Source organism: Bombus pascuorum, chromosome 11 (genome assembly GCF_905332965.1).
Source record: "Bombus pascuorum chromosome 11, iyBomPasc1.1, whole genome shotgun sequence".
NCBI lineage: Eukaryota > Metazoa > Arthropoda > Insecta > Hymenoptera > Apidae > Bombus > Bombus pascuorum.
In genome coordinates this window covers 3524741-3596829 of record NC_083498.1, presented here as the reverse complement: position 1 = coordinate 3596829, position 72089 = coordinate 3524741, and the positions used below count along the sequence as shown (strand labels likewise).

The following is a 72089-nucleotide window of genomic DNA, read 5'->3' as shown; positions in this document are numbered from 1 at the left end:
CGTAATATCATATAACGTTATACGTTATAAGGTAGTAGTATATAACGTTACACGTTATTACGTAATAGGATATATCGTTATACGTCATTACGTAATAGTACATAACGCTATACGTTATTATGTAATAGGATATAACGTTATACGTCATAGTATATGACGTTGTACGTTATTACGTAATACTATATAACGGTATACGTTATTACGTAATAGGATATAACGTTATACGTCATTACGTAATACTATATAACGTTATACGTTATAAGGTATTATTATATAACGTTATGCGTTATTACGTAATAGCATATAACGTTATACGTTATAAGGTAATAGTATATAACGTTACACGTTATTACGTAATAGGATATATCGTTATACGTCATTACGTAATAGTACATAACGTTATACGTTATTACGCAATAGGATATAACGTTATACGTCATTACGTAATAGTATATGACGTTATACGTCATTACGTAATAGTATATAACGTAATACGTCATTACGTAATAGTATATGACGTTGTACGTTATTACGTAATACTATATAACGGTATACGTTATTACGTAATAGGATATAACGTTATACGTCATTACGTAATAGAATAAAACGTTATACGTTATTACATAATAGGATATAACGGTACACGTTATTACGTAATGGTATATAACGTTATATGTTAGTACGTAATATTATATAACGTTATACGTTATAAGGTAATAGTATATAACGTTACACGTTATTACGTAATAGGATATATCGTTATACGTCATTACGTAATAGTACATAACGTTATACGTTATTACGCAATAGGATATAACGTCATACGTCATGACGTAATAGTATATAACGTTATACGTTATTACGTAATAGGATATAACGATATACGTCATTTCGTAATAGTATATAACGTTATACGTTAGTACGTAATAGGATATAACGTTATACGTTATAAGGTAATAGTATATTTACGTTATACGTTAGTACGTAATATGATATAACGTTATACGTCATTACGTAATGGTATATAACGTTATACGTTAGTACGTAATAGGATATAACGTTATACGTCATTACGTAATAGTATATAACGGTATACGTTATTACGTAATAGTATATAACGTTATGCGTTATTACGTAATAGTATATAACGTTATACGACAGTACGTTATAGCATATAACGTTATACGACAGTACGTAATAGTATATGACGTAATATGTCATTACGTAATAGTATATGTCGTTATACGTTATAAGGTAATAGTATATAACGTTATACGTTAGTACGTAATAGGATATAACGTTATACCTATAACGTAATAGTATATAACGCTATACGTTATTACGTAATAGGATATAACGTTATACGTCATTACGTAATAGTATATAACGTTATACGTTATTACGTAATAGGATATAACGTTATACGTCATTACGTAATAGTATATAACGTTATACGTTATAAGGTAATATCATATAACGTTATGCGTTATTACGTAATAGGATACAACGTTATACGTTATTACGTAATGGGATATAACGTTATACGTCATTACGTAATAGTATATAACGTTATACGTCATTACGTAAACAGTATATGACGTTATATTTTATTACGTAAAACTATATAACGGTATACGTTATTACGTAATATGATATAACGTTATACGTCATTACGTAATATTATATAACGTTATACGTCATTACGTAATAGTATGTAACGTTATACGTTAGTACGTAGTAGTATATAACGTTATACGTTATAGGGTAATACTACATAACATGATACAACATTACGTAATAGTATATAACGTTATACGTCATTACGTAATAGTATATAATGTTATACGTTATAAGGTAATAGTATATAACGTTATACGTTAGTACTTAGTAGTATATAACGTTATACGTTATAGCGTAATACTACAAAACGTTATACATCATAAGGTAATACTATATAACGATATACGTTATTACGTAATAGGATATAACGTTATACGTCATTACGTAATAGTATATAACGTTATACGATATAAGGTAATAGTATGTAACGTTATACGTTATTGCGTACTAGTATATGACGTTATACGTTATTACGTAATACTATATAACGGTATACGTTATTACGTAATAGTATATAACGTTATGCGTTATTACGTAATAGTATATAACGTTATACGACAGTACGTTATAGCATATAACGTTATACGACAGTACGTAATAGTATATGACGTAATATGTCATTACGTAATAGTATATGTCGTTATACGTTATAAGGTAATAGTATATAACGTTATACGTTAGTACGTAATAGGATATAACGTTATACCTATAACGTAATAGTATATAACGCTATACGTTATTACGTAATAGGATATAACGTTATACGTCATTACGTAATAGTATATAACGTTATACGTTATTACGTAATAGGATATAACGTTATACGTCATTACGTAATAGTATATAACGTTATACGTTATAAGGTAATATCATATAACGTTATGCGTTATTACGTAATAGGATACAACGTTATACGTTATTACGTAATGGGATATAACGTTATACGTCATTACGTAATAGTATATAACGTTATACGTCATTACGTAAACAGTATATGACGTTATATTTTATTACGTAAAACTATATAACGGTATACGTTATTACGTAATATGATATAACGTTATACGTCATTACGTAATATTATATAACGTTATACGTCATTACGTAATAGTATGTAACGTTATACGTTAGTACGTAGTAGTATATAACGTTATACGTTATAGGGTAATACTACATAACGTTATACGTCATAAGGTAATACTATATAACGATATACGTTATTACGTAATAGGATATAACGTTATACGTCATTACGTAATAGTATATAACGTTATACGTTATAAGGTAATATTATATAACGTTATGCGTTATTATGTAATAGTATATAACGTTATACGATAGTACGTAATAGCATATAACGTTATACGACAGTACGTAATAGTATATAACGTTATACGTCATTACGTAATAGTATATAACGTTATACGTCATTACGTAATAGTATATAACGTAATACGTCATTACGTAATAGTATATGACGTTGTACGTTATTACGTAATACTATATAACGGTATACGTTATTACGTAATAGGATATAACGTTATACGTCATTAGGTAATACTATATAACGTTATACGTTATAAGGTAATATTATATAACGTTATGCGTTATTACGTAATAGCATATAACGTTATACGTTATAAGGCAGTAGTATATAACGTTACACGTTATTGCGTAATAGGATATATCGTTATACGTCATTACGTAATAGTACATAACGCTATACGTTATAAGGTAATATTATATAACGTTATGCGTTATTACGTAATAGCATATAACGTTATACGTTATAAGGTAGTAGTATATAACGTTACACGTTATTACGTAATAGGATATATCGTTATACGTCATTACGTAATAGTACATAACGCTATACGTTATTATGTAATAGGATATAACGTTATACGTCATAGTATATGACGTTGCACGTTATTACGTAATACTATATAACGGTATACGTTATTACGTAATAGGATATAACGTTATACGTCATTACGTAATACTATATAACGTTATACGTTATAAGGTATTATTATATAACGTTATGCGTTATTACGTAATAGCATATAACGTTATACGTTATAAGGTAATAGTATATAACGTTACACGTTATTACGTAATAGGATATATCGTTATACGTCATTACGTAATAGTACATAACGTTATACGTTATTACGCAATAGGATATAACGTTATACGTCATTACGTAATAGTATATGACGTTATACGTCATTACGTAATAGTATATAACGTAATACGTCATTACGTAATAGTATATGACGTTGTACGTTATTACGTAATACTATATAACGGTATACGTTATTACGTAATAGGATATAACGTTATACGTCATTACGTAATAGAATAAAACGTTATACGTTATTACATAATAGGATATAACGGTACACGTTATTACGTAATGGTATATAACGTTATATGTTAGTACGTAATATTATATAACGTTATACGTTATAAGGTAATAGTATATAACGTTACACGTTATTACGTAATAGGATATATCGTTATACGTCATTACGTAATAGTACATAACGTTATACGTTATTACGCAATAGGATATAACGTCATACGTCATGACGTAATAGTATATAACGTTATACGTTATTACGTAATAGGATATAACGATATACGTCATTTCGTAATAGTATATAACGTTATACGTTAGTACGTAATAGGATATAACGTTATACGTCATTACGTAATACTATATAACGTTATACGTTATAAGGTATTATTATATAACGGTACACGTTATTACGTAATGGTATATAACGTTATATGTTAGTACGTAATATTATATAACGTTATACGTTATAAGGTAATAGTATATAACGTTACACGTTATTACGTAATAGGATATATCGTTATACGTCATTACGTAATAGTACATAACGTTATACGTTATTACGCAATAGGATATAACGTCATACGTCATGACGTAATAGTATATAACGTTATACGTTATTACGTAATAGGATATAACGATATACGTCATTTCGTAATAGTATATAACGTTATACGTTAGTACGTAATAGGATATAACGTTATACGTTATAAGGTAATAGTATATTTACGTTATACGTTAGTACGTAATATGATATAACGTTATACGTCATTACGTAATGGTATATAACGTTATACGTTAGTACGTAATAGGATATAACGTTATACGTCATTACGTAATAGTATATAACGTTATACGTTAGTACGTAATAGGATATAACGTTATACGTCATTACGTAATAGTATATGACGTAATATGTCATTACGTAATAGTATATGACGTTATATTTTATTACGTAATACTATATAACGGTATACGTTATTACGTAATAGGATATAACGTTATACGTCATTACGTAATAGTATATAACGTTATACGTTAGTACGTAATATGATATAACGTTATACGTCATTACGTAATGGTATATAACGTTATACGTTAGTACGTAATAGGATATAACGTTATACGTTATTACGTAGTAGGATATAACGTTATGCGTCATTACGTAATAGTATATAACGTTATACGTCATTACGTAATAGTATATAACGTTATACGTCATTACGTAATAGTATATAACGTAATACGTCATTACGTAATAGTACATAACGCTATACGTTATTACGTAATACGATATAACGTTATACGTCATTACGTTATAAGGTAATAGTATATGACGTTATACGTTATTACGTAATAGGATATAACGTTATACGTCATTACGTAATAGTATATAACGTTATACGTTAGTACGTAATAGGATATAACGTTATACGTCATTACGTAATGGTATATAACGTTATACGTTAGTACGTAATAGGATATAACGTTATACGTTATTACGTAGTAGGATATAACGTTATGCGTCATTACGTAATAGTATATAACGTTATACGTCATTACGTAATAGTATATAACGTTATACGTCATTACGTAATAGTATATAACGTAATACGTCATTACGTAATAGTATATGACGTTGTACGTTATTACGTAATACTATATAACGGTATACGTTATTACGTAATAGGATATAACGTTATACGTCATTACGTAATACTATATAACGTTATACGTTATAAGGTATTATTATATAACGTTATGCGTTATTACGTAATAGCATATAACGTTATACGTTATAAGGTTATAGTATATAACGTTACACATTATTACGTAATAGGATATATCGTTATACGTCATTACGTAATAGTACATAACGTTATACGTTATTACGCAATAGGATATAACGTCATACGTCATGACGTAATAGTATATAACGTTATACGTTATTACGTAATAGGATATAACGTTATACGTCATTTCGTAATAGTATATAACGTTATACGTTAGTACGTAATAGGATATAACGTTATACGTTATAAGGTAATAGTATATAACGCTATACGTTATTACGTAATATGATATAACGTTATACGTCATTACGTTATAAGGTAATAGTATATGACGTTATACGTTATTACGTAATAGGATATAACGTTATACGTCATTACGTAATAGTATATAACGTTATACGTCATTACGTAATAGTATATAACGTTATACGTCATTACGTAATAGTATATAACGTTATACATTATGAGGTAATAGTATATAACGTTACACGTTATTACGTAATAGGATATAACGTTATACGTCATTACGTAATAGAATAAAACGTTATACGTTATTACATAATAGGATATAACGGTACACGTTATTACGTAATGGTATATAACGTTATACGTTAGTACGTAATATTATATAACGTTATACGTTATAAGGTAATAGTATATAACGTTATACGTTATTACGTAATAGGATATAACGTTATACGTTATAAGGTAATATTATATAACGTTACACGTTATTACGTAGTGGTATATAACGTTATACGTTAGTACGTAATAGGATATAACGATATACGTTATTACGTAATAGGATATAACGTTATACGTCATTACGTAATATTATATAACGTTATACGATATAAGGTAATAGTATATAACGTTATACGTCATTACGTAATAGTATATGACGTTATACATTATAAGGTAATATCATATAACGTTATGCGTTATTACGTAATAGGATACAACGTTATACGTTATTACGTAATGGGATATAACGTTATACGTCATTACGTAATAGTATATGACGTAATATGTCATTACGTAATAGTATATGACGTTATATTTTATTACGTAATACTATATAACGGTATACGTTATTACGTAATAGGATATAACGTTATACGTCATTACGTAATAGTATATAACGTTATACGTTATTACGTAATAGGATATAACGTTATACGTCATTACGTAATAATATTTAACGTTATACGTTATTACGTAATAGTATATAACGGTATACGTTATTACGTAATAGTATATAACGTCATACGTTATAAGGTATTAGTATATAACGTTATACGTTACTACGTAATAGTATATAACGTTATACGTTAGTACGTAATAGTATATAACGTTATACGACCGTACGTAATAGAATATAACGTTATACGTTATAAGGTAATACTACATAACGTTATACGTCATAAGGTAATATTACATAACGTTATACGTCATTACGTAATAGTATATGACGTTATACATTAGTACGTAATAGTATATAACGTTATACGTTATAAGGTAATCCTACATAACGTTATACGTCATAAGGTAATACTACATAACGTTATACGTCATAAGGTAATACTACATAACATTATACGTCGTTACGTAATAGTATATAATGTTATATGTTTTTACGTAATAGTATATAACGTTATACATTATTACGTAATAGTATATAACGGTATACGTTATTACGTTATAAGGTAATACTATATAACGTTATACGTTATTCCGTAATAGGATATAACGTTATACGTCATTACGTAATAGTATATAACGTTATTCGTCGTTACGTAATAGTATATAACGTTATACCTTATTACGTAATAATATATAACGTTATACGTTATTACGTAATAGTATATAACGTTATACGTCATTACGTAATAGTATATAACGTTATACGTTAATACGTAATACTATATAACGGTATACGTTATTACGTAATAGTATATAACGTTATACGTTACTACGTAATAGTATATAACGTTATACGTTAGTACGTAATAGTATATAACGTTATACGACAGTACGTAATAGAATATAACGTTATACGACAGTACGTAATAGTCTATAACGTTATACGTTATATCGTAATAGGATATAACGTTATACGTCATTACGTAGTAGTATATAACGTTATACGTCATTACGTAATAGTATATAACGTTATACGTTAGTACGTAATACTATATAACGGTATACGTTATTACGTAATAGTATATAACGTTATACCTTATTACGTAATAGTATATAACGTTATACGTTATTACGTAATAGTATATAACGTATACGTTATTACGTAATAGTATATAACGTTATACGCCATAAGGTATTAGTATATAACGTTATACGTTACTACGTAATAGTATATAACGTTATACGTTAGTACGTAATAGTATATAACGTTATACGACAGTACGTAATAGAATATAACGTTATACGTTATATGGTAATACTACATAACGTTATACCTTATTACGTAATAGTATATAACGTTATACGTTATTACGTAATAGTATATAACGGTATACGTTATTACGTAATAGTATATAACGTTATGCGTGAGTACGTAGTAGTATATAACGTTATACGTTATAGGGTAATACTACATAACGTTATACGTTATAAGGTAATAGTATATAACGTTATACGTTAGTACTTAGTAGTATATAACGTTATCCGTTATAGGGTAATACTGCAAAACGTTATACGTCATAAGGTAATACTATATAAAGATATACGTTATTACGTAATAGGATGTAACGTTATACGTCATTACGTAATATTATATAACGTTATACGTCATAAGGTAATAGTATATAACGTTACCCGTTATTACGTAATAGGATATATCGTTATATGTCATTACGTAATAGTACATAACGTTATACGTTATTACGTAATAGGATATAACGTTATACGTCATTACGTAATAGTATATAAAATATACGTTATTATGTAATAGGATATAACGTTATACGTCATTACGTAATAGTATATAACGTTATACGTTATAAGGTAATATCATATAACGTTATGCGTTATTACGTAATAGGATACAACGTTATACGTTATTACGTAATGGGATATAACGTTATACGTCATTACGTAATAGTATATAACGTTATACGTCATTACGTAAACAGTATATGACGTTATATTTTATTACGTAAAACTATATAACGGTATACGTTATTACGTAATATGATATAACGTTATACGTCATTACGTAATATTATATAACGTTATACGTCATTACGTAATAGTATGTAACGTTATACGTTAGTACGTAGTAGTATATAACGTTATACGTTATAGGGTAATACTACATAACGTTATACGTCATAAGGTAATACTATATAACGATATACGTTATTACGTAATAGGATATAACGTTATACGTCATTACGTAATAGTATATAACGTTATACGTCATAAGGTAATATTATATAACGTTATGCGTTATTATGTAATAGTATATAACGTTATACGTTAGTACGCCATAGCATACAACGTTATACGTTAGTACGTAATAGTATATAACGTTATACGTCATTACGTAATAGTATATAACGTTATACGTCATTACGTAATAGTATATAACGTAATACGTCATTACGTAATAGTATATGACGTTGTACGTTATTACGTAATACTATATAACGGTATACGTTATTACGTAATAGGATATAACGTTATACGTCATTACGTAATACTATATAACGTTATACGTTATAAGGTAATATTATATAACGTTATGCGTTATTACGTAATAGCATATAACGTTATACGTTATAAGGTAGTAGTATATAACGTTACACGTTATTACGTAATAGGATATATCGTTATACGTCATTACGTAATAGTACATAACGCTATACGTTATAAGGTAATATTATATAACGTTATGCGTTATTACGTAATAGCATATAACGTTATACGTTATAAGGTAGTAGTATATAACGTTACACGTTATTACGTAATAGGATATATCGTTATACGTCATTACGTAATAGTACATAACGCTATACGTTATTATGTAATAGGATATAACGTTATACGTCATAGTATATGACGTTGTACGTTATTACGTAATACTATATAACGGTATACGTTATTACGTAATAGGATATAACGTTATACGTCATTACGTAATACTATATAACGTTATACGTTATAAGGTATTATTATATAACGTTATGCGTTATTACGTAATAGCATATAACGTTATACGTTATAAGGTAATAGTATATAACGTTACACGTTATTACGTAATAGGATATATCGTTATACGTCATTACGTAATAGTACATAACGTTATACGTTATTACGCAATAGGATATAACGTTATACGTCATTACGTAATAGTATATGACGTTATACGTCATTACGTAATAGTATATAACGTAATACGTCATTACGTAATAGTATATGACGTTGTACGTTATTACGTAATACTATATAACGGTATACGTTATTACGTAATAGGATATAACGTTATACGTCATTACGTAATACTATATAACGTTATACGTTATAAGGTAATATTACATAACGTTATACGTCATTACGTAATAGTATATGACGTTATACATTAGTACGTAATAGTATATAACGTTATACGTTATAAGGTAATCCTACATAACGTTATACGTCATAAGGTAATACTACATAACGTTATACGTCATAAGGTAATACTACATAACATTATACGTCGTTACGTAATAGTATATAATGTTATATGTTTTTACGTAATAGTATATAACGTTATACATTATTACGTAATAGTATATAACGGTATACGTTATTACGTTATAAGGTAATACTATATAACGTTATACGTTATTCCGTAATAGGATATAACGTTATACGTCATTACGTAATAGTATATAACGTTATTCGTCATTACGTAATAGTATATGACGTTATACCTTATTACGTAATAATATATAACGTTATACGTTATTACGTAATAGTATATAACGTTATACGACAGTACGTAATAGTATATAACGTTATACGTTATATCGTAATAGGATATAACGTTATACGTCATTACGTAGTAGTATATAACGTTATACGTCATTACGTAATGGTATATAACGGTATACGTTATTACGTAATAGTATATAACGTTATACGTTAGTACGTGATAGTATATAACGTTATACGTTATAAGGGAATACTACATAAGGTTATACGTCATTAGCTAATACTACATAACGTTATACTTCATTACGTAATAGTATATAACGTTATACGTCATTACGTAATAGTATATAACGTTATACGTCATTACGTAATAGTATATAATGTTATACGTCATTACGTAATAGTATATAACGTTATACGTTAGTACGTAATAGTAAATAACGCTATACGACAGTACGTAATAGTATATAACGTTATACGTTATAAGGTAATAGTATGTACCGTTATACGTTATTACGTAATAGTATATAACGTTATACGTTATTACGTAATGGTATATAACGGTATACGTTAGTACGTAATAGTATATAACGTTATACGTTAGTACGTGATAGTATATAACGTTGTACGTTATAAGGGAATACTACATAAGGTTATACGTCATTAGCTAATACTACATAACGTTATACTTCATTACGTAATAGTATATAACGTTATACGTCATTACGTAATAGTATATAACGTTATACGTCATTACGTAATAGTATATAATGTTATACGTCATTACGTAATAGTATATAACGTTATACGTTAGTACGTAATAGTAAATAACGCTATACGACAGTACGTAATAGTATATAACGTTATACGTTATAAGGTAATAGTATGTACCGTTATACGTTATTACGTAATAGTATATAACGTTATACGTTATTACGTAATAGTATATAACGTTATACGTTGTTACGTAACGCTACATAACCTTAGACGTCATTACGTAATAGTATTTAACGTTATACGTTATTGCGTGATAGTATATAACGTCATACGTTATAAGGTAATACTATATAACGTTATACGTTATTACGTAATAGCATATAACGTTATACTTTATAACGTAATAGTATATAACATTATAAAGTATAAGGTAATACTATTTAACGTTATACGTTATAGGTTATTACTATATAACGTTACACGTTATAAAGTAATGCTATTTAACGTTACACGTTATAAAGTAATGCTATATAACGTTATACGTTGTAGGGTAATATTATATAACGTTATACATTATTACGCAATAGTATATAACGTTGTACGTTACTACTAGATTGTATATAACGTTATACGTTATATCGTAATAATATATAACGTTATACGTTGTTACGTAATGCTATAACGTTATACGTTATACGTTATACGTTATAAGGTTATACTATAGAACATTATGCGTTATCACGTAATAGTATATAACGTTATACAACATAACGTAATATTATATAATGTTATACGTCATAACGTAATAGTATATAACGTTATACGTCATTACGTAATAGTATATAACGTAATACGTCATTACGTAATAGTATATGACGTTGTACGTTATTACGTAATACTATATAACGGTATACGTTATTACGTAATAGGATATAACGTTATACGTCATTACGTAATACTATATAACGTTATACGTCATTACGTAATAGTATATAACGTTATACGTCATTACGTAATAGTATATAACGTAATACGTCATTACGTAATAGTATATGACGTTGTACGTTATTACGTAATACTATATAACGGTATACGTTATTACGTAATAGGATATAACGTTATACGTCATTACGTAATACTATATAACGTTATACGTTATAAGGTATTATTATATAACGTTATGCGTTATTACGTAATAGCATATAACGTTATACGTTATAAGGTTATAGTATATAACGTTACACATTATTACGTAATAGGATATATCGTTATACGTCATTACGTAATAGTACATAACGTTATACGTTATTACGCAATAGGATATAACGTCATACGTCATGACGTAATAGTATATAACGTTATACGTTATTACGTAATAGGATATAACGTTATACGTCATTTCGTAATAGTATATAACGTTATACGTTAGTACGTAATAGGATATAACGTTATACGTTATAAGGTAATAGTATATAACGCTATACGTTATTACGTAATATGATATAACGTTATACGTCATTACGTTATAAGGTAATAGTATATGACGTTATACGTTATTACGTAATAGGATATAACGTTATACGTCATTACGTAATAGTATATAACGTTATACGTCATTACGTAATAGTATATAACGTTATACGTCATTACGTAATAGTATATAACGTTATACATTATGAGGTAATAGTATATAACGTTACACGTTATTACGTAATAGGATATAACGTTATACGTCATTACGTAATAGAATAAAACGTTATACGTTATTACATAATAGGATATAACGGTACACGTTATTACGTAATGGTATATAACGTTATACGTTAGTACGTAATATTATATAACGTTATACGTTATAAGGTAATAGTATATAACGTTATACGTTATTACGTAATAGGATATAACGTTATACGTTATAAGGTAATATTATATAACGTTACACGTTATTACGTAGTGGTATATAACGTTATACGTTAGTACGTAATAGGATATAACGATATACGTTATTACGTAATAGGATATAACGTTATACGTCATTACGTAATATTATATAACGTTATACGATATAAGGTAATAGTATATAACGTTATACGTCATTACGTAATAGTATATGACGTTATACATTATAAGGTAATATCATATAACGTTATGCGTTATTACGTAATAGGATACAACGTTATACGTTATTACGTAATGGGATATAACGTTATACGTCATTACGTAATAGTATATGACGTAATATGTCATTACGTAATAGTATATGACGTTATATTTTATTACGTAATACTATATAACGGTATACGTTATTACGTAATAGGATATAACGTTATACGTCATTACGTAATAGTATATAACGTTATACGTTATTACGTAATAGGATATAACGTTATACGTCATTACGTAATAATATATAACGTTATACGTTATTACGTAATAGTATATAACGGTATACGTTATTACGTAATAGTATATAACGTCATACGTTATAAGGTATTAGTATATAACGTTATACGTTACTACGTAATAGTATATAACGTTATACGTTAGTACGTAATAGTATATAACGTTATACGACCGTACGTAATAGAATATAACGTTATACGTTATAAGGTAATACTACATAACGTTATACGTCATAAGGTAATATTACATAACGTTATACGTCATTACGTAATAGTATATGACGTTATACATTAGTACGTAATAGTATATAACGTTATACGTTATAAGGTAATCCTACATAACGTTATACGTCATAAGGTAATACTACATAACGTTATACGTCATAAGGTAATACTACATAACATTATACGTCGTTACGTAATAGTATATAATGTTATATGTTTTTACGTAATAGTATATAACGTTATACATTATTACGTAATAGTATATAACGGTATACGTTATTACGTTATAAGGTAATACTATATAACGTTATACGTTATTCCGTAATAGGATATAACGTTATACGTCATTACGTAATAGTATATAACGTTATTCGTCGTTACGTAATAGTATATAACGTTATACCTTATTACGTAATAATATATAACGTTATACGTTATTACGTAATAGTATATAACGTTATACGTCATTACGTAATAGTATATAACGTTATACGTTAATACGTAATACTATATAACGGTATACGTTATTACGTAATAGTATATAACGTTATACGTTACTACGTAATAGTATATAACGTTATACGTTAGTACGTAATAGTATATAACGTTATACGACAGTACGTAATAGAATATAACGTTATACGACAGTACGTAATAGTCTATAACGTTATACGTTATATCGTAATAGGATATAACGTTATACGTCATTACGTAGTAGTATATAACGTTATACGTCATTACGTAATAGTATATAACGTTATACGTTAGTACGTAATACTATATAACGGTATACGTTATTACGTAATAGTATATAACGTTATACCTTATTACGTAATAGTATATAACGTTATACGTTATTACGTAATAGTATATAACGTATACGTTATTACGTAATAGTATATAACGTTATACGCCATAAGGTATTAGTATATAACGTTATACGTTACTACGTAATAGTATATAACGTTATACGTTAGTACGTAATAGTATATAACGTTATACGACAGTACGTAATAGAATATAACGTTATACGTTATATGGTAATACTACATAACGTTATACCTTATTACGTAATAGTATATAACGTTATACGTTATTACGTAATAGTATATAACGGTATACGTTATTACGTAATAGTATATAACGTTATGCGTGAGTACGTAGTAGTATATAACGTTATACGTTATAGGGTAATACTACATAACGTTATACGTTATAAGGTAATAGTATATAACGTTATACGTTAGTACTTAGTAGTATATAACGTTATCCGTTATAGGGTAATACTGCAAAACGTTATACGTCATAAGGTAATACTATATAAAGATATACGTTATTACGTAATAGGATGTAACGTTATACGTCATTACGTAATATTATATAACGTTATACGTCATAAGGTAATAGTATATAACGTTACCCGTTATTACGTAATAGGATATATCGTTATATGTCATTACGTAATAGTACATAACGTTATACGTTATTACGTAATAGGATATAACGTTATACGTCATTACGTAATAGTATATAAAATATACGTTATTATGTAATAGGATATAACGTTATACGTCATTACGTAATAGTATATAACGTTATACGTTATAAGGTAATATCATATAACGTTATGCGTTATTACGTAATAGGATACAACGTTATACGTTATTACGTAATGGGATATAACGTTATACGTCATTACGTAATAGTATATAACGTTATACGTCATTACGTAAACAGTATATGACGTTATATTTTATTACGTAAAACTATATAACGGTATACGTTATTACGTAATATGATATAACGTTATACGTCATTACGTAATATTATATAACGTTATACGTCATTACGTAATAGTATGTAACGTTATACGTTAGTACGTAGTAGTATATAACGTTATACGTTATAGGGTAATACTACATAACGTTGTACGTCATAAGGTAATACTATATAACGATATACGTTATTACGTAATAGGATATAACGTTATACGTCATTACGTAATAGTATATAACGTTATACGTTATAAGGTAATATTATATAACGTTATGCGTTATTATGTAATAGTATATAACGTTATACGTTAGTACGCCATAGCATATAACGTTATACAAGAGTACGTAATAGTATATAACGTTATACGTTAGTACGTAATAGTATATAACGTTATACGTCATTACGTAATAGTATATAACGTAATACGTCATTACGTAATAGTATATGACGTTGTACGTTATTACGTAATACTATATAACGGTATACGTTATTACGTAATAGGATATAACGTTATACGTCATTACGTAATACTATATAACGTTATACGTTATAAGGTAATATTATATAACGTTATGCGTTATTACGTAATAGCATATAACGTTATACGTTATAAGGTAGTAGTATATAACGTTACACGTTATTACGTAATAGGATATATCGTTATACGTCAATACGTAATAGTACATAACGCTATACGTTATAAGGTAATATTATATAACGTTATGCGTTATTACGTAATAGCATATAACGTTATACGTTATAAGGTAGTAGTATATAACGTTACACGTTATTACGTAATAGGATATATCGTTATACGTCATTACGTAATAGTACATAACGCTATACGTTATTATGTAATAGGATATAACGTTATACGTCATAGTATATGACGTTGTACGTTATTACGTAATACTATATAACGGTATACGTTATTACGTAATAGGATATAACGTTATACGTCATTACGTAATACTATATAACGTTATACGTTATAAGGTATTATTATATAACGTTATGCGTTATTACGTAATAGCATATAACGTTATACGTTATAAGGTAATAGTATATAACGTTACACGTTATTACGTAATAGGATATATCGTTATACGTCATTACGTAATAGTACATAACGTTATACGTTATTACGCAATAGGATATAACGTTATACGTCATTACGTAATAGTATATGACGTTATACGTCATTACGTAATAGTATATAACGTAATACGTCATTACGTAATAGTATATGACGTTGTACGTTATTACGTAATACTATATAACGGTATACGTTATTACGTAATAGGATATAACGTTATACGTCATTACGTAATACTATATAACGTTATACGTTATAAGGTAATATTACATAACGTTATACGTCATTACGTAATAGTATATGACGTTATACATTAGTACGTAATAGTATATAACGTTATACGTTATAAGGTAATCCTACATAACGTTATACGTCATAAGGTAATACTACATAACGTTATACGTCATAAGGTAATACTACATAACATTATACGTCGTTACGTAATAGTATATAATGTTATATGTTTTTACGTAATAGTATATAACGTTATACATTATTACGTAATAGTATATAACGGTATACGTTATTACGTTATAAGGTAATACTATATAACGTTATACGTTATTCCGTAATAGGATATAACGTTATACGTCATTACGTAATAGTATATAACGTTATTCGTCATTACGTAATAGTATATGACGTTATACCTTATTACGTAATAATATATAACGTTATACGTTATTACGTAATAGTATATAACGTTATACGACAGTACGTAATAGTATATAACGTTATACGTTAGTACGTGATAGTATATAACGTTATACGTTATAAGGGAATACTACATAAGGTTATACGTCATTAGCTAATACTACATAACGTTATACTTCATTACGTAATAGTATATAACGTTATACGTCATTACGTAATAGTATATAACGTTATACGTCATTACGTAATAGTATATAATGTTATATGTTTTTACGTAATAGTATATAACGTTATACATTATTACGTAATAGTATATAACGGTATACGTTATTACGTTATAAGGTAATACTATATAACGTTATACGTTATTCCGTAATAGGATATAACGTTATACGTCATTACGTAATAGTATATAACGTTATTCGTCGTTACGTAATAGTATATAACGTTATACCTTATTACGTAATAATATATAACGTTATACGTTATTACGTAATAGTATATAACGTTATACGTCATTACGTAATAGTATATAACGTTATACGTTAATACGTAATACTATATAACGGTATACGTTATTACGTAATAGTATATAACGTTATACGTTACTACGTAATAGTATATAACGTTATACGTTAGTACGTAATAGTATATAACGTTATACGACAGTACGTAATAGAATATAACGTTATACGACAGTACGTAATAGTCTATAACGTTATACGTTATATCGTAATAGGATATAACGTTATACGTCATTACGTAGTAGTATATAACGTTATACGTCATTACGTAATAGTATATAACGTTATACGTTAGTACGTAATACTATATAACGGTATACGTTATTACGTAATAGTATATAACGTTATACCTTATTACGTAATAGTATATAACGTTATACGTTATTACGTAATAGTATATAACGTATACGTTATTACGTAATAGTATATAACGTTATACGCCATAAGGTATTAGTATATAACGTTATACGTTACTACGTAATAGTATATAACGTTATACGTTAGTACGTAATAGTATATAACGTTATACGACAGTACGTAATAGAATATAACGTTATACGTTATATGGTAATACTACATAACGTTATACCTTATTACGTAATAGTATATAACGTTATACGTTATTACGTAATAGTATATAACGGTATACGTTATTACGTAATAGTATATAACGTTATGCGTGAGTACGTAGTAGTATATAACGTTATACGTTATAGGGTAATACTACATAACGTTATACGTTATAAGGTAATAGTATATAACGTTATACGTTAGTACTTAGTAGTATATAACGTTATCCGTTATAGGGTAATACTGCAAAACGTTATACGTCATAAGGTAATACTATATAAAGATATACGTTATTACGTAATAGGATGTAACGTTATACGTCATTACGTAATATTATATAACGTTATACGTCATAAGGTAATAGTATATAACGTTACCCGTTATTACGTAATAGGATATATCGTTATATGTCATTACGTAATAGTACATAACGTTATACGTTATTACGTAATAGGATATAACATTATACGTCATTACGTAATAGTATATAAAATATACGTTATTATGTAATAGGATATAACGTTATACGTCATTACGTAATAGTATATAACGTTATACGTTATAAGGTAATATCATATAACGTTATGCGTTATTACGTAATAGGATACAACGTTATACGTTATTACGTAATGGGATATAACGTTATACGTCATTACGTAATAGTATATAACGTTATACGTCATTACGTAAACAGTATATGACGTTATATTTTATTACGTAAAACTATATAACGGTATACGTTATTACGTAATATGATATAACGTTATACGTCATTACGTAATATTATATAACGTTATACGTCATTACGTAATAGTATGTAACGTTATACGTTAGTACGTAGTAGTATATAACGTTATACGTTATAGGGTAATACTACATAACGTTATACGTCATAAGGTAATACTATATAACGATATACGTTATTACGTAATAGGATATAACGTTATACGTCATTACGTAATAGTATATAACGTTATACGTTATAAGGTAATATTATATAACGTTATGCGTTATTATGTAATAGTATATAACGTTATACGTTAGTACGTCATAGCATACAACGTTATACGTTAGTACGTAATAGTATATAACGTTATACGTTAGTACGTAATAGTATATAACGTTATACGTCATTACGTAATAGTATATAACGTAATACGTCATTACGTAATAGTATATGACGTTGTACGTTATTACGTAATACTATATAACGGTATACGTTATTACGTAATAGGATATAACGTTATACGTCATTACGTAATACTATATAACGTTATACGTTATAAGGTAATATTATATAACGTTATGCGTTATTACGTAATAGCATATAACGTTATACGTTATAAGGTAGTAGTATATAACGTTACACGTTATTACGTAATAGGATATATCGTTATACGTCATTACGTAATAGTACATAACGCTATACGTTATAAGGTAATATTATATAACGTTATGCGTTATTACGTAATAGCATATAACGTTATACGTTATAAGGTAGTAGTATATAACGTTACACGTTATTACGTAATAGGATATATCGTTATACGTCATTACGTAATAGTACATAACGCTATACGTTATTATGTAATAGGATATAACGTTATACGTCATAGTATATGACGTTGTACGTTATTACGTAATACTATATAACGGTATACGTTATTACGTAATAGGATATAACGTTATACGTCATTACGTAATACTATATAACGTTATACGTTATAAGGTATTATTATATAACGTTATGCGTTATTACGTAATAGCATATAACGTTATACGTTATAAGGTAATAGTATATAACGTTACACGTTATTACGTAATAGGATATATCGTTATACGTCATTACGTAATAGTACATAACGTTATACGTTATTACGCAATAGGATATAACGTTATACGTCATTACGTAATAGTATATGACGTTATACGTCATTACGTAATAGTATATAACGTAATACGTCATTACGTAATAGTATATGACGTTGTACGTTATTACGTAATACTATATAACGGTATACGTTATTACGTAATAGGATATAACGTTATACGTCATTACGTAATACTATATAACGTTATACGTTATAAGGTAATATTACATAACGTTATACGTCATTACGTAATAGTATATGACGTTATACATTAGTACGTAATAGTATATAACGTTATACGTTATAAGGTAATCCTACATAACGTTATACGTCATAAGGTAATACTACATAACGTTATACGTCATAAGGTAATACTACATAACATTATACGTCGTTACGTAATAGTATATAATGTTATATGTTTTTACGTAATAGTATATAACGTTATACATTATTACGTAATAGTATATAACGGTATACGTTATTACGTTATAAGGTAATACTATATAACGTTATACGTTATTCCGTAATAGGATATAACGTTATACGTCATTACGTAATAGTATATAACGTTATTCGTCATTACGTAATAGTATATGACGTTATACCTTATTACGTAATAATATATAACGTTATACGTTATTACGTAATAGTATATAACGTTATACGACAGTACGTAATAGTATATAACGTTATACGTTAGTACGTGATAGTATATAACGTTATACGTTATAAGGGAATACTACATAAGGTTATACGTCATTAGCTAATACTACATAACGTTATACTTCATTACGTAATAGTATATAACGTTATACGTCATTACGTAATAGTATATAACGTTATACGTCATTACGTAATAGTATATAATGTTATATGTTTTTACGTAATAGTATATAACGTTATACATTATTACGTAATAGTATATAACGGTATACGTTATTACGTTATAAGGTAATACTATATAACGTTATACGTTATTCCGTAATAGGATATAACGTTATACGTCATTACGTAATAGTATATAACGTTATTCGTCGTTACGTAATAGTATATAACGTTATACCTTATTACGTAATAATATATAACGTTATACGTTATTACGTAATAGTATATAACGTTATACGTCATTACGTAATAGTATATAACGTTATACGTTAATACGTAATACTATATAACGGTATACGTTATTACGTAATAGTATATAACGTTATACGTTACTACGTAATAGTATATAACGTTATACGTTAGTACGTAATAGTATATAACGTTATACGACAGTACGTAATAGAATATAACGTTATACGACAGTACGTAATAGTCTATAACGTTATACGTTATATCGTAATAGGATATAACGTTATACGTCATTACGTAGTAGTATATAACGTTATACGTCATTACGTAATAGTATATAACGTTATACGTTAGTACGTAATACTATATAACGGTATACGTTATTACGTAATAGTATATAACGTTATACCTTATTACGTAATAGTATATAACGTTATACGTTATTACGTAATAGTATATAACGTATACGTTATTACGTAATAGTATATAACGTTATACGCCATAAGGTATTAGTATATAACGTTATACGTTACTACGTAATAGTATATAACGTTATACGTTAGTACGTAATAGTATATAACGTTATACGACAGTACGTAATAGAATATAACGTTATACGTTATATGGTAATACTACATAACGTTATACCTTATTACGTAATAGTATATAACGTTATACGTTATTACGTAATAGTATATAACGGTATACGTTATTACGTAATAGTATATAACGTTATGCGTGAGTACGTAGTAGTATATAACGTTATACGTTATAGGGTAATACTACATAACGTTATACGTTATAAGGTAATAGTATATAACGTTATACGTTAGTACTTAGTAGTATATAACGTTATCCGTTATAGGGTAATACTGCAAAACGTTATACGTCATAAGGTAATACTATATAAAGATATACGTTATTACGTAATAGGATGTAACGTTATACGTCATTACGTAATATTATATAACGTTATACGTCATAAGGTAATAGTATATAACGTTACCCGTTATTACGTAATAGGATATATCGTTATATGTCATTACGTAATAGTACATAACGTTATACGTTATTACGTAATAGGATATAACATTATACGTCATTACGTAATAGTATATAAAATATACGTTATTATGTAATAGGATATAACGTTATACGTCATTACGTAATAGTATATAACGTTATACGTTATAAGGTAATATCATATAACGTTATGCGTTATTACGTAATAGGATACAACGTTATACGTTATTACGTAATGGGATATAACGTTATACGTCATTACGTAATAGTATATAACGTTATACGTCATTACGTAAACAGTATATGACGTTATATTTTATTACGTAAAACTATATAACGGTATACGTTATTACGTAATATGATATAACGTTATACGTCATTACGTAATATTATATAACGTTATACGTCATTACGTAATAGTATGTAACGTTATACGTTAGTACGTAGTAGTATATAACGTTATACGTTATAGGGTAATACTACATAACGTTATACGTCATAAGGTAATACTATATAACGATATACGTTATTACGTAATAGGATATAACGTTATACGTCATTACGTAATAGTATATAACGTTATACGTTATAAGGTAATATTATATAACGTTATGCGTTATTATGTAATAGTATATAACGTTATACGTTAGTACGTCATAGCATACAACGTTATACGTTAGTACGTAATAGTATATAACGTTATACGTTAGTACGTAATAGTATATAACGTTATACGTCATTACGTAATAGTATATAACGTAATACGTCATTACGTAATAGTATATGACGTTGTACGTTATTACGTAATACTATATAACGGTATACGTTATTACGTAATAGGATATAACGTTATACGTCATTACGTAATACTATATAACGTTATACGTTATAAGGTAATATTATATAACGTTATGCGTTATTACGTAATAGCATATAACGTTATACGTTATAAGGTAGTAGTATATAACGTTACACGTTATTACGTAATAGGATATATCGTTATACGTCAATACGTAATAGTACATAACGCTATACGTTATAAGGTAATATTATATAACGTTATGCGTTATTACGTAATAGCATATAACGTTATACGTTATAAGGTAGTAGTATATAACGTTACACGTTATTACGTAATAGGATATATCGTTATACGTCATTACGTAATAGTACATAATGCTATACGTTATTATGTAATAGGATATAACGTTATACGTCATAGTATATGACGTTGTACGTTATTACGTAATACTATATAACGGTATACGTTATTACGTAATAGGATATAACGTTATACGTCATTACGTAATACTATATAACGTTATACGTTATAAGGTATTATTATATAACGTTATGCGTTATTACGTAATAGCATATAACGTTATACGTTATAAGGTAATAGTATATAACGTTACACGTTATTACGTAATAGGATATATCGTTATACGTCATTACGTAATAGTACATAACGTTATACGTTATTACGCAATAGGATATAACGTTATACGTCATTACGTAATAGTATATGACGTTATACGTCATTACGTAATAGTATATAACGTAATACGTCATTACGTAATAGTATATGACGTTGTACGTTATTACGTAATACTATATAACGGTATACGTTATTACGTAATAGGATATAACGTTATACGTCATTACGTAATACTATATAACGTTATACGTTATAAGGTAATATTACATAACGTTATACGTCATTACGTAATAGTATATGACGTTATACATTAGTACGTAATAGTATATAACGTTATACGTTATAAGGTAATCCTACATAACGTTATACGTCATAAGGTAATACTACATAACGTTATACGTCATAAGGTAATACTACATAACATTATACGTCGTTACGTAATAGTATATAATGTTATATGTTTTTACGTAATAGTATATAACGTTATACATTATTACGTAATAGTATATAACGGTATACGTTATTACGTTATAAGGTAATACTATATAACGTTATACGTTATTCCGTAATAGGATATAACGTTATACGTCATTACGTAATAGTATATAACGTTATTCGTCATTACGTAATAGTATATGACGTTATACCTTATTACGTAATAATATATAACGTTATACGTTATTACGTAATAGTATATAACGTTATACGACAGTACGTAATAGTATATAACGTTATACGTTATATCGTAATAGGATATAACGTTATACGTCATTACGTAGTAGTATATAACGTTATACGTCATTACGTAATGGTATATAACGGTATACGTTATTACGTAATAGTATATAACGTTATACGTTAGTACGTGATAGTATATAACGTTATACGTTATAAGGGAATACTACATAAGGTTATACGTCATTAGCTAATACTACATAACGTTATACTTCATTACGTAATAGTATATAACGTTATACGTCATTACGTAATAGTATATAACGTTATACGTCATTACGTAATAGTATATAATGTTATACGTCATTACGTAATAGTATATAACGTTATACGTTAGTACGTAATAGTAAATAACGCTATACGACAGTACGTAATAGTATATAACGTTATACGTTATAAGGTAATAGTATGTACCGTTATACGTTATTACGTAATAGTATATAACGTTATACGTTATTACGTAATGGTATATAACGGTATACGTTAGTACGTAATAGTATATAACGTTATACGTTAGTACGTGATAGTATATAACGTTGTACGTTATAAGGGAATACTACATAAGGTTATACGTCATTAGCTAATACTACATAACGTTATACTTCATTACGTAATAGTATATAACGTTATACGTCATTACGTAATAGTATATAACGTTATACGTCATTACGTAATAGTATATAATGTTATACGTCATTACGTAATAGTATATAACGTTATACGTTAGTACGTAATAGTAAATAACGCTATACGACAGTACGTAATAGTATATAACGTTATACGTTATAAGGTAATAGTATGTACCGTTATACGTTATTACGTAATAGTATATAACGTTATACGTTATTACGTAATAGTATATAACGTTATACGTTGTTACGTAACGCTACATAACCTTAGACGTCATTACGTAATAGTATTTAACGTTATACGTTATTGCGTGATAGTATATAACGTCATACGTTATAAGGTAATACTATATAACGTTATACGTTATTACGTAATAGCATATAACGTTATACTTTATAACGTAATAGTATATAACATTATAAAGTATAAGGTAATACTATTTAACGTTATACGTTATAGGTTATTACTATATAACGTTACACGTTATAAAGTAATGCTATTTAACGTTACACGTTATAAAGTAATGCTATATAACGTTATACGTTGTAGGGTAATATTATATAACGTTATACATTATTACGCAATAGTATATAACGTTGTACGTTACTACTAGATTGTATATAACGTTATACGTTATATCGTAATAATATATAACGTTATACGTTGTTACGTAATGCTATAACGTTATACGTTATACGTTATACGTTATAAGGTTATACTATAGAACATTATGCGTTATCACGTAATAGTATATAACGTTATACAACATAACGTAATATTATATAATGTTATACGTCATAACGTAATAGTATATAACGTTATACGTTATAACGTAATAGTATATCGTTTTATGTTACATTGTACAAACATACATATGTTTTATGTAATTGTTTATTTGAATTTCTGAAAAAATTATTGCAATATTCTTAAATTGTATAAGACAAACGGAAAAGAAAAATTACTTGTTATATGTTTGGTTTTGTTTATGAAAATATATTTATTTTATTTATGAATTAATTCTAAGTATTTTAGTGAATATTATGGAAAAATGTATTATATTACTAATCAAATTTAATATTTTTGAATTGAGAACGATTAGAAAAGTGGGCGAATGTTATATATGTAATAATGTAATCTTTCAAACTGTGATATATGGCCATCTTTCCACTATAACTTCTTTTCAAATTATCTAAAAATGTATCGTCCTTAATTGCATATTTAATGTATCTTTAAGCACAATAATAACTTGTTATACACTGAAATAAAACTATGATTATGCACGTGGACGAAAATATGATAGACATATCTTAAAACGTACAAAAGAATAATTCAACAGAAAAGAACGATGTGTATATTTAAGAACTAGAAAATTTGTTATTGAATGTAAGAGTATTTTATATGGAAAAACAGTTTAATGCCATTTCTAATACGTAGATACATATAAGTTATGTTGTGTTCCTTTTGTTTTCAAATAAGTTGTTTAGTTGAAAGTGTTCATTCACATAGACTAAAATTAATATATGATATATATTTATCTATACTCTTTTTTATTAAATTATTTTTCACTATTACCATTTCTCAACAAGAACTATGGTAACTTTTACAGAAAATTAAACGTGTAAATATTTCCTTGCTATTGAATAAACTTACTATTTAGAATAGGAATACCAATATGAAGGAATTTAAAATTTTTATATCGTTATAGAAGCTAATTTGAGCTTCGCAATTTATGTTGAGATTTTAGTAAATGTTACCAGAAGAATAGACGAAATATATTGCAAAGTTATAGTTCCTTGGTAATAAAAATGAATATCATGTGCCTTCAAAATTTTAATGTTCCTTATATAAATAAGACAGCTAATTCAGAAAAATAAATATTGATTATAAACAACATTAATTTAATTAATTCGTTCTATTATCTTTAACTGACAATAAAAAATACAATTTTAATACAATTGTGTAGTTAAATGAAACATTTTTACTTAAACAAAAGTGTAATAAAGAAAATTATATGTGCATTTAATATTCATAATACTCGGTGTACAGAATTCAATGTAATAGTGAAAATAGAATTTAAATGTTTCACAATTGTGCAAAGAAATGGTGTTATTAATGAAGGATATTAAGCAGATTATTTTTGAAATCATAAAAATCACTGAAATGGTATATCAAATAAAATATATTCTGAGCAAAATATGTCATAAAAATTGTCTGTTGTATTGTATTTATATAAAAAATTTTAAAAGAATAAATCACTATTTAATATGAAAACTTTTTATTCAAAATAATTGTCTTTTCAAATTGACTGGTCAAGAATTATATTTCAAAGGCTGAATAAATATGATATTAATATTATGTATGATATAAGAAGTTATGTAGTTATTTCCTTAAGAATATATATTACATTTTTATATTTTTAATATTTCAATTCAAATCCTGTCTAAAGCCTCTAACATTATTACACTATTTCCACGTATTACCTAAAATGATAAGATGAATTCATTAATTCAGCAGTAATTCATTTGTCACCACAAAAAGAATTCACTAACTTACCACCATTCCAATATTGTTCTTTGTACCATCTTTGCATTCTTCGACACTTTCATCTATAACCATGTTCATAAACGGATCAAAGCCACGTAAAATTCCAATAACATGCCTTCCTCCATTGAGTTTTACTAATGAAAAGAATATATTTTGAAGAAATAACATCAATAAATATAATATACGATATTATGTCTCCAATAACAAAATATTGCATATAAACATAACCGCATAACCAATAATATTTAAGATATACTTATATACTCACGTGATAATCTTTTATCCATATATCTAAAAAATAAAAATAAAATCTTGTTACGCTTTGTTACATTTACAATGTACAAGAATTAAAATTTAAATAATCTTAAAAATTAAGAAAGAAAATTGAAGTGTTTATAACCTTTATACATATACTACTTAGAGATTTATATATTACACCTACTTTTTAAGCTCTGGAGGATGCGCCTTACTCATTTTTAAATTGGTTTTTCTTTTTTAAAGAATACTAATGATAAATTACTTCCACAATTATGGATATGTACTTTTTCCCGATTTTTGTCTTCCTTCACACTATGATATTAAAATCAGCGGCGTGCCAACTATAGCCAATACATGCACATTAACATCGTTTATAGGTTACATGAATTGAGGTACCAACCTTAAAAAAACAATTAAATGCTTTGTTACGTTAATTTAAATAAATATATAATTATTATACATTACGGAGTTGAAATGAGGTACAAATAAATTTATATGAATGAATTCTGAAATATAAAAAAATATAGAATATATTTTTTGCTTTGATAGATCTTATGCTATTCTGAATCAGCTGAATTGATTACTTTAATGTACTTTGCAAGACATACATACATATTATTTTAAAAAGGAAAATACGTGTGTACGCACATATTGTAGAACGATAATTTTATTTTTCTTTTTCTATACTAATACATGAAGTAAATGTGACAATATAATATACATTTGACTCAACAAAACAACATAACCATCATTTAATTTCGTCAATAGATTTTGGTCACTTTTCAAGTCAGAAGTATTCCTATTATATATATTTATTCGTAACGTACATCATACATGCACATGTAATCTCATTATTTAACATATTATATTTTTGCAAGGTACTGTCAGTACAAAATATAAGTACATTCATATTTATAAAAGTACAACGTTCACTTGCCGTCGAAAGACGGAAGAAATAATGTTTCTCTTAGAACATCTCATAAAACATCAGAGCAAGCAAGAATTTCGATAGCGTACTTTGCATTTCAATCTAATCTTAATTATCATTTGTTGACTTTAACTTTTTACCTATTTATTAATTTTGCCATTTCGATTACTCAAATTCTTCCTTTTTTTTTTTTTTTACTAGCTTGTAAACAACTAGCTTGTAAACTATGAAGATATAGAAAAGCACAAATCATCGATTTTTATCGATGACAAGGTAATTAAACGTATGTGACAATTCTTTTAAAAATCTTCTCGAAAAACTTGCCCGCGCGGAAGATCCTAAAACCAGTCTGATAAAAGCGTCAAATCCTTAATCTTACATACATGTTAATACGTACATCCAGTTAAATTACTGCGTTACAGATAAAGTGTACAATTCGACGTTTTATGCATTTCCAGATATTGCACAGAGTAGAATACAATATTGTTTAATTAAGATCGTATCGAGTATTTCATTAACTTAGGAAATACCCAGAAATCCTCCATAATAGATACGAGAATTGTAGTGTACTTTATACGTTGGTCAAAACAGATCAGGTACCTCATTAAGTTTCCAATCGACGAATTGTACATTTTACCTTTAATTATCTTACGTCTAATTCTCAAGGAATGGCTTACGATTATCATTGACATACACTTCGAAAACAGACATTTCAAATACCAATCGCCACAACAATCAAGAAAATGTAGCATAACCATCTAATTCCCATAAGCATCAACAAGTGTCATCTTCTATTTATTCTATACTATAAGCAAATTAGTAATTTGCATATTCAGATGGTCTGTAAAAATTCTAGTGAGCAGTTTAGCATCTATTTCAGTGTGTTGATTCATAACAATTTTCTATCTACGTTCCATCCTTTTGATTATTTTCATGAAAATATGAATTTGAATGAACATCAATAGCCTAATAATGAAATATGGTAAGAAATTAGTAACTTTTAATAAAAAATAGCAACTTCTTGAAAACTGTTATTTCATCCACCAATAGAGATAAAAATTAGTAAAATCTAGCATGTTTTGCATCGTAACCTGAGCGATGGGAATTGGAGGGTTACAACAGTAATTGAGTGCATGTCATAGCTTTTCGTTAAATGAGCGCGAGGACTTATTCAAGGTACCAATTAGCTTCTATGATTCTTGCAATGGCTGTTCGTGCTTACTTTTATCACTATCGCTATACATGCGAAATTGTATGTAAGATGGAACGGATTTAAAAGCAGTCGTAGGTAAACGTCTCGACTTCTTCGAGATATAGTAAACCTTCATATAAAATAACTAACCTTCGCTTGCACCAAAGGCGAAGGCAATAATCAAGGGCCTCATGACACAAACGATCCTTGTTCAATTTATCAATCTTTTGCAATAATACTACGTGTATAATAATGCATTTTAGTAGTCAGAAACAACACTCGCAACATGGAGGAATCGACATTATAAAAAATGATTTATATCTCGACTTATTGTCGATTGAAAATTGTTTTTCTATAATTTCATAATTTAGATTGTGTAATATAAGGAATATTTTGCTTGAAAAAATTGCTATTGAGCCAAAGTTAAAGTAAAATGTTAAAATATTCTTCACTTTTCTGCAGAGAGGACAAACATGGACAATGATCGTTTTTGATAGTGTGAAACGAGAAATGCGGTTTTGGCGAGTTTTCATCGCAAGGGGGTGTGGTATAACAATATAGCATTGCGTTTAAGTCATTCGAATCATCGCTTTCGCGTTATCGTATTTAGAGTACAATGGAAATCACAAACGAAACGAATAAACATAATCCATTATACTTTATAGACACTATGATGTTGGTACATCCTTATACATATTTCCATATAACATCAACAAATGTGAATTCAATGACGTAACCAGGAGGCAGTGGAAGGATTTGAAGAATTTTTAAGTAGTGACAAACATCCGCGATGGGATTATAACGACTGTACATTTATCGTACGCATGTCGATAGAGGAATATAGATATGTTTTGCGTGCAAATACATACGATCTACCACGTCTAAACTTTGTATTTCCTATATTAACGACGTTCGAGTACCTGCCAACAGTTTTCCAGAAGCTTTGAGTTCCCTAGCTAGTGGTTACGCTAATGGAATGTACCCGCAAATTTAGTCCAATTGGATCGGATTAAGATACTATCGTGAATCGAGTGCTTCAAGTAAATTCCATCAGAGATTAGTAATAGTTTGTTTGAGCGTCGAAAATAATGCACTTATTGCTATTCAACACTGTAGCGATAAAATAATATAAAAAAAAAAAGAAGAGAAAAACGGCGATACATATTTCGACAAGAGGAATTTTTCTGAGTGGAACTCGATGCCAATGTATGAGTAGAAAATGCCGTGCACATTATAGAATTGCAATGGAATTATTATGTACAAAATTTCAAATGGGAATAGGTATTTTTCATTTTTGTACGTAATTATTCTTTTGCAAATGATTCTCACTAACTCTTTACAACGTAATTCAACGAAACAACGCGTATCAATTATAATTGAATCACATTGTAAAAAGTGAAATCGAATTGATATTGGCAGCAATCGTAGCGCAATACTCTTCTTTCAGCTTTCGCGATCTCTAACAATGGAAACCAACAAAAGTGAGGTACCACGGTAATATCACATCAAACGATCTCTCATGGAAACGTTTTCTTTATCGTGAATCTCTGCTCGTCTAATTATACAAATCATTTGCAAGACTCGCAGTCTTGGGAAGAACTGTTTGAAAGAACGTAGCGTAGGAACACCAAGACACTTAACGAATAAAATACAATAATCGTCATACACGCGATTGTACCAACGATTTCGTCACATTAACAATTCTCAAAAAGATCTCGTCTTTTTTTCTCTTCTAACATCTCTATTGTATAGTTTCAACAGGAAGCATTTCGAATTTAACACGTTCATTGCACACGATGCACATTCGAGTCGGCACATACTTTTAGATTATGTATCGTATCGACTTGAATGTGGCAGATGAACTAAAAATACCGAAATTATGAGAAAATTTTTCGTAATAATTGGTATCTATTAAACACATATGTAATATAATGAGAATCAAATCCGCAGTGAATACATTAATAACTTCGAAATTACTAATAACGTATCAAGTTTCGTGTAAACATACCCAAAGCGTTTCGTATATGCGGGCAAACAGCAGTTCACACCGAGAGCACGCACCAGTGTTAGCGGCAATCGTCACACGTCCGTCGTCAGCAAAACGGTTCGTAATTGGAGTATTTTGCTTTAATTCAATTTAACGAATCGCGCAACTTCATCCATACGCGAGTGCATGGGCGATCTACGATTATCGATTGAATGATCATTGAACGCGACGAACAATCTGAAAGTCGATAATCGAATAAAATCGAACATATTCGATTATCGGGACATTTCAAAAGCTTCGCGGCGAAATCTGCGTAAAGATTAGTTTGCCGGTAATACCGTTAAAATATCTCGCAACTATAAGCTTGTGAAACGTTATTTCACATAACGTGAAATAGTTAGCTGTAAGTGGTAACCGCATACGAATAATAAATTCAATATCAGACGGTCGTTTCTCGAAAAATCTTAACCGACGAGTCTGCGTGTTTAATGTGAATATATCTCGTGATGGTAGTCGCGCCGTTGTTATTGTTGTTGCTGTGGTTGTCGTTATTATTGTTGAATATTTCACGACTGCTCAAGCTGGACATCGTACCCGATTCGGACGTCTCGTTCATCATGTCTGCAGCCAAGAAGCAATCATTGACCAACTGTTTCGGAATCTTAGCAGAGCAGATGAAGGTAGTACATGTGTACGTATATCTCTTATACATATTTCTACTTGCTATAAAATATTAGTTGCATATATCTCTTTCGTGGCAAAAAATTCAAGTATTAGTTCAAAACTTTTTGTTTGAGTTTAACGGTTTATTTAAAAAGAAAACTTCAAACTTACGGAGCCTCGTGAAGTTAGCTCCGGCAAAAGCAAATGGCGGGAGGTCATAATAATTCAAACAGGTTAATTTCTGTTACCGTTCTTTCCATTGTTAAGCAATTACTGTTTCAGATTAGAAATTTTAAAAGTTTCTTCTTGATTTTACTTCGATCTGCTCTACCATATAAAATAAGGTATTAAGGGTGCATTACGGTGCAACGTGCAAATAACAATAACACGTAATCATGTAAATCAAAGGATATAAATAAAAAAAGAAACTGTTGGTTGTACTAAAAATAAATTTATATTTACAAGCGAGGAGAAAATAATAATTACTAATAAAACGTTTTATAAGTCGTAAGCACAATGGGACTGGAAACAAATGCGTGATAAATCGATTGTTCAAATCTGCGATATTTATTACGATCAGATTCAAAATGTGGTCTGGAATTCGTTTTGCAAAATAAACGTTATAAATTATCTTTTAATAAGTACCTATGAACGTAACGTTTTGAATTCTTGTAGAAGAAAAGAGTAAACGGCCATTAGTATCGCAATACTGTTTCTCGTATTATGTACAATTTCTTTTTCGGCAAGACACGGAACAGATACCTTTATTTGTATGCAAATTATTTTACGGTTAAACAGTATCGACTTGAATTGACTTGAACTTTCCATGGAAACGTTAAGAACCTCATTGTCAATTTTTTACAAGATTGTACTTGTAGATATTGCCACAAAGAAAACTACTTGTAACTTGTAACGAAACTTGTATATAGGAAATTAGGAAAGATAGCATTAAATGATCACGTACAACGTAAAAACATATGACTAACAATTTTACCGTATAAGTTAATATCTTCCTTTCTATTAACTAAAACGAAACTAACTTTGGCAGTCGAGTCCAAATAATGGACTACGTGCGTGTCGCGTCTACACGTACGTTTCTAATATTCTATAATATAGGACACAGTAAATTTGGCAAGGGTTACGATGCACATAGAAGCACACGTGTTCTTGTACGCTGAAAATGCTGTGAATGGAATTCTTGCGATAGCAATAGAACGTAAACGTGAACAAAGAGATAAAATCGAGACGGTCGAAAATTAAGTCATTGTAACAAAAAAATATTGTAACAAAAGATTACGAAAAATTACAAAATAATAATTTTCTCGAGTGACGCCCGATACATACTTGACTGGAAAACTTATTTAATAAATTAATAACGAAATGGGACAACGTAATAGTTAGGGATTTTTACGTATCTATTACATATACTGGTAACACTGCTTAACAGATCGTACGTGGACACAGTCATCTGTGGATATTCCGACTCATTAAAACTCTACATCATATAACGTAACATATCACTACGTAACAATGATATACTGCTTATTCAACTGCGCATCTAGAATATGAAAATTTATAGTACGTAACTATATCGTTTGAATATACGCTAAAAAGATAGTTGTTGGCGTGATACGATATTAGAGTATCATGCTCATGCAGAAGACACTTTGAACATGAAAACGTCTTGCAACATGCATGTACAATAGAAAATCGATGCTATCTGATAGAGCGTCAGCAACATATTTTAAGTGTTCAAAAATATAGTTTTTTTCCTTGCTTCGTATTTCTTATCTCTTATGAAATAAATCTTAATAATTGATTTCTTCGACTTCGTTCTTGCGATAGTTTCTTATTCCGAGGAAACCGAGAATCATGACTACAATATACGAAGGCTAAATAAGGAACATGTGTGAAGATTTGGCGTTTTCACAATATAACGCAGCAACACTTTTGACACTTACTTTCCTTTCCAATGATGTTGTCCTTATAATTTTCTATATCAGAGTTACATGCTTTGAGTTTGAGTTTAATGTCCTCTGTATTATCATTGCTACTTTGATTTTGTACAAAATCACTTCTTGTAATTTGTTGTGAAATTATCATTTCACACTTGCTACATCTTGATATTTCTGTTTGCTTGCTACTTGCATCAAAATCTTCTACATTTGTACATACATTTGTCTTGTTACACTTGTTCTGTTTTGATTTTATGTTCTCTGCCTCTATATTCTGCAATTTGTCTTCTGTTTCACTCCTATGGTGAACTGTCCTTTGTTCTGTTTCTGCAATAACTTGTAATACTTCAGAAGTTCGTTCATCTGCTAAAGTCGTCTCTGAAATTATACTTCTACTTTTAATACTTGTCTTATCAACTAGTACATCATTCGTGAGTGCACATTGATTTTTACTATTATTATCCTCCGTGCTCTGTAATGTATTTATAATTTGATTTAAGCATTTCTCTCTATTTTCAAGCATTCGTTCCTCGCTCATTTTATTCATCTTACCGTCAGTATTAAAGAGATTTGTACTAACCACCATTGCACAAGAATTCTTATCTGGTTTCGTTATTAGCTCACTTATATTTTGCAAATAAACGCTCTCGTTCATTCCTATTTTCTTCGTATTTAAGCTCAGTCTGTTGCTCTCATCGTCTGTTTTATCGCAAAGTTCATCCGACTTTCCTGAACTGAACGCCTCGCCGCTCAAGCTCTTTGTTCGGTCGTCCGAGTAAGTGCTTAGTTTCTTATCCGAATAATCACTATACTTGTCGTCGTGTAAGTACACGGAACTCTCGTTTGATTCGAAGTTACTAGCATTTATTATTGATATCCTTGGTATAATCAAATCGGAAGGCAAACCCTCAACACCGTTCGGCGGAGTTGAATCCAAGGACGATCGTTTGATGAAATCTCCAAACGAATGATATCCTTGTTGTCCTTTGCTCTGAACCCATGCTTCAGTTAAAAGATGCGATCTCTGCCAGGACAGGTCGCTGTTACATCTGTTTGTCCTTACAGACCATACGTTTTTACACTCCTCAGCATTGGACCACGAATGTAAGCAGCAGTCGCTAGGGCTTCTTTTGATATCAGTTGTATCTTGATCCGCGTCCATCGCCTCTTGTTTTTTGTTCCGAACGATCAGTTCTAACTTGGATTTTAAGAGAGCTGGCGACACAGCAGTGTCTAAACGTCTGGCAAAGTTCGACGTCTGTACAAACTGTACCATGGACACGTTGTTCATGTTATCTATGTCTACATCCGGGAGTTCACCCGTGGCTGATATTATAGCATTTGGACTCGGACTGTCCATGCTATCTGGGGTGTAAGGATCATGCTTAATGGGTGCTGCGTGCAACAGATTAGTCGAACGGTCCGTGTAATTAACCTGTCCACTAGCGCATCTACTGTAATCAGGCAACATGGATAACAATTCCACATAATTGCTTGGCACTCGAAAGCAAAACTCAGGTGCACTCGACAAGCTGCAGCAGTTTATCATACCTTCGTCCACGATGAGATTAGCCCTCAAGTAGACTGGCTGCAAACGGGAAAAAATGGACGATCCTTATGTAATATCGTGCATCTCTATGAAGAAATGGAGAGGGATATTCTTCGTATGGTAGGACTCTATAAAAAGTCTAACTAACATTAATGTAATTCAGGGAAACGATATGGTAACGAAATACTTTTGATACGATACTATAGAAACATGGTGCTAAATGTTTGGTAAAGTTCAGTGAAAAGTATTTCACGTTGGCTACAAAAATGGGTATTAAACTCTTTTCAATCTTATGCATCATCTTTCGAACGAAATTTCATAGTATCAGGGCATTATAGCGATAGAACGCATACCTGCGATGACCACACAAAATATACTTAACTCTTTCTGATGGTAACGTGTTCAAAATGCTATATACAATTATGAAATTGGGAATCGTTAAATAAGTGATTTTCAAAAGTGTTACTATACTGAAACGAACTACACTGACAAGCCTCTATGTAGTCATAAATAGAGGAATGAAATATCAGTAGAAGTAGAGGATATATGGAAAAACCAAGATAAAAACAGGCAGACAGTTGATAGATAGGTACCTTAGTGCTTAGAGATTCATTCGAAACTCCAGAAAAACAGGCTGCACCATAATTAAAAGAATGAATCATCAGAATAATAACTAGGAAGTGTGTAAATATATTCACCCAGCATAGTAATTAAAAGAACTAGTACCTTTCTTCTTACATTAGAAAAAAAAGACTCTCTCACCTTATGATCGCCCATACAAGTTGTTGGCCCTATTATTCCATATTCCATGGCATCCGGCGATGATATCTGAAAAATGATAGTAATCGCGTTGCATAAAAGACTATTTGTCTAAAAGATATGCGTTTAGAAAAAATATAAATGGTATTTCGTACATCTTGGACTAGCATTTTAGCGGTAGGACTCAGCAGAACACGATCACACCAAGCCGGTACTCTTGTTTGCATATAATTTGATCCTTCATTGATATCTTCCTCAAATGGGTAACTGGGTACAAATTTAATCGGAAATTCAAATAATCTTCCATCAAAGTCTTCCAGCTCTTTGTCATATTCACGTAGCTACATAAATATTGGTAATTTCATTATGGTCTTCCTAATCGTCAATGCAATATTATAAGTAACGTTATACAACGTAAAGTTCGAACAACGAATTACTTACCCATTGTCCACCATTTTGCACAAAAACATTCTGATGCTCGTAATAAGAAAATTCTTTTTTCCCTAATGTTAATATGAGATCATCGTCTTTATTATGAAACTGCAGCTTCGAAATACTTCCTTTGTTTGATAACCTTCTTTCTTGAGTATCTTCTGTAAGTTTCTGTGTAAAAGTAAGAGTACAGATTATTTTTATTCCTTCGTACTTCTACAAGAATAACATCATTGTCGAATTTTCTCGTACTTACTTTGATTACACCGGCTGTGTCCGTTCTAAAATTAAAGTCTCCAAATAAAAAGTATGGTACATTTGAATATTTATCATTATGAAACCTATCTAATGTATGCTCGAGCGCTCTTCTACGCGTCTTACTGTATACGGATGGAAACTGAAAATATATTATCAGAATAGGTAAATCATAAAGTTATCTCATAATACAAGGTAAAATCACTTACTGTTTCCATAGCAATGAAATTACTGGCATCGTGAAATAAATGTATGTTTATGAGATCAAAAACTGTTCCACTAATACTCCATCGTGTTCTCAGAAATCCTTTTCTGGACCATTTACATTCTGGAAAGAATTCCTGAGGGAACTTTGCTTTTTCTTTGGTCGTGACTGCTTCTATATTACCAGAATGAATCTCCTTTCCATCCACTGGTATAAAAGTACATTCTAAAATTATAATAATAACTTGAGTTACTTTAATTTGCTCAGGCACTGTAATATTAATCTATCGATCATTGTACCTTGGAAGTCCCATAATAAAACTTCTTTCAAAGATTCATGCACAAAGTACAAATTTCCAAGGGCCTGAAAAATTTTAATATTAACATAATTATGTATAATTACTACTAAGAACCATATACAATAATATATATTTTATAAATACATATTTTTTGTATTTTACCTACCGTAAAATGTTCAGCAGATGAATAATCTTCATCCAAGAATACCCTAATTTTGTCAAATAGCCTTAATTCCTCCGATGACATTAGTAACCTGCAACAAATAGCTATATTAAACTAAATTAAGCTTTATAAGAAACGCAGAGATCTATCCATCCTGAACTTTTCATAGTAGCTTAAAGATCTGTTATATTTTCAAACACTTTTTTTACATTGTTCCCCTATGAATATCATTCGATAAATTCATCTTTTGAAGTAGCTCACTCAACCATAGAGTAACGCGTGATCATCTATTTTTATCCCTTTCTGCCACTTATGCGTTAAATCATTTAATATCGTGATCAGGAAAACCTATCAGTCTTGGTATAATTTTTAAAAGGCATACCTCCTACTACATTTTACTCCATACATCATACTCCATAAATATTTCATATATAAGCCAAGCAATAATATTTAAACAAATATTATCGCATAGACTAGCAACTGTTATCTCATTAATCTGATTAAAGAGATCAGTCAATGGAAGCCTTCCAAGAAGCTTTACTTTAACAAGATTTTCTGGAATATCTTTAACATCCTTAATACAATATATGTAATCATTGCTGACTGTGCAGTAGACAAAGCTCTAAAAATACAAAAAGAGATAACAAATTACCTAACAAAGTCTTCCACCTGCCTGGTGCTGTGCTCATAATTTTTTCCACCTACTTCTTGGCAGTGCAGTGCAATAAATTTTGGATCCAGCCTCAGTATAGTCTGAAAAGCATTCTCCGTGAATGTAAATACCCGTTATATTTACGCAATGACAACGCATGTTATCTGTAATACTTACAGATAAAAATTCTTCCGTCCAAATTTTCAACATCATGCTAGGCTGTAAAAAGGACACACTTTCGTAATCTCGATCAAAATTTCAATCAAATAAAGAGATGCTTATCATTTATCAATAAAAAAGATCGAAAGAAATTTAAAAACATATCTTCATTCATATATCGCTTGTATATACGCGCAGAAAATCAACTTTAAATCTTAAGCAAAAACCCATGTAGGGCTAATGTCATCGTTCTTATTATCGCTTAATGGAAAAGCGTAATTCGGTTCGATCTAAATTCACGCAACTAACAAGAATCTACTATTATGGAAAGTCGTTGATAATATCAACGCGATTCTGCGCGCTTTAGCATTACAATTAATACGTGCGGGATTGCGGACAAGATCGTGAAGTTTTAAAAAGCGAGAAAAACAAGGGAGAAAACTGATGAATGAAGGAAAAGTAATTGTAAATAGCGAATAGGAATTAGCAGTGTATTATCATCTATTATCGTAGCATCGTACGAAAAACGCGCGAAGCAACTAACTTTGAACAGGCGAAAAAAGACTGGAAAAAGAAAGAAAAGACGATGAAGGAAGGAGAGAAACAGGCCGTGCCGCGTTTGAAGGTAAATCGCGGGGCACGATCGATCGATCGTTCAGGGTCGGTGGAACGGCGGAGAGGAACGCGAGAAAGGAGAATGCGAAAAAGTCCGGGAAACTCACCTCCTCGAAGATACTGCCGACGTTCGCAGTGACCAATAAGACAGGAACGCCGTTACCCGCCATTCTTCAATGTGTCAAGAAGGGAAAGTTTTGAATAAAGCTTCGCTGTTGCCCTTGAAGAGAAAGAAGACGGATATCGGGTGGCGTAGGACGATCACGAGGAGAACATAAACGTCGTAAAATAGATGTAAGATCGATGCAAATGACTGTCAAAAAGGGATCGACACACGAGTCGAACACACTGCACTGCTTCGAGAGAGTGTCGCGAGACCGTTGAGCACGTCGACTTTGGGTTTCCCGTTGACACGAGCACTCTGATCGAGTAGTCAGGTTCGAAGAGAAGTCACCCCCGGCCAGGAAAGGTCCGCGTGTCCGGAGGAATCAACCCCTGTGCCGAGGAGTGGCCACGGTTTCGCGCCGTGCACCGGTCGCATCAAACCTCGCACTGCAAATACACATTATTAGTCGAATAACGCGAGGCTCGTTCGAGCACCAGAGGGAAAAGTTGTGTGTGCGGTAAATATATCCCTCTATCGGCCAGAGCGAAACCACGCCTACTGTAGACGTCAATAGGCAGTGCCGTAACGTAAGTCACAAACGTAAACGCTGCGCCAGTGGAGACGCCGGGCCCCAACGTCTAAGCGACGCAACCACGTTACTATTTCTTCGTCTGCACTTCCGCGATTCACTCTCGGTCTTCTCGTTCGTCAAAACGCTGCTTTACGCTATGTTAGGTCTAGTGCAGATTAGTGCGTAGTATCAACCCACATGCGTTGAAAAATCCACAAAAAAGTACATGTACATTGTGCCTGGCGATATCATCCGATTGTCAGCAGACAATGTACATACATATTAGACTTAACCATGAGTATCGAGACATTAATACTTGGTATAGATCAAACGCTATTCGGTATAATAATTTATTATAAATGCCTTATAATAAATTAAAATATTAAGTTAAGTAGAATTTATTAGGTTTTCCCAACGAATGTAACCGGTAGGTGTCCTAATACTAGCAATCTGTCAGTCTGGACTAGGCTTAACTCTACACCATATAACGCCTACGCCTATAAGAGATCACTCTTCCCTTTAGAAGCTTTCGAGAAACTGGTCGAACCTCGCCGTGATTCCGGATCTCCGATCTCGTGAATCCGCCTGATCTAGATTACACGCGGATCGAGCAACCGGTTTATTCGAATATTTCCTCACGATTTAACCGGAAGAAATCCCGTCATTCTCACGTATGATAGTATTTTTCCCTCAAGTGGTCTATTGATTCTTTAATGGAGAGAACCGTGATTTTCGTTTCGCACGGTAGAATAAACGATTGATTACAATCAAGCGATTACCGAATTAATCCGTAATCGAGAGCTTTAAAAAAATAAATGATGTATAATTAGTCGAAACGAATCGGCGCGAGTTCCGCGCGATCGATAAATTTGTAATTGTTTCGCTTCTGTTTTCTGACAGTCCTTTTCTATGTGGTACGCGTGTTGAGTTATCGAGAATTGCTAAAAGCGTCGCGATAATCAACGGGACGGAAATTCAGATAAGGGTACGCGTGCGCGCGACTCGATGCTGTAAGCTGTGAACGTCGCTGGAAACCTGTAATTCTATGATATCGCGCAGCTGGAAAGTCCCATTTCATTTATTCAAGCTTCTTAACATTATCATGCAACAAATATAAAACTTTGGAAAGCGTGGTATATTTCAAGAAATTCGCAGTAAGAAAATAAATAAAAAAACCGGGGGAAAAATCCGAGAGTTTGTGAGAGTGAAACGCAAAGCGATGCGCATACGACTCGTACGCTCCTGAGAACGATTGTCGAAAACGATGTTCCAGCTGCGCATGAGAAGGGCGAAACGCACGCGCTCTTATGCTCCGTTTATGCTTACACCTTTTATTTTTTATTTTTTTCTTCTCAATTTTCTTTTCTTTTTAGGGAACTCGAATGCTGTTCGAATGCATGGATAGAACAGAGAATCGACGTCGGAAGACGAATCGAGGCGCGTTCGTCGGATCAACGAAGCGTGTGCGTTTAACTACGAAGAAGGAACGAAGTCAGGAGAACGGAGAAAGAGGAGACGTTCAGTTAATTACCGCTCGGCCTGTGGTGTTCCCAGCAATTATCATACGAACACAGAGTTAGAACAAACGCAGTGTGTCACAGCGTACGATTCGGTTTTCGACCTGACGCTGCACTTGCATCGCGTTAACCTGCTCGTCGACAGTGCGTGACGCCCGCTCCGCTAGAGTATCAGCACCGCGAGGCGGCAGCCAGTTTACGTCCCGTAAGCCGATCCGCCGCGCCGTCAGCGTGCTCCCCTCTTGTAAGATTCTTGCGATTCGTTTGTTGTCCACGGCCAGACCACGAAATTATCACGTCTATTTTCATCGCGAACGTCCGCGTCTCCCGAATCGACCAATTGTCGATAACGGGCACGATATTCTCGAGAAACCGAAATCTCTGCTTTCCATGTTCTGGCTTTGAAAATTCATTGGATGTTGGTAAGAGAGAGGAACACAGAGAGGATCGATGACACCATCGACGACCACAATTGCGCGTGATTATGAGAAAGTTTGAGGGGTGGAAGGGGTTGTGGAATTCAGAGAATCGAGTATCGATATTTGATTTGACTGTCCATTGGTTGTTAACACGGTTAACGCGGTATCTGACACTGGTGATCGATAAAAGATTTTCCGTTCACGTGGTGTCACACACCGATGATCGTCGTATAGAGTATAAGAGGGCTGAGAATCATAGTAGCGTAAGTCAAGGTTTTAAAAATTTGAATGTACGTAGTCACATACAGCGACCCACAAAAGTAATTGAACGCTTATAGAAATCTTTCAACAATATGAGGTGAGTTTCGAAAAAAATAATAGAACACGCAAATATATATTTGCTTTATTTATTGTTACGAGCTTGTAAAATTTTAATCTAAAACAATATGATCTGAGTGAATGGAAAATCAATCGAAATCGGTTTCGCGTTAGTGTTAACCCATTGAGAGTCAGCTTTACATTAATGCAATATTTCATGTGTAATTTCCTCTTAGTAGTTTAACATTAGCGAATTCTATCGAATTCATGTCGTGACTATGAAAAACAATTCCAAGAATTGGCTCGACATTTATTTCATTACATTCTTCCATTAGGTCCTAGAATTCTATGAAGTTTGAAGAAATTCAAGTATTTTATGACGCTATGATGAACTATATATTTTTTTTTTCTTATCAAAGAACTTCTTCTTATACCTTTGATTTACAATGGACTTCTGTAACACGTCTATTATTCTGACGCATCTTGTATAATTCTTTCACAAAACAACAACTTCATTTACACGTAACTTTCACGCATTATTTCATTGCATGGTCCTTAATGGGTTAATAAGCGGGTGTCGTTTATTGTCACTTTTCAGATACGGCCATGGTCATGTTATCGTTCGTAGTAGCGTTGTCGTTGATGACGGCCTTCGCGAACGCCGAGAGCATCTTAATGACAGAGGTGTTCGTCATTCCGATCAGACCGGAGACTTTCGACTGGAGCGGCGACGGTAAGAAGGTTACTCGATCGCGAACAATGACACCGATGAGAGTTTGCATAGCATTTATATTGCGCTGTTACGGTTACGCGCAGGAACCGTGAAACGACGAGCATACAGAAATAACCGGCTCGAAGAGGGCCAAGCGAACAGAAAGCAGTTTTCGGTCGTACACCCGTTAACTTGGTTCATCAGCTGAAAGTTAACGCGCGTAATTCGTGTCTTGTTTCGAATAGCAATCGAATCACGGCCTCAGAAACACCGAATATCGTGTTGTGACCTCACAGCTGACGTTGTCACATGTGTATCGGTACTTTTTAGCGCGACGTCATCGGAGAATCACGACTTGTACGAAGCACACCAAGACAGAGACGAAATTAGTGGCTCAAGACATCCCTTGGTTTATCAGTGAAAATTATTAAATCTTTATAAGATACAAGTAAGAAAGAAGAACTTCAAAATGTTGAAGCTTAACTATAATTAACTATTAGCAAATTATGAGCATAAAAGACGATTTTAATATATAATAAGAGAAAAACATGTCGATTTATTTAATTCTTTATTAAAATCACAAAAGAAACTTTATTCCATCAGCTCAAAAAGATAGTTGTAGTGTATCATGATAAATAAAGAATGTATCCGATGAAAGCCATCCCAGGCCATCAGAAATAATAGAGCTTTTCAAAGAGCAATATAAAAGTAGTACAAAGAGTGAAAGGCAGTTGGTCATAATTTGTTGAAAAAAATGGACTATTGTATATCTAATGCAAATGGATATACAATATGTATATATTGCATAAGATACATAATGAGCTTCATAATGAATTCAGAAAGTTTCTGGTAACAATCCATTAAAATATTTAGCTCTAAAACGTTGCGAAAATAATCAAACTTTGGAACTAAAAGAATCTTAAAACTACATTCTCAGAACCACATTAATAAGTTTGATGAATAAATTTATTGGGAAATCGGAATCTATAAATTAAAGATGCCTCCAGACAGTGAATAATATTGTGAATATTTCAAAGTTGTCAATGTCATTATAATATTAAGAATATTGTATTGACAATACATATTGATTCTTTTAAAGAACTTTGAAATATTGACAAATATTGGTAGCCTAAGGACATTCTAATGAGTCATTATTTTACTAAATCGCCGAATTTAGTAAATTTCTTTCGTATTTGCTACGTTATATTCTTTATGAGATCTGTTAGGTGTTCCCTTTTTAATCTTCTTTCAATGCTTGTTGTGTTGATCATTTCCGCTGCCAGCCGGTTCGGGTGCGTTGCTATTCTTTCTCTGTATCTTCTTGCAAATCTGCTAATCTCCTCCTTGATCGTTGGTATTCCCAAGTCTTTCCGAATGTTCTCGTTTCTAACGTACCATGGGGCAAATTTCTTTTGTGGTCCATTTTCATGATTTACCATTTAGTCATATTATTCATAAGAATCGAAGTGCTTTCCGCGTCCCTTCCCGGAAAGTGCTATTTGTCCGATCGAGGATGAGCACATCGTGCGCGCGATTACTCAGAATCGAATTATTCAGAGGCTATGAAAGCAGAGTAGGCACTTTAACCCACAGATATTTCCGAATGACTAACAAATCGTACAATTCGTTCCTCGTTTCAGCACGAACCGACCAGTTTTCGTATCAGCCCTCGTTGCTAAATGCACCTGATCTTCCTTCCTGGATTCATTACACGTACAGCAAAAGGGATCATCACGGCTTTTTGTACGGTGTCGCACCCAAGGATCGCAAATACTTCCAGGTGATTCATCGCGGAGAAATGTCAGACACGTGTTTCGAACTTTCGCTGTTATTCAATCTTGTTACCTTCAAGTTTAATATACTTTTCCTTTATCGGAATTTGCGCCTAATTTTATTACTAATCGTTGTCTGAATGAGTTGATTTCAACTTGAGTAAGAATTTATTCAGATAAAAATTGATTTATGTTATATCAGGTGCATCACACGAAGTAAGACTATTGAATGTGAAATATGTTTTTAAGCTTCATTGTTCAATTGTTGTCGCATGAACCTGTCCTTTTATCTTATCCCTGTTAGCTTATCCTAGATAAATATTTAGTCGAAGAAATTCTATATACCTGTGGTAATAAAAGTATAATAGAAAGTATTACCGATGATTTTCAGCTGGAAATCATAGGTCTGAACAAACACACGTACGAAACCAGATATAAGGTTCTGGATATGAACGTCCTTGAAAAGGAAAACCTGACCAAGTACGAGGTCCATTTAAAGATCGATAATTTAAACGTGGAGGACATGTTCGACCGCAATAGAACCGAAGAGCTTCTCGATATATTTAGGTTTGTCGATAAAACTCAAGGAAAGACGAGCCTCGGTACTATACTATTTCCAATATGTTCTATGAAGCGCCTGATCAAGCTTTCCCTTTCCTTTCTTTTTATTTACAGAAAGAGATTATGGAAAAACGCGATGGACTTGTATGTGACTTTTCTAGCATCCGCCGTCGAACTCGGCGCTCGTTTGCCTCTGAAACCGAGCGAAGGTGAAGGGTGAGTTTTCTTTGAAAATCGAACAATTTTCGATGAAGAAGAAGCTAAAGCCAGATGCAGACGAACGATTTTTCCTCACGCGTTTCCGCAGCGAGCATGCAGCATTAGTCATTATATATGTAGTAAATCGCGGATTTCTATGGAAATTCATATCTTTGAGAATATAACTAAAATGATCCTTGGTGGAAAATTTATTTTACCTGTTAAGTATTATGTTATAAGAAGCATTATACTTTAGATATTTTATATATTTTACAGTAAAATGTATTAGCACATACTCTTGTTTTTCAATTTTAATTTATTTTTTATATTTATCTCATTGCAGTGATATCAAAGTGCCCTTAAATGATAGGAAATTCAATATACTTTGATCTAATTACTTAACAATGTGCCAATATTTTTTCTAGCTATCATATATATTTTTCTACGATATCAGAAATTTAGAAAAAGATTATTTACAAACTTTCATAGATTCGTCATTTATTTTAAAGACACGTATCTTTGAAGGCAATAAAAATTGTCCTTGTGTATGTTAGCCACCAAGTGACATCAAAGTCAGGGAATTAATAAAAAATAGACTTGTAATGTTTTCTCTGTGGCCTTTGAATACTGAACCGCGACTTTTATTTCCACTAATACTAATACGAAATGCATGTATTTGTCTATATAACCCAGTGGACTGTTGAAACTCGCTCGTCTGCATCAAGCCGAATTGTAAGGTTTCGTCACGAAACGTTTACGCGATTGCGTTACCGTCGCCATCATGATGATTATCGAACAAGTCAATGGGATTCAGCGTGCTCGCTTCGATATCGCTGACGTATAATCGCCCGATCAACGGAAAACAACATTGTGACGCGCGTCCCACACATCCTCCGATTTTTTTTCAAATGGGTAATTGCCACTTCCTTTGCCATTGCATATCGTTCAATGTTGTTATCGTGACGGCAAACATTATGCTCGATCCAAGGAAAATCTTCTATAGTCTGCCGCTATGAAAAATGCACGCGTCATTAGAGATACTCATCTATGGTAGCATTTGAAAGACCGTCCCATCAGATATTCGCATTTTCAGTAGGCTATTGCGTAACGACTTCAAATTGCAACTGATTTTGTTTGACCAGTGCAATTCGTTTCATGATCTTTTGTCGTAAATACATACTCTTCCATGTATAAGTATTAGAACACTTGTAGATCTCATAAAAAAACATGATAATTCATTCAAATTATTAAAAAGACATGTGTTCGTGCAAGATTCAGTGTAGAAAAAATCTGTCCAAGTTATTTGTAAGAGAATTATAGGAAAATAATGCATTAATGGCCATAATCCATTAATTCTAAATTTTATTACGCCATTAAAATCCGACGTCGTGTTAGCACAACGTTTCATTTGTAATGTCCTTTCAGTCAATTTACATAATATATTTCTGTTTTTTGATATTATAAAAAGACATTTCAAGGATTTGATGAATATTTTCTTTTTTATCGCTGCCCTTTGTATACTGGTTCTTTTACACAACTTTATACTGGAAAAAATTGTTTATGACGTTTAGTAAGCGTTTATAGCCTTGTGATAAACTGTATCTTTTTTGAAATTGTCTATTTCTGATTTCTGTAACAAGTTTCAAAATCTGAATCTATATACACAACAATAATGTCTCATACGCATGGTGTTCGAATATTGGTGCGAGTTACTTTACGTGGAAAACTACACGAGCTCGTTCGTTTGAATTAAAACGTGAATTGCGAGGAAGCGCCTTATCGCTATGACAATCGGTGATGATTTCCAAGAAGTTTACATGTCACTGTCATCATTTCTTTATTCTTTTCATCTTCTCGTTAAATCCTAATTATCTTGCACGTTGTCGCAAATAAATAACAACCGCTACTTGCTTCGTCGTAAAATAATCATTTATTTATTTCTAATCAATTACTCGAGTAACCGCTAAGCCTCTATCGCTTCTCGTTCATTGCGGTATCATTTCCGTATTTTTATCTCACGCAAACAAAGAGATTTTTGGTCATAATCGCGAGGCTACGTGCAATTATCCGAGGGACAACTTCCTACAACGTGTTAAAGGAAGTGGATGATATTTGTAAGGTGTAATATAAACATCAACTTGATTTTACGCTAAAAATACGCTAGTAACTTTTGAAATTAATATTTTTGACATGAATATTTCTAAGAGAGAGACAGTTCTGACGGTAAATAATAAAAACTATTCTGCTAGTAAATAAGATATTTAATAATTTTAAAGTAACTCTCATATGAGGAACAAAAAGTGCGATGTGTCATACCTTCTCCGCGGGCTCTTCGTTTGATTTCATTCATTTACCTCATACTGAGAAACATCTGAGTGAAATGGAAAGAAATGTTTGTCAGCTGGTCGGCTGATCTGTATTTCTATATAGCTATCAGCGTATTTCCAGCGTATTTTAAATTGAAAAATAAACCTGGAACGAAATTTTCTACATAAACTCTCTTCATTGTCTTAATGTTCAGAATCACACCTTATAAATAATTTTCTTTCAACAGCTCATACACGTGTCTCATCAAAATTCTCATAATATGTCAGGAAACACTTACGAATCTTCAAATCGCATTCGAAGCTCGTGGAAGTGAAAAATGAATCGAGTTGGTTAATTGGGATCGCATCATAGATTCAACGTTGCATTTCGTCGATTCCCTGAAGCAGCCAGTCACTTACAAAACGTGTCCTTCCCGCGCTGCCAATCACTCGATCACTCGCTTATTCAATAACAGTACATACACACGTATACACATTTATGAAAGAACATACGGATAAACGAACGTGGTTGGTGGAGGCTACGAAACGGCGTAGATTAATCGCGCGAGTTTAATGTTGTATCAGCTGTATACCCGTTTAAGTAGGTTGGTAACGTAAGTGCGCCGCGACATCGTTAGCGCGCTCGCTCGAGCTAACTGAATGGCTTCCGGCCTGCTTACTGCTCTCCTCCATCGTACTCTCAACCTTAGCTTAGACGTCAACCGCGCCATGCCTCTCGCTGCATAATGCAGCAATGCACCGCGGTGAAAGTTCGTCATTGACATCCTTCCTATAAGAGAATTATGTAAACGGATGCGGTCAAAGAATCATTCTGTATCGTTCTATCGTGTTTTGTAAAATACGAGCGCATCTTGTCACGCGTCGTGCGTCGAGGCTGAAGAATCTAGTGCGAGTAGTTTTTATTAGATTGTTCCATGTGAAGACCACAGGAGAGAAACACACGAGTTCACGCTACTTCACAAAATTAACTCTTTACAGTCGGCATATTTTTCCGCTGGTACTACCAACTATCGAAGCACGTTTATAGTAATACCTATATTAAATATTTCGAAACATTGTTGATTTTTGAGATGCCGTAACTTCTTCGAAAAAGATCGTACAACAGTCTATCTGAACTCGTTTCAGTCGACCGGATTCTTTTCGAACGCTCGTTTATATTAGATAGCACGACGTAAGTTCGTGCACGGTTACGTGCCGTACAAGGGAAAAGAGAATATTTTCGAGAAAATCCTTCCTATAATATGTGACGTAAAGTAGTTGTAAACGATGATTCGATAAAATAGTTGGCAAAGAAAAATCTTTGTTTCTTTGACTTTGAATCGTTAGCTTTCATCGTTCGCGAGACAGGCGAACAACAATTCATGGAAAATAGTATTTTAATTTAAATAGTAAACAAGAAATTTAATCTTGATTAAAAGCGTATTGCAGTGTCTTGGGGATCATCGGCCGATTGCGATGTATGGAAATTACTACTGTCAGCAGGCGGGACTATCCCCGACTTTTGACCGAGATAACGGATAACGGGAAGCTATGCATAGCCAGAAAAGTCGTGACGCAATTTGAAACGTTAAGTGTACGACGTGTCGTGGAACACGTACACAAACCTCGCAGGTGGTTAACCGGGGAAATGTAAAAAGACTTAAAATCATCTTTGACGTCATGTAGTCGCAGTGCATTACGATTACAGTGGATATGTGTTCTGATGTGACCTGTCATTCTGACGAATGTGTCAGAGTAATCGAATAAACTAATTCACGAAAATATTTGGACATTTATTGTACGTAAGTTCTGTGTATGTGTCGTATGTGTTATATAAAACATTTTAACATTTCATTAGCACTGTAACAAGACACGATTATATCAATAAGATTTGGAGCCAATCTGACAATGTACATATGTTATGAGCTGTCCAAAAACCATATTGATCAAGTCTATAAATTGAAAAGTACAGAAAACTGACGATGTTAATTAAAACACTAAACGTCCCTTGGAATTTACTATCTTCTAATTATTTTCCCTGAAATAAATGAATTTGTGTAAATAGCAAGTTATCTTGTTCCTTGAGAATTAAACATTAATCGCGTACCTGATGTAAAATCATTGCGATAGTAAAATTAAGAAATTAACAGAAAGTACAGTTGATTGTAAGTTTAAGATAGACACAACGAAAGTAACAAATCTTTGCTTGTGGACGCTATGTCCAACTAGAAGCATCCAGACACAGACGTCTGACGCTCATAGGAAATCCCATTTCAACCTGCAATAAAACGTGTACTCTTTTCTTCTCTTGTTAGAGTCGTCATAAGGCTAGGAAGCTCAATGCCATTCTCGCAAGAGCTGAACGAACTCCAAGAAGAAGTGAAACCTCTATGGAAATTACCGTTTTGTCCTCGAGATTTTAAGAGGACCAGCGTCGAGCGGCTTTTCAGAGAGGCGGAATTTGCGTTGGATTGGTGCTCGTTCAGACTGGTAAGCTTCGTTTATTGTAATTGAACAACTCACGTGACGCGTCAGAAATTCATGAGATGACGAACGTGTGTCTCAGGTCGAACAGGAGCAGCATAATTTGCAGCACGAAAGCGCAAGACGAGGACCGAGCATGAACGTATTGGATTTACCAGCGTCTGGTATTTCCGAGCACACGGAGTGGCGTTGGGCCAGGTCAACTAAAGCTAATATTCCCACGAGAAGTTACTTCGAAGAAATTGCAACCACGATCTTCGTCCCGACGATCCTGCTCCTTGTATTGGCTGCTTTATTGAGCACGGTGCTGTGTCTCGACAGAGAAAAAATGTAAGATCTTCTCATTGTTGAAGATGATAAGAAAATTTGGACCGCAACAAGTATAAGAACCAAAAAATATTCTTTAGACGAGTACGAAAATAAATTTCTTATTTAAGAATGAATAAATCATTCAGATAAGGAGATACGGGAAAGAGGTGGTTAGGATTACCGGTTTTTCCCGTGAACTTTACGTTCGAAATCTGGATAGTCAAGTGCTCGATATTCATGCTCTTTAGTTTTTGGCGAGATTGATGGAAACGCGGGCTGTAAATCGGAGAAATGTCTGCTGAAATATTTGTAATTCTATACGAAGCACGTGCTCGAGGAATAAGTTCCGACGTATAGTTGTGCGAGCAGCGAGCATAAGTGGTAGGGGCGCCAAGAGCAGTTAGAGGGGGCTGCTACTACGACTGGTTTCATTCATAAACAGCTACGATATCTGGTCAAGTAGTATCGTGCTGGACGGTACGATCGAAAATACGGCCACGGCGAATCGTGTGCCCGATAAGCACGAACCACGCGTATACATTCGTATATTCCGTAAGTATCGTTTCTTATGCACGGAGATCAACCGATCAAATATATTTGTATAGCTATGTCAATTATTCCGCCAATCATTAGTTACATTTTGCTTTAGATCCAAAAGTCAAAGGATAAAAAGTGAAAGATACAGGGAAATTTTCAATGGAGGTGTACGTGAATATTTGCGCAACTGGTTCGATAAATAAGGAGAATTCGCGCGAGCCAGCGTTAACGAGATGTTTTTAAACAGAAAGAAACAAGCGATTTTTCGCTGGAGCGTGCACGTTGTAGCAGCGACGAGTATAAATAGAAAAAGGTTCAGTATATCGCGACCCGTGCTTCGTGGCGTACATCGATTATTATGTACACAGTTCACTTATCGTTGAAGTATACCAATGGCGCGTATCGTTGCTCCAACGAGCTCTCAGCCACGGTTAATCATTGTATGTCAAGCCACGGAATCATTCGGGGCAAGAAGAACACACGTACTTGGTACGTGATGTGCGTCGCTAATGCAATAAAAGCGAGCAAGCTATATACATAGCAGGCTTGGACAAATTCTATTTGAAATGAAGATGAAAAATAACGTTTAATCGTTTCAACTACGTACTTTAGAGACTTCAGGGAAAGTAAGTTTTCTGTTGACGCATTGTTGTTGGGACACGTTTTCTCCGATTTGGCCTTGTCAGTACCTGACCATGTAGCGTTAAGATCGAACAAATCATTTTCAAATAATTTTCCAGCGATAGAAACTTACCTTTCTGCAATGGCGTTGCACTTTCCGGTTCGATTTTCTTCGACATGTAAAAACTGTCCCTTACGAAGAATTCTTTCGACATAACGAAGAACTTTGAATATATCGCACTGATTCTATTTTCATGGGGAAGTCACGATGGACCTATTTTGCTCCAATTATGAGTATCGCGTGTTCTTAGATAAAGGGATGTGTTGCGCGGGTAAGTGATAGCACAAAAAAGGAAAGAGAGAAGGAGATCGTTTCTTACGCGACATCTACCATCTACCCGTGACGCAACGGAATTACTCGTTAAATCAGCTTTCATCGACCAGGAAATCGTCGACTAGATTGTTGTTAATTAGTTGTGCATCGCCTCGTTTAGCGGTGCGTTGACGACACTTCCGTTCGAAACTGAACGTGCTAATAGGCGAAAATCTAACGCCATAAAGACACAAACTAACGGGATCTATTTATAAGCAGATGACCCTGACGATCGCGTCACCGATTATTCGCGCTTCTTGCTGCAATTGCTCTCTACCTATGACCTTTACTCGGCTGAATTTAGGTTTGGTAAAATACATTTCACGCACTTCATGTCCAATTGTATATCGTAGTTTCGAAGTTCCTAATGGCCACGCGATGATAAGGCAAATGGTCAATCAGACTCGGAAAATGATGAAACGATGTATTCTTAGCAATCGATTATTGTTAAAATTGCTAACCGTTCGCAATTATTATACTGCAGAAATTTACACAAATTGATACTTTAATGAACGCAACTGACGTAAGTCTCATACAAAGTGATTTGAAGTAATTTGAAACTCCTTTATTTATGGAAATCATCTTTAGTTGAAGAGATCGCAGCAATAAAGAGGTAAATCTAATCATTAAATTGCATTTATTGAAAGAGAAAAGCTCTCAGTTGGTTCTCGTTGGTTTACTTAAATTAGTAAAAAGTGAAACTGCCTCCTTATTACATACAACAGTCTCTTTGATTGATAACAAACGTGGCTTTGTTAAGGATTACCATTCTTCGTTCCACTTCTGATATATCTTTTATTGTGTCGAGATATTGTCGTAAAAAATATCGTGCCTGGAATTGTAAAACATCTAAACTGCATATTAGTATTCAAGGGTGTCGCAGATTGCAACTAGTGATCCACGCGCGTGATCAAGGTAATTACCATCAAACTACAGATAATGCGGGTTATGTGAAAGCAGTAATAGGACATGCACGTCATCGTAGATATGACTCACAAAAAAATGCTCCGATAATCTGTGAAGTTTACTGAAAACGAACGTTAAATCAATTGGTTCGATATCTACACGATTTTCATAGATCGCTGAAAAGCGTTCCTTCTCTTCTCTCAATATCCCTTCATATCGATATTAGGTATTGGGTTGTAGCATAAATTTATTTTGTTCTTACATTTATTATATGAGCGGAGAAAACGTGACGAAATGTACAATAGCGAATAAAGTAAAATTTGTTAGAATTTTCCAGTAAACAGAACATTAAATTTTTTTGTAGGCACGATCCTGAGTCAGAACAATATTTTTACGAATTGTTTAACATCTTTCTTGGCAAAAAACAAAGAACCAGGTATCCCTACCTCAATTTCAGAAAGTTGATTCATACTAATGAATTCATACTAATGAACTTATCAGTCTTATTATAAAATTTCTTAGTAGCGCTTGTAAGCTATTTTCTAAAATAGTATTATCCTTAACATAGCGTACTTTAATAATCCATACTAACAGCTTATTCTTAACAACTGTTCATTAAAATCGTATTATCTTCAATAAAAGACACTTTTTGATCTGCTCTAACAATTTCAAATACTCGACGTAACTGTTAATTAAAGTTGTAGTAGTTTGTACAAAGTATACTTTTATGACTCATGCTAACAATCTCAAATAACTATATTAAACGCGCGTTTCCTTGATCTCATAACGCAATATAAGAGTATATTAAAAACTCATTTAATGGATAAGTAAAACATTCCTCTTGTTTGCTTTGCAGCGAAAAAAGGGAAACTTCGACGGGGGAAGGAGTTAGCAACAACAACATACAAATGGTCCAGTACGCTGCCATCGAAAGGGGTACCTTAAAATCGCTTTCTGCTCAACCATCCAGCCCTAATGATTCCTTGATACCAAGCCCTAGGTACTCGTTCATAATTTAAAATAAGAAATATAGTGTCATGCGAGATAGATTTTTCATTGTATGTTTCAAAAACAATATCTAAAAGAATTTTTTAACTAATATTGCCTATAAACGCATGACGAGTAAAAGAAAATGATACATTAAATAAACATTATTATATGGTTATGTAATATTAGTTAAAATTCTTTGAAATATTGCTTTTGGAATATAAAATGAAAAGTCTATTTGACTGGAAACTCACATTTTAAGGATGTTCTTATATATTAGCCCCAAAGCCTATCTTAAAATGGATATATATTTCCAGGGTTTCCAACGAACGTTGCAATCCGTACATTCGACCAAATCCACCACCTTATACTGGACCAAGTAATTTGTAAATATCGAATGCTTACTTTGATTCTTATTGATATTAATATATATAATTATATTAATTTTTCAGAGCGGGAATTCGGGCAGATTTCTGACTACACGAGGAGCCAGCAAAAACGTGGTTTTGCTGAATTAATAACGATTTACAATCGTGACTACGAGGAGAATCGCAAAATCATTGAAACTGGCTCCGTATTATCTGTTGCTTCGTAATTTCATATGGGTAACATATATTACATATATTGGTTTAAAATTGCGTAGATTTGATAAATTGCACAAAATTACGATAGTAACAACATATCTTCTATTATACAAAGAAATCTCACTATTAGTATGGCACTAATTAGTACATATGTAAACTTAATATTTATTTATGAGAAAGTAATGTATATATATTTTTTTCTAGTTTATTTATTTAAATTTTTACAATTTTTTCAGTAGAACATTTGGTAAAATATTATATCTTAGTGAATAAAAAAAAAAAAATAAAAAAATAAAAAATATAGCATGTGGGTGGCTACCCCCAGCGGGGTACCATTTTTGTGTTTGCTAGGTTATATCCTTTCTGAGATCTGTTGGCTGTTTCTTTTTTAATCTTCTTTCAATGCTTGTTGTGTTGATCGTTTCCGCTACCAGCCGGTTCGGGTGCGTTGCTATTCTTTCTCTGTACCTTCTTGCAAATCTGCTAATCTCCTCCTTGACCGTTGGTATTCCCAGGTCTTTCCGAATGTCCTCGTTTCTAACGTACCATGGGTCGTTTACTATCGTTCTAAGAATTTTAGCTTGTATTGATGGTCGCCAAATGTTGATACATCATTCACAGTATATTCAGATAGCCTGAGGAATCGCTGTAAATCTTAAGATTTAGTTAACTAATGTCCCTCAGATTCCTGTTACGGGAGGTCTGCTCTCCTCACGTACGACGCTTCCCGCTAAGAGCTCTCTCTCAAGGGCGGATAGCATCCTTTTACAACCGCCAACATAGAAATTAACCAATTAACAGCAACGTCCATTTCCCTCACTCTCCGAGCGGAGGCTTTCCTCGACGAATCCGATGACCTCGTGCCCTTAGGCACACTCCATCATAGTTTTCCTCTACAGCGTCGTCGTGACGGAAGGTGATTCTCTTTCTTGCAGTCTCATTAGCCAGAGACCTGGTGTGTCTGTACGATCGGTGAAGAGTGAATCGAGCGACCCGTGTATCACGAAGAGTGAATCGAGTCTGACTTAGACTTTGAAGCAAAGTATATCCGTAATCCCGTGGACTGCGGATTCGTCATATCGAATCTAAGGTTATTGTCATTAGCGTCTAGTTACCGTGGCCACTTGTCGACCTTGTATTGTCTATATCTGTAATAATAAACGTTATCTCGATTGTACAACGACGATGAACAACCAAAGCGCAGATTCATTATACGCCCCTAATCCAAGTCTTAACCCTAACCCGACATATACTTAATATTTATATTCAAAGTTTTAGCTAGTTTTCATGATAGTTATCTTAAGTATAACGGTACTATAAGCAATGTTAATTGATAAAACCTTTTTATTAACATTTTATTTAATAACCCAGTCACGGAACTACGATATGTACTTTAATTCAAAATTTTCCATAAAATAAAAAGAATTTGCGAAAATTCATGCATTTCATTTACATACATTATGCTTCTATATAAAGTTTCTATGTAGCTGAAAATTTCAAGCAAGCTTCGTAACAGTAAAATCTAAAAATTCCAGGAAAATAGCGTCAAAATCCAAAATTTATAAAATGGAAAGAAAAAATACAGTACTTTTTTTTAGATTAAAGAAGCAATATGCAGATTTTTAATTATTTAAAAATAAATTATAAAAAAACTTTTAAAAAACCTATTACGTTATTAGATAATATAAATACTTAATGATATTTCGATAATAAAATATAGATACATATATACATAAAATATATTAAAATGCAATATAATAACTAGCTATGGGAACTTGGTAATGTATAGAGGCAACTAATTGTTCTGACTCTTTAACCATAGCTAGTAAATAGAGTATTAAATACTTCATTAAATCAAAGTTATTTTTATTTCTGTTATACATATATTTGAATTATCCTTTACTCTTGACGAATTCAAAATTTTCGTTTGCTCTTGACGTTTGTTCAGCAACCTAACCTTAATAATTGCGCGTGCGCAATATGGATTCATGCCTCAATGCTAATTTTTTAACAGTCGCTTTGTCAAGAAATCTTGAATGTATATTGGGAAAGTAGTTTTTGATATTGGATAATTGATTCGCGTGGCACAACTAGTACGCAAAGCAAAAATATTTTAATAGTGATCCTCTCAATTTTTGGAGCTATGGCTGGCATTGTACCATTATCTGGAAGATCTGGTAGAAAACAATGGACATTGCATGGTAACGCAGCAATTTCACTTTCTATCTGTCGCTGAGATTTATGGTTTCTATTTTTCCTACAATTCAATGGCGCTATGGAGTGATTTGAATGAAATTATGGTATTTTTGTAACGATGATGAATGACGAATAATTTTTCAAATTTTTTGCAAAAATGTCAATTAAATGTTTTTACTCTTTTACAAAAACAAAATTTGACAGTTGTCAAATCAGAATAAATAATGATTAATAATATGATTTCAATGTGCAATAATGTCAAATGATTAAAGTATGTAAGAACAAATGAGTAAAAACCCAATTGATTTCTTTCCACTATAAATAACAAAAGCATTTTTGTTTTATTAATTGAAGAGCAGAATCATAGTTCAATTGCAAAATTTTAGATGGACCAAGAGGATCTCTTAGAAGATTACGGTCTCAGCTGGCTGAAGATGGTTGTCCGGAATCTCAAGTAGTTTTAGCAAAGCAACTACTGGAAGAAAGATGTGGTAACAATGCACATTCTCATTTGTATTTCATTGAATACGTTAATGTGTACATGATTTCATAATGTATTGCAATATTAATTATGCATTTAGATTTAGATGTTGACAAAGAAGAAAATGCAAAGTTGGGTGTATATTGGCTTACGAAAGCTTCAGAGCAAGGAAATTTGGAAGCAACAGATATTCTTAGAAAATGTTTAGCCACTGGCCGTGGTATCACACAACATAACTATTATGATGTCAAAAGTTGTCTTGATATGACTCAAGATGAAAAATTAGCCAGAAGAGCAGCAAGAGAAATGTTTACTAGGTATAAAGAATTGAATTATTGAATTTAATAAAGTAATATATTTATGCGTATATGTATAATGAACTTGATATTATAGTTTGTCAAATGGTGAGGATTTTATTACAACAGAACAGTTACAAAAGCGTATGAAAGATGTAGCATCAAATTCATCTAGTGATAATTATTCTTGCTCGAACAATATAATACATAATAACTTACAAAAAGATATAAATGACATTTCAACTGATAATTTCCCTAAAAATGGGCTTCCTGATGAATGTACATCTAAAAAAGATGAAGATAAAGAAAATGATGTTCATGGTGAGGAAATATCTAGTATCTATAATATTTGATCTCTATTAATAACTTATTTATTTATGGGATTATATTTTCTAGATTGGATGGATCATCAAGGAGAGAAAATTACAGAAGCAGCTCTAGTCTCTGCTGCTGCTAGCTATGCTCGTGGTATGCTCCCAATAGTGTCACATGCACTGTGTATGGTAGATCCATCTCAAATGGCATTAGATACTATACCATTACTACAAAGGCCTCTCATCCATCCCCTTGCATCTTTGAAACGTTTATATGTTTGGTTAATTGAAACGTTAGGACAAAGGGGAATGTCAATTAAGAAAATTCTTTTCACATCGAATATACACATACTATTACTTCTCTTACTGTACTCATTATTTGGTACAGAAAGTCTCATACTCTTTATACCAATGGCTCTATACTATTTATCTTTCGTTGTTATGGTTGTCGCTACTTTTCAAATGTTACAACGAAAACGCGAATTCAATAATTTTCGTATTTGGTCCGGGTTGTTTCTCAGTTATTCGGGCGGAAATTTAAACCCCGATGAAGCAGAGTACCAATTCTGCTGTAAAAATCTCAAGCCTTATGGTCATTTTTTTCTTGCTTTACTCTTAAATTTAATGATCTATCCCGTCATAGCTCATCAATGGACACCTCAGTCAGAATTCACTATCATAGCGATTACGTTAACATTGATAACATTGTTAAATTTTATATGGAAAGATTCATCCAAATTTCCAGATTTTTTAGCTCTCTTCAGTTTTGGTGTTCACGTCTTGGCAAAGTATCCATACGAAACAGATATCGTAGTTGCTCAGGGCTGGAGATTTCTAGATATAAGAGTCCCAACATTTGCTTCATACGTTGTTGGTAACGGTATTGAATTTTGTTTGAATTTTCGTGCAGTTTTTTACCTCCTAATTCCAGCAGTTTTCGCAAAAATGGCTGCTCGGGATAATTGGCGAGGAACATATCAAACGTTAATACCCCATTGTGTTACTTTAAGTTGGTGGCAGATAGCAATCTTTAGTTCTCAAGTTGCAACATGGTACGGCTTAATTAGGGGTGCCTTAGCATTAGTTGGTATGGTCCTTTTCTTACCACTTGCGGGATTGGCTTCTGTCATATTACCAATCGTAGCTACTGCTAAATATTTGTCAGAAAGCGATTTGGCAATGAGAATAATTGTAACTACTTTACTGGGAGGAATGCCATTTCTTGCCTCTTGGTATTTAAGGAAAACTCGAACACCTAAACTTAATTGGGTAATTACTGTTGTTCAGGTAAGCATGTCAACATCAAGCAATCAAAGAAAAAAACAACATACAGAAGTTTTATTTGCTATATACATTTTATAGTTGGTCATGGGTATTAGTGCTGGCATGTTCTTATCATGGCCAATGATAATGGAGTACAAACAAGAACCAGATACGTACGAAGGTGTTTCATCACTTTCATGGGAACAATATCAAAATCATTGTCATCAGCCTGCATGGGAAGAGTTGTCGTCCAAGGCACAGGTGCAAGTTCAATGTGCTAATTTGGAAGGAATATTAGTTTCATGGGAAGGTTATGTAACAGATATTAAGTTAAAATCAATAAAAAATAACATTGCTGCAATATTTAACAAACTACCTGACGGTATTAGAGACACAGTTAGTTGCATGTATGGTGAACCATACATAAACAGTTGCGATTCAAGCGGCGAATTAAGGCATGAAAAATGCAAACATTTTGCAAGTATTCAAAGACGACGAAACAAATGTCACTTCCCTGCCTGGAATAAGTATGAATTTGAGATCTCGGTTAAAATGAAGAGTGGTATGTGGGGAAGCAATGCGGAGATTTTATTGAATGCGGATCACTCCTTCACCAATTTTAGTCTAAATATATATCCAGGCGATAAAATTTGGTTTTCCGGTACATTCCTGAATAATGGTTTGGAAGATGAATCGTTACTCGGCGGATCTGAGCCTCATATTGAATTAGAAGAGATTGGTTGTCTCGCATGTCACTCTATTGATTTAAAATCTTACAAACGTTATAAATATCATATAACGGTTAGTTCAATTTTAAGTGATCTTTGTTTAGGTATAAAAACAGTCCTGAACTTTTTGTTGAATCCTATCGTAATGTTTAAATAGTTGCATTTTATGCGATCTATAAAATATACAGTATCAAATGTTCTGTGAAGTGTTAAGATAAAGTTGTTTACAACGAGATAAATTTCGATAGTATCTTGAACTTCCTTTCAAAGTATTATTAAGAGCAGCTAAGACATATTAATTGAAAGACTTTATAAAGAAAGGAAACAAATACAGGAAAAAGACAAAGCTAAAAGTGTAGAAGAAAAGAACTTACAGTGTTGTAAATATTAAGTCTCAGCATTTTTCTCCAAAATGATATGAAAGTTTGGTTAATTATATAGAAAGAATATCCTCTCTCTCTCTCTCTCTCTCTCTCTCTCTATAGTTATTTACTTTTCTATGATTAAATTTGAAATTATTGTTTAAATAGTACATTAGATTTTTAAGAATATATTTTTTAACTACTTTTATCTATTATCTATAAAAGAAAAAACATATTTTGATGTTACCAACACCTCAGGCATTAGAATTTCATTAAAAACTCATCAAGTATTTACGTCAAAGAGTACACTTATATGTATATACACGTATATTTTAAGATCGACATATTTTCATAAGTATTACTGCCAGTAATAGAGATAAATGCGCTTAATATTTTTCTATTCCGTTTTCGAGAAATCGAGAGGTGGAACCTTATCGATTTTATTTTAACTTAATAGTAAAATATTGCAACTCTTTTTGTAATGCTAAATTTTTAATGGAAAATATCACCCGCATCTACATAATGAATTCTATCAACATCTAAAAACGATATGTGTAGTATAACAAATGTGATACGTGTACCTATATTATTGTTTCATTTCTTAGAACTCAATACCTTCACATAGATTTATGAAACTCGACGATGTTTCGAAATTAATTTAGTTGTTGAAATATCTTTACTTGTGTAAATGCTATGTGAATATTAATATGTATTTGAAGAAGTAGTAAAGATATATACTTGTATGATGTGTAGGAGTTAAAGATTGTTGTTAAATTGATGTTAAGTGTTTAGACTTTAAAAACATAAATGGTTAAAGAATTTTATAACTGTCTAAAAGGAATGACAGTTACATTATATATCATATCAGGACAATAGTAAAAGATCGTAGCAGAAACAAAAGACAAATATAGATGTGCCTTGATGTTTTCTGTTCAAATAAATATGATTATTTATAATAAAATATATTTTAAGAAGCAAAAATATTGTCATATTAAATGTTTTGCTTGAGTCGCTTATAAACTTATAGGGGATATATTTTGATACGAAATACATATTTGTTTTTATTTATAATTTTTTATGTTTTTTCTAAGATAATTGTTTTTTTACACGATTTAGTATGTATTTATTTTTCGTATTTGGCAACAAATGAAGTACATTATTTTCACGAATAATAACATTACGTTTCTTAACAATTGTTTACTTGGAGATTTTGGTTCCCTTTATCTTTTGTATAAAACCGAGTTGTACAACACGAAATCACTCTAATCTCAGATATTGATAATGTTGCTTTTTTATGTACAAATATAAAATCTACATCAATAAAGTCATTTCAATCATACCGAATCCACAGATATAAAGATAGGTTAAAGCGAGGAAGAACGCTTTTGTAGAAAGTAATAATTCTTTCTGAAATTCGTTTTGCTATTCATAATATTGTATTTATGTACGATGTTTCGCAGTAACGATGTGAATTGTGATATTACTTCAAAGAATTTATTCATTTACTTTTGTCTCCTGTGATTAAATTATTGTAATTACTGTATTTCCAAACTAAAATTCATTTGAAAGATAAAATCGGTATGTTTAATTCTTATACGAATAATTAAACTTATTTCTATAAAAAATGCATTGCAGCAACTGAGACAATGACATAAAAACTTTGGTAAAGGAACTTTGTATTGTTCATGATAAACATTATTGAAGCTAGAATAGCAGATAGCATAATTCAACACGTCTTATGATTGCAGTAATCACTTATATATTATTACGATCCTTTGCTGTTGTTTTTTCATCAAAATACCTCTGGAACGATATTCTCAAAATCAGAGATAATATGTATGGATATTGTGTTTGTTATTCTAATATTAAGAGAAACAGTCTTATGAACACGTTATGACTACATCATGTTTTTTTTTTTTTTTTTATATAGAAAGAATATCCGATAGAAACGAGAAATCCAAAAGTAAAATAGTTTATATATAACGCACTGTGATTTAATAAAAACGTTTCCTACTGTTTTCTTGATGCTTCTGATACCACATTATACCTATTACCACACAGGCAATTAATGCGATCGCTACTACGAGCATTAAAAGGAAAAACATTATTTTACTTAATGCAGATTGTTTTGGATCATCCACGTGTTCTGTAAAGAAAGAATTGTATGATTAAAATGGATACAAGAATATTTCATCAAATACATTTTATACAACATTTATTACGTACCGCGAGGTGCATCAAAATATGCAGCCGATGGTAGAATATTGGATCTATCTTCTTGATCTCTTGGCTGGAATTGAAATGTGATGTATTGTCATAAATAACCATACACATTTAAGAATTGTTTAAAGTACTTGAAGAATACCACTTACATCATCTGGTAAATCTAATTCAAATAAACGAATAGATAAAATATCATGATTATCGGATAAGTCTCCGGTTGTTGCAGAAATTCCAAAATAATATCCTGTAGGCAGCTTTATATCTTTTACAGAAAAGCACTCTTTCCAGGCAGCTTTGTTTGAAAAGTCTGTGGAAACTATAATAAAACAACATGTTGGGAAACATTTATCAAAATATGACTATGTATTATATTTTATATTTATTCTATGCATATTAAGCTGGTTTATTCCATGCTTATTACAAATAAGGAATAAAAATTATATAAATTTAATTAAATACATATAATACATAAGCAGATATCTTTTTATATATTTAGTTTATAAAACTTCATGCAAATTCATTGCTTGTTTAAATATAGGTATTGCAGGTATAATATATTTATTACATCTAATTATTTACTTGCAATATTTTTAATGATATGTGAAATGAAGTAAAATGAAAAGATGACAAATAATATATGAAAAGATGAAAATATCACTTGCTGAAGTGGAGGCACTCCATGATGTAAGCCACAAGGCTTCAGGGTAAGACCTTACTGTAATGTCAATTTGTAGAATACCACATAAAATGATAGAATACATAGAAAGCATAGCTATAAACATCTATTTCAAGAAGAGTAAGATGAATATTAACATTGAGGATATTAGTTGAGTACAAATGAATGAAAAGGTTCATTTATTAGTAAAATACAGTATTGAAATACTTTTTTACTTAATATATGTATAATGGGACGCTATACACAGTTACATGACAACATTTTTGTCATGCCCAAAAATATTTTATACCAATATGTACTTACCAGTTAATGTATCCCTTTCATATCTCATACTAATATGTGTATCATGTTCTAAATTTCGAAAGTTTGCTTCACAACCTGCAATTTGTGTATGTGTTCCATCGCGATCATGATCATAATGCAAAGAACCATTATTGACCATAGCAGAAATATAAGGATGTTGATGCTATAAAAACCAAAATAGTTATCATGATTTTGACATTTTTAATTTATAATATGACTAATGCTATATCATGTACATACATTGTGTGGACCATTGTGATTGCTATATGTATCCAAAATTATAGCTAATCCTTGGAAATAGTCTTGATTACCAAAAACAGGACCCGTTTTCATCCTTTCTCTTGCGTACCAAATCACAAAACCATCACCAAATAAATCTTTTCCTTTTCCATGAACTTTAAAATGAACTTGGAGCTCCCAATTTCTTACATGACATGGCTAAATAAACAAATGTCAGGGAAGCATTTCTATTAGGCTTCAATTGCACCATCCTGATAGTTTTAACTAAATAAAATCTTGTATGAATTTAAAAATGTGTGGAAAAAAACTAAAGCACAATCTTTTATGATTTTGCTTTGTTAAATTACCAAAAAGCTTGAAACTTACAACAGAATTCCATATGGCACCCTGTTTACTTTGTGAGTCTGGAGTTAATCTTACATAGTTATTCGTAACCATTGTACTACCCATAAAATCCCAATAAGGTATTGTCATTCCAGACCCTAAATACGTAAAATATTTACATATATTAACATCAGGATTTATCAATGTAATAAAATTACATTTTGTCTTTGTTATTGTTTATTTTACTAATGTAACCTCAAGCTTACTATTATTATAGCATACATATACATTTGAATCATATTCATCTCATTATAAATACAAAAATATACACGTCATGACACGTCGCACCACAAACCGTAATCTCAACAAAACTATTCAAAATTCACAAACCTTGATATGGTCTGATCAAACAATGTTCTCGTTTCATATAGTCTTTTGTGTTCCATTCTGCTGTTACTAATTCCAATACACTAATTAATATCCAACACGATAATACGTTCATTTTATACATTTCATACGAGCACAATTGTACTTTGAATGCTAAACTTGCAGTTATACGCTGCGATAATTATGACGCGTGATCTGTAAAACCAGCTATCGGAATCATCAATTCCATGATTTTCGATATCCTGAAATTAGTCACTGAACCTATTTAGTTAACAGTCAAAATTCAAATATTCCTTCACTATATCTAGATACTTTTATCGGTAAAACTCAGTGTTGCCATATAATTCTAGTAACAAAAGGTACATGAAGACTATACCAGAAAAGCACATAAAGATTAGTATCATGTTTTTTTTTGCTTTTTTTGAGATTTGAATATCTTCATATATATCTTTTAAAAAACATTGAAATTTACTATTCATAATTATAAGTAATTACGAATAGAATGTATTTGAAAATAATAAAATTTGTTTACCTTCGGATAGACTGAATATTTCTGCATTTATGGAAAATTAAAAGATGCAAATATTTTATTTATTAGATGAAACAAATCCTTATTTAAGTTTCACTTTTTAAATCATTTGATAAAAAAATAAATGCATAAACATCCACAGCCTAATAATTAAATATTAATGAACATTTGAAATGAGCAAACATAGTCAATCTTATCTTATTATCAAGTTGTACTTTATGATTTATATAGTCTTTGTTTCTCCTTATTTACATATTTATGTATTTAAAGCTAGAGAACAGTAATTATAAACATCATATATATTATATAGTTATACAAACTTTCTCTTAATATTATAACATTTTTTTATTTACGTGTATTAGTTTTTACCATCTACTATTTACATGACGTTTTTATAGCAAATATAGTTAGTAGATCTTAAATTAGTATTTTTTTAACATATTATGAAATAATACTCAATATTCTGAACTATATATAATATAATATATAAATATAGAAAAATATACTACATATTATATATCAGTCGATTAATTTTAACTCATAAATTACGACATATACTACGTAGAACTTCATGAAATGACTTTGCCATGTCGTGTGCCAGAAATATATCTAATCCTTCCATTCGAGTGCATGTTTTATACAAAACGGGACCAACGCGGCAAACGACAGCAGCGCTGCGCCATACTCGTGTCGGATTGTGTTATTTGTCAACGGAATTTACCGCTAGTATCGAAGTAAGGAATAAAGTAGCCGGTCGTGAGTGTGTGCACGTGTATGGTTAGCGTACGGCGTTGACACTTTCCTCTGAATACGTATCTCCGCTGAATCAGTTACGTAAAATATCTTAATCCCATTAAGAAGTTCCAGAGCGATAGTGACTCGAAAACTAGCGATAAATTTGTATGAATTGCCGAGGTGGCTGTTTCGACGTGATCTTGGCGCGTACATTTACACGATCTCGAAATCAAGCGGCGTATTACATGGCGTCTGTGTGAATTATGTACGCTAATTCTTAAATTACGATATATTATTGCGTCTTGCGATGTGCTTTCCGAATAATATTCTATACTCAAGTACGTAGTGTTATAAGTGAACGGGGAACAAAACTAAAGGCACAGAAATAGAGAAAAAAGAAACGATCGAGATATATATCTGTAGGTAAAAGGCAAAGTAAAGGCACAGTTAGATAAACTCGGTCTTCCGTAACTAAACGACGGGGGCTTGTTGCATTTACGTGGGTGAGGGTAGACCTACGAAAAAGGGCGTGGAAAGATTAAACGAGTTAAATAGCCAAGACGTAAACGTACGCTAACATTATGGGTAAGACGCCAAAGAAGGCGACACCTGGGGGCGATGAGAGGAATTTGTACAATCGGAGACTGAAGGCAACGACCGCGCCGCCAAATCCTTCTGAAACTTGCTTGCGCAAGAGACAGCGCAAATCCAAGATTTCGAACAGGTTTGTAAAACCAATCAGCCCAGAGAACAGCAAGTTTATCCATAGTTTCTCTGTTTAGTCTTCTCGCTTGTTAGTACCTCCTTTTTCTCATTCTGTCTCATTCGAGTTATTCGAGTTAAACGCGTCTCGAGTACAACAAATCTTTTTTTGATCGCCTTTCTACACACGTCGCCGGATACACTGCCGCCTGTGGATAATCTTTCTTTGATGCTACGTGTTTTTTTTTTTTCTTTGAAATATCCGAGACAAGTGTTACTTAATTTTGTCACAAGATAAACATTAATATCTTGCAAACGTTTCATAGATTGAGACTTTTATTTTCTCATATATTTTTTCGAATTTCTCAATTCTCACAATCAGTTGATTTACGTATGTAAATTAAAATACACAAATTGCGAACAAATTTATTGAGAAAATTGATGAAATATGTGTTGTATGACTATAAGCTAGAAATAATTGGGAATAAATGGGCAAATAGGCGAAAACGTATAGGTCTAAGATTTGTTAAATAGATGCTGGGGAGAAACTTTGGTTTAGCTGCTTTGTCAAGTTTTTTTTTTTGGATCAGTACCTCTCATCACCTCCAGAATTTCTTGCTCTGTGGAGATTGATTATAAATATCCGTATCATTCTTTTCTAATGATTTTGAACATTGCAATACTTTTATTTCAGATCTAAATTGAATACCTTAATAAAGAGAGTACCACATAATCAAAGGAAAAGCTTTAAAGTGAGTTTAATCATTTCTTATCTTCTTTATATTCTATTATCTTATATCTAACATTATTTCTTTATATCTAATATCACTTTAAGTTTTATCATTAATCTTCTAATTTTTAATCATTTAAAAATCTTCAAATGTTAATTCACTCGCTAAATATGTGGAATATTGCGTTTGTTATAGAGCAAAATTCAGGAGCCAATGAAAGTTGAATTAGAACGTTCTGCAAAACAGGGAACAGCAAATCCAGATAAAACAGCTGGAAGCTCTAAGGAAAAAAAATCAGTTGTTCCACAACAAAGTGAAGAATCAAACTCTGCAAAGATGCAACCAGAATCAGAAGAAGCAGATCCAAAGCTAAATCCAACTATACAGGTGGAATATAGTAAAAATGATAGTTCTAAAGATACACAGGAATCTGACAAGGAGTATGTTAGTCATACTCCTTCCGAATCCATTTCAGTGTTGAAAACACAGGATGATTTGGAAAATGCAGAAGTAGTGGTCGAGAAAGAGCAATTGGAATGCCAGAAGGAAGCAAGTAATTCTGATAATAATCAAGAAGATTGCCAGAAGAACAATCTGAATTTACATTTTGAAATAGAAAATAATATTGAAAACACAATTAAAGAAAAGACAGACGATGTAGATTTAAAAAAGGAAAACGATGAAAAATGCCCTTCTGAACAGGAGATGACAAAAGACGATATACATGAGAAGGAAGACTTGCAAAGCGAATCTCAAACCGACACGGAAAGTAATTCGGCAGATGTTATAGAGTTCACAACGTCGGAAATATCTGAAGCATCTGAAATTTTATCACAGAATGATGTTGAGAAGGAAAAGGAAAAAGAAATTGAAATAGCTGAGGAAAGCATCAGCAAGAATATATCGTTCGTTTCGTACGATCCTTCGATAATGTTGAAGGACGTGCAGATTAAGTTGAACGATTGCTTGAAAGAGAATTCGAAGTTATTCGACACGAGTAACGCTAGTCACAATATGTCAAGCCAGCCGCCGAAGGATATGTCCTTCGGGAAGACGCTTAGAAGCATTTCTGGCCGGCGTTCTCTCAGCAGAATGCGTCATGTGACTTTGCGCGAGTACAGGTACTCGCCGAGCGATTCGATGTTCGTCAATACATCGAGCGCATCGTTGCCGCAGGACGAAGCAATGGATTTTAAGATTCTTCGTTATAGTACCGATTTATCTGACACACTTTCTACCACAAATGGTAGTTCGACCGAAAGAAAACGAAAACTTGACACCGAAGACTGGAATTCTATGAAAAAGCAGAAAACTGAAACCGAGAACAGCTTGTTACATAGTCCTATCAGTTTATTGAAAGGGTTACGCAAGCCTATACAAGTCTCTACCCCGGTTTCTGACTTGAAATTTAAAACTGGTAGATTGGAACTGGATGAGAATAGTAAACCAGCAAACGAAGGTAGCAAAAAATGGTGTGCTATCATGTAAGTTACCATCGAATCGCACCATTGATGAAAAAGAGTTTTATATATCTTTTCACGCGAAGGCAGCGATTCATGCCATCCTGTGCGTCTTCACAAACGTACTAGGTACATACATGCGTTAACATATTATCGAGTTATAACGCTGAATTATTTTTCTTTAATAGCGTAAAGAGAAAAATTTTTTTCATTTATTCGTATCTGTTTCTATGTTTGTTCTTCTTCCTTTTTACGGAAATATATTTATAGCACTGTACTTTTTCTAAAGCATTTTTACTCTTCATACGAGTTACGTATAATAGACCGTGCAATTCTACACTTCAGAGGCTCATGAAAAGACATCGCGTTCTTAATGAATAACCTTTTAAACTTTGACTATATATATTATGTGTATATTATTAAGTCTTATATTTGTAACTAGCGGTCGAGTATATTTTATACAAACAACAGAATGTAATTATAGGAAATATGTAATGGTAGAATCCCCCTTCTCGTCACTTGAAAAAGCTATTTCGTCGAATAGGAAATTCACGGTATTATGATATATAATCATACAATGGATAAGATATATTTTTCGAATATGCTATATATCGTTCACGTGCGTTAGTTTGATCACATCGATCGATTCTCATTTATGTACAAGATAACATTGTTCGCGAGTCAATGGAAAGATAAATCACACTTTTTTTTATCCGTTTCGTCCGCTTCAATTTACATATTATAATAGATACGATGCAACAAATTATTTTACTTTTTGACGTTATAAAGTATATTTTCTCACAGTGTAGACGTAAATCGATTAGCATCAGAGAATACATTTTTTAGGAGGAATAAGTTTACGTTTCGATAAACGAGTAACTAAGTCAATTGAAAACTTGAGGGTATTGTATAAAATACGTTTACCCTGTGCGTCCGTTTGTCGAAGCAATTCTAGAGCTTACATACTTTTTATCGCGAAATTCACGAAAATCTCGAATTAAAGAGATCGTAGTGGGAATTTTACATATTTATATAGGATAAATCATTGTTACGAGATAGCTCGTATTTTATGGACAGCGTTTGCCATGTTCAGCGATGAAGCTAAAAATATTTAAAAATATTAGATTTGTCAATCAACGTCGAATAAATTTCTCTATGAAGGCCACAATCGAAAACATCATAAGTCACATAATTCGTTCCTTTTATGGAACAATTTTAGGATTCAATCTATATTCAATCAATTCTATATAAACATTTACTTTTGATTTTAGAATTAAATGTGTTCTTTTCTTGAACATGTAAAAGGTATCGACTAAGTTAAGATACAACAGCTAAATCAATATTATTCATGTATTACAAAACATCATGGATTTATCATCTAGTTTCAAAGTGCTTACATCTTCTATCAGATTATTTTCATTTTTAAGTATTCCATATCAAAATATTTTTTTTATGTCACTAAGTGGGATGAAAATCAAAAAATCAAGGAACATAGATTTACTACATTTTTCCTGTGTGGTCTTCATTTGGTGGATTGAAAGTCATAGTAGTATAAGTCAAGATTTTGGGAATATCGACCTGTTCCAATCTTTAAAAGTGTCATTTCTCTAGCTTCATAATTAATTAAATATTAATTTTATTTCCTAGAGCGATGACTTGATACAGTGTGAACTTCTTGCAAAAAATAAATGCAGCACACATTATTTTATTTGAAAAGTAACAGTACATTGACTTATACTACAAAGGATTCGAAACGATTTCGAAGGAAATCGCATACGATTCCACAGCTCGTCGCTGTCCGTGAAGCGTGCTCGGTACACTGTTCTTTGTTGAACAATTGTTTGCCGATTGTTATGTAGATGGAACAATGTGAAACATTTGAGATCGAAAGTTTATTAAATTCGATGTAAATACTCGAGATTCGACAGAGCTCGTGTATTACGTGTTGCGAGTATGAAACTGTCGAATGTTTCGACCAAAGCCGTAAAGCTCACTTTTTACCATTACATGTACGGTAAATACACAGAAATACATACATAGATACGTATGACGTATTTTTCAAGCTGCTCTCCATGACATTTTTTTGATAACAGAAGCACATTCATCTTCTACGTAAAAATTCATATGCTCATACTTTAAGTGCAACTGTTAAAATTCATCAGGGCCAAACACGTAATCACCCCATGCACTTTTCTACGTGTTACATTAAGCGAGAACACAAACAGGAAAGATTGAAACCATGTATGAATAATGTATATAGAAAATGAGATTTATAATAAACCTTGGAAATCTGAGAGACTAGTCGTTACGGTACTTTAACCTCGGCTCTTTCCGTATACCATGTTTTCAAGTACACGCGTTAACTCGCGGGAATGCAACCTGACAGCTGCAAACGAGTCAGTTACTTTGATACTATACGCTTAACTGTCGCGCGAATTTGATATATTTTATTCTGGGAGCCTTGATAGATTAAAGTATGACAACTCCACTTCTTATTAATTTTTTTATTTCATTACTTAAGTGAACGATTAATATACAATTTTTAGGAAACAAACGATTAGCTTCCATAAGCTCATTTATCGGAGAAGCCGATAATGACAATGGTAAATTCCAATATAAATTTAAAAAGACATTCATTATCACATAGATATCGTCAGTTTTTTGTACATTTCAATTTATAGAATCGATCAGTGTGGCTTCTGAACGACTCGTGTACTGCACTATGACATTGCATTTTTTCCAAAATTATTATTAAGTGTTGAATTTGTACGCCTTCTCTCTAACATTGTTATA

General features: G+C 31.6%; 6 protein-coding genes across 15 annotated transcripts; 3 read left to right on the top strand and 3 right to left on the bottom strand.

Moving 5' to 3' along the window:
• Positions 1–27709: 27709 nt before the first annotated feature.
• Positions 27710–28645, bottom strand: LOC132912155 (probable small nuclear ribonucleoprotein G). Its single transcript, XM_060969320.1, has 4 exons — positions 28438–28645; positions 28264–28286; positions 28005–28129; positions 27710–27931 (listed from the first exon to the last, which is right to left on the bottom strand). Exons 1-4 carry the CDS (start codon positions 28467–28469, stop codon positions 27881–27883), a joined length of 231 nt encoding a protein of 76 aa, XP_060825303.1. The 5' UTR covers positions 28470–28645; the 3' UTR covers positions 27710–27880.
• A 257-nt stretch (positions 28646–28902) lies between these two features.
• On the bottom strand, positions 28903–40670 carry LOC132912156 (uncharacterized). The gene is made up of 12 exons (XM_060969321.1): positions 40173–40670; positions 39469–39510; positions 39292–39392; positions 38643–38730; positions 38478–38541; positions 38183–38403; positions 37975–38115; positions 37728–37889; positions 37442–37627; positions 37290–37355; positions 34985–36566; positions 28903–32981 (listed from the first exon to the last, which is right to left on the bottom strand). Exons 1-12 carry the CDS (start codon positions 40233–40235, stop codon positions 32800–32802), a joined length of 2898 nt encoding a protein of 965 aa, XP_060825304.1. The 5' UTR covers positions 40236–40670; the 3' UTR covers positions 28903–32799.
• Positions 40671–40683: 13 nt separating this feature from the next.
• On the top strand, positions 40684–56781 carry LOC132912134 (epsilon-sarcoglycan). Of its 8 annotated transcripts, none has more exons than XM_060969291.1 (12): positions 40684–40758; positions 42116–42464; positions 43595–43729; positions 45349–45488; positions 45872–46047; positions 46156–46257; positions 50861–51035; positions 51112–51359; positions 54140–54211; positions 54632–54775; positions 55080–55148; positions 55215–56781. In XM_060969291.1, exons 3-12 carry the CDS (start codon positions 43603–43605, stop codon positions 55237–55239), a joined length of 1278 nt encoding a protein of 425 aa, XP_060825274.1. In that variant the 5' UTR covers positions 40684–40758; positions 42116–42464; positions 43595–43602; the 3' UTR covers positions 55240–56781. The 8 variants fall into 8 exon arrangements, with proteins under 8 accessions (XP_060825274.1, XP_060825270.1, XP_060825271.1 ...); XM_060969287.1 differs by having other exon boundaries at positions 42116–42503; XM_060969288.1 differs by lacking the exon at positions 40684–40758 and adding an exon at positions 40823–40840 and having other exon boundaries at positions 42116–42503.
• Positions 56782–57287: 506 nt separating this feature from the next.
• On the top strand, positions 57288–62561 carry LOC132912123 (wolframin). The gene is made up of 6 exons (XM_060969250.1): positions 57288–57547; positions 57929–58033; positions 58124–58340; positions 58417–58640; positions 58716–59920; positions 59996–62561. Exons 1-6 carry the CDS (start codon positions 57490–57492, stop codon positions 60779–60781), a joined length of 2595 nt encoding a protein of 864 aa, XP_060825233.1. The 5' UTR covers positions 57288–57489; the 3' UTR covers positions 60782–62561.
• On the bottom strand, positions 62035–65397 carry LOC132912142 (vesicular integral-membrane protein VIP36). Its single transcript, XM_060969305.1, has 7 exons — positions 65143–65397; positions 64795–64910; positions 64429–64626; positions 64189–64351; positions 63359–63525; positions 63213–63276; positions 62035–63132 (listed from the first exon to the last, which is right to left on the bottom strand). Exons 1-7 carry the CDS (start codon positions 65261–65263, stop codon positions 62981–62983), a joined length of 981 nt encoding a protein of 326 aa, XP_060825288.1. The 5' UTR covers positions 65264–65397; the 3' UTR covers positions 62035–62980.
• A 949-nt stretch (positions 65398–66346) lies between these two features.
• LOC132912130 (involucrin-like) lies at positions 66347–71590 on the top strand. Of its 3 annotated transcripts, none has more exons than XM_060969280.1 (3): positions 66347–66822; positions 67800–67857; positions 68032–71590. In XM_060969280.1, exon 3 carries the CDS (start codon positions 68050–68052, stop codon positions 69322–69324), a length of 1275 nt encoding a protein of 424 aa, XP_060825263.1. In that variant the 5' UTR covers positions 66347–66822; positions 67800–67857; positions 68032–68049; the 3' UTR covers positions 69325–71590. The 3 variants fall into 3 exon arrangements, with proteins under 3 accessions (XP_060825263.1, XP_060825261.1, XP_060825262.1); XM_060969278.1 differs by having other exon boundaries at positions 66347–67127; XM_060969279.1 differs by having other exon boundaries at positions 66348–66988.
• Positions 71591–72089: the final 499 nt, after the last annotated feature.

Excerpts from the sequence above, each read along its gene's own strand:
- LOC132912155 (XM_060969320.1), bottom strand. The coding sequence starts at position 28,469 with ATGAGTAAGGCGCATCCTCCAGAGCTTAAAAA. Across the intron at positions 28,287-28,437 it reads CATCCTCCAGAGCTTAAAAA|ATATATGGATAAAAGATTAT; the intron begins GTAGGTGTAATA and ends TTTATTTTTTAG. Across the intron at positions 28,130-28,263 it reads TATGGATAAAAGATTATCAC|TAAAACTCAATGGAGGAAGG; the intron begins GTGAGTATATAA and ends TCTTTTCATTAG.
- LOC132912156 (XM_060969321.1), bottom strand. The coding sequence starts at position 40,235 with ATGGCGGGTAACGGCGTTCCTGTCTTATTGGTCACTGCGAACGTCGGC. Across the intron at positions 38,116-38,182 it reads ATTTCATTGCTATGGAAACA|TTTCCATCCGTATACAGTAA; the intron begins GTAAGTGATTTT and ends ATATATTTTCAG. Across the intron at positions 37,356-37,441 it reads CTAAAATGCTAGTCCAAGAT|ATATCATCGCCGGATGCCAT; the intron begins GTACGAAATACC and ends ATCATTTTTCAG.
- LOC132912134 (XM_060969286.1), top strand. The coding sequence starts at position 42,710 with ATGACACCATCGACGACCACAATTGCGC. Across the intron at positions 54,776-55,079 it reads TCCTTGATACCAAGCCCTAG|GGTTTCCAACGAACGTTGCA; the intron begins GTACTCGTTCAT and ends ATATATTTCCAG. Across the intron at positions 55,149-55,214 it reads TATACTGGACCAAGTAATTT|AGCGGGAATTCGGGCAGATT; the intron begins GTAAATATCGAA and ends TTAATTTTTCAG.
- LOC132912123 (XM_060969250.1), top strand. The coding sequence starts at position 57,490 with ATGGCTGGCATTGTACCATTATCTGGAAGATCTGGTAGAAAACAATGG. Across the intron at positions 57,548-57,928 it reads AAAACAATGGACATTGCATG|ATGGACCAAGAGGATCTCTT; the intron begins GTAACGCAGCAA and ends GCAAAATTTTAG. Across the intron at positions 58,641-58,715 it reads TAAAGAAAATGATGTTCATG|ATTGGATGGATCATCAAGGA; the intron begins GTGAGGAAATAT and ends TATATTTTCTAG.
- LOC132912142 (XM_060969305.1), bottom strand. The coding sequence starts at position 65,263 with ATGTATAAAATGAACGTATTATCGTGTTGGATATTAATTAGTGTATTG. Across the intron at positions 64,627-64,794 it reads GTGCCATATGGAATTCTGTT|CCATGTCATGTAAGAAATTG; the intron begins GTAAGTTTCAAG and ends TTGTTTATTTAG. Across the intron at positions 63,277-63,358 it reads AATTAGATTTACCAGATGAT|CCAAGAGATCAAGAAGATAG; the intron begins GTAAGTGGTATT and ends TTTCAATTCCAG.
- LOC132912130 (XM_060969278.1), top strand. The coding sequence starts at position 66,985 with ATGGGTAAGACGCCAAAGAAGGCGACACCTGGGGGCGATGAGAGGAAT. Across the intron at positions 67,128-67,799 it reads AAATCCAAGATTTCGAACAG|ATCTAAATTGAATACCTTAA; the intron begins GTTTGTAAAACC and ends CTTTTATTTCAG. Across the intron at positions 67,858-68,031 it reads ATCAAAGGAAAAGCTTTAAA|AGCAAAATTCAGGAGCCAAT; the intron begins GTGAGTTTAATC and ends CGTTTGTTATAG.